Here is a 72,089-nt window from a genome sequence, read left to right as displayed (position 1 = left end):
GTTTTTGAGAACGATGATGTAGCCAGATAATTTTTTCGATATACCTTCTTTCCTAGCTAAATCCATCAAATTCCAACTACATAATTTTTCTGTCACTTCATTTTTAAGATATTACTCCATAATGTTTTATTTTTTCCTATATAACCATTTATATGAGTTTGAGTACTTAGGTCTCAGCCTCATGGATTCATACAAATAGCAAAAGCCTATTTTTGATTGCGATGTTGTTGTTAGGTATAATTGCAACAATGAGGGCTATTCTCAATTTATATCCACTTATATGGCTACTTCTTACAAACTCGTCCACAATTTCAACCCCCAAGGATTCTGCCTCAACAAAAAGAAATCCTCCAGCTTAGTAAGGACACCAGGGTGGGTGATTGGCACCTATTTGAGGAATACACAAAAATTCGGGTTTATGGATGTGAGCTTCGTCCCTACCGTTCACCTGTTTTTATGCCAATGAGAATATTTGACTTCGAATTTATTATATAGAGCCTACATGTGGATGAGATCCACTTGGTTCTACTAAGAAAGGCTATTTGTTTAAGTTGGGCAAGAAAATAGCTCGCTTTGATGTAAACACTAGGAAAGCTCTTCAACATGTTGAAAATATGTTGAAAGAACTTAAATTTGATAGGAAATATCTTCTATAAGTTAGCCACCAGAGCTGGATATTAAGTCTTCTATGTTTGTTTTTTATATCAAATGCATATACCCTCTTGATAGAGATCCTGAACCAATTCTGCTTTAAAAAATTGTTTAATGTTGAATGTAAGTGAAAATTTCCAGCAAATCTTACAAACACTTCTAATATGTCCTAGGCACTGCCTTCTGCTCAACCCGATGGTTGTCTCTAAGAGCTACAACATTCCATATGACCATAAGAGTAACTAGTCAGAGGAGTAGACATACTCATACATGTGGTATGGCTCCTAGGAAAGCTAAAATCCAATTGTGAGATAATGAAATAGATAGGTGTCATGTTCAAGGGTGATGCAAAGGATGATGTCATTTGATGACTTGTGGAAATAAATGTTTCTTCTCTTCTCTTTCTATAAGTTCCTTTTTCATAAAGTTGCCCCCAAGCCCAAAAATAAGATAAGAGTATATAAGGGAGAACCTCCTAGCGATAATAGACTAGGGCATTCCTTTTTTGTGACTAGTCTATCCCATCCTGGAAAAGGGTTAAATTTATACTGGGTAGACATCCCTTCGAGTACTTTTACAAGCATGAAGGAGACTAGTTTGTTCAATAATTCTAAATTAAGGAGTCTAAAAAGAGATTAAAGGAAACTCCTCCTGGAGGAAAAAGTGGTCTAGAAGATAGCAACTAGTTCTGGTGATGATGGAACTACTTTCAACATAATGAGGACAAGAGATTGGCTAATAGGACCACTCATCGTAGCAGTTCCTCTAAGAAAGGGTAAAACACCAAGTGAAAGTGAATGATAAGCCAAGTAGATGATGAAGATAGAATGAAGAAACCATAGGATCATCATGTAGAATTAGGTTGATAAAAGTGGAAATCGCAAGGGATAAAATGTGGAATTCTCCTAGGGTATGGCTAGAAATATGACAAAGAAGAGGACATGAGGCTCAAATTCTAGGTCATGGTGGGTTAGAAGGAGAGATTCCGAAAAAGAATAAAAGTAAATGCATGGAAACCAAGATGGAAAAGAGGTGATAGCTAGGGTATCCATGATTAGATAAGCTATACCACTAAGTGACAATGTGCATAAAAGGGAGTGGGTAAATTTTCAACTTGACGGGGTTAGAACTAAGTCATCAATATGGCATTGATGGTCAAAATGTAATGGAGATGGAAAAAATGACATACCCATATATGCCAGGTTCAGAGAAATGTACCTAAGGTCCATGGATGTCACAAAAAAATAGCACCCTATCCTATAAAAACCATCTAGAAAGACTATACCCATGGTTAAATCACATAATGGAAGAAATGAACATTGATGAGGTAAAAACAAGATCATATGTTTTTTATTTTTTGAATTGTATATTATTTTTTGGATTTTTTTCCATAACTAAGGCATGAAAAATACTCGCATCACATACCAAAGCAAAGAAAAAGGATAAATCATCACACTCCTAGGTAGGTTTGGAATCGTTAGGGTTTAGCCACAATAACTCAGGTCTTAAAGGATCAGTCAAAGGTGGAACAACAAGGGAAGTTGAGTCGTTTGACAAATGTTTCAATACAAATCAAATTGCTACCAGAAGGATCGGGTATAGACTCCACAACTATGGGTTGATGAGGGTCTTGAGAATAGATAGGCAATCTCCATGTAGGAGTAGAAATTCCACCTTGTGCAAGAGGAAAACTGTGAAGAGAACATGATTGACAATGACTATATTTAGCCAGGTTGAAAAATTATAAATTAACACAATGATTTTAGTGCAAACACCCTAAGGCCAAGACTACTGACTCATACCAAACAACACACACTAGAAAATTCCTAAAAGGTAGTTACATAAGCAAACCAAATATAAAGAAGCTTGTAGTGGGATAACTATGCTAGTGACCTACTTCCTAGCCCTTTTAGTTGCAAACTCATCCCAAGTGCCCTCTTGGGGTGGGGTCCTTAGGGTCAAATTTTGTCAGTTAAGTCAAATTTTGTAATAATTTTTGTGAAAGAATGTAAAGTCTCTGCGAAATGTGGAAGTGGAGCGCGAAGCTAAGTAAGATTCAAAGGGGCATTAGTCCCTTGTATGGGTAGGTGATAGGATAGGTTTGAGACTCACCCATGGTCCATGGGCCATGGTATTGTAATAAAAAGGCTATATATAGTTGAGTCTTAGCGAATCTTAGGAGATAACCTTTTGGGAAAGAATTATTGTAAGGGAAAGGTGCTAAGGTAGGAAAAGTCTATTTCATGTACTTAGGCGAAAGGGGAAGGCTCCTACAACTGAGTGCACAGAGACCTTGGTAAGTCTGCAACTAAGTGCGTGAGCCCCTATAGCTGGGTGCGTAGGCATAAGAAGTCTGTATCTGAATGTTACATCTTAATAAAGACTGTTTTGAGCTAAATCTATGCATCTATGCCTTGTTTATTTACTTTTTTTTTTAATTTAATATATCATTGCTCTGTGGTTTTTTTTATGTGAACTAATGCTTAATTTTTGCGTGAAATAGATAGATTTGTAATGTTTATGCATACTAAGTATAATTAACCACCTTCGCGGAGATCAGGAATTCATTAGATAGATCTTCTTTAGTTAATTGTTCAGAAAGGGTAGATCTACATGATGACAAATATAGGTCATAAGGGCTACAGTATATATAATTTATTGTGCAAAAGTAGTTAATTTGTATCTTTTATGCATGTTAAGTACCATCAGGTACCTCCGCGAAGATCTGAAAGTAATTTCGATAGAGTTGCAGTAGTTGACAGTTGGAAGGGATAGATCTGTGCGAAGGCCAATCTAAGCTATAAGAACCTTAGGAAGACCATCACATAGGCCTCTGGATGCAGAAACATGGTTCTAGCATCTCACAATAATGTTTCGGGAGAGACTGCAACCTGCACTACACAAGTTGTTTCCGAAAGGGCCAACAGTTAGGGTTTTTTTGGTTGAATAACTCTGAACCTAGGCCAGGGCCCCTTAAGCCAACAAATGGTTCCGTTTCCAGGACCAGGATCAATATGAGGAATGTGTGATGTCGAATAAATGGTTCACTAGCAAGAAAGAAATTGAGATGTGGCTTGATTGGAAGGAACACATGTTTTCAGCTCAGGAGAACAGAAATCTACGATTGTCCAAGGAACAATGGTTGAGTAGATACCTATACTCATATGAAACCGAAAACTTTTTCTGTTTCTTCCCTTGCAAATTGCATGAGTGGCAGTCTATATTGGTGGACAGCAAGGGTACTTGGAGATTCGACAACCCTATTGTGTGGACTCCAAAGCTGGTGAGACACTTAGAAGCTTTAGAAAACAACATCATGCGGGTCATTGATCACTGTATTTATCGAACACTAAGAGGATTTGAAATTCAGTTCGTGATTGATACAACTGTCAGTTACATTGAATTAGAGCGTAGGATCTTCAAAGGACCGCGAGGTAAGTATTTAAGTTCTCTGAAAACTTGGATTAAAATGTTTTTATGTGAGAAAAAGATTATTCCATTACCTTGATGTTTGGGACTATGTGAAGTAGAAAACCTTTCGAAAGGAACGAAGAATCAGGCTCTGAATATAGTCTAGTATTGAGATCCTCTTCAAGCGATGACAAAGGAACCATTATGAATACACCACAAAGTGTGATGCAGCTGGTAAGTTAGGCTATCCCGCGGATACCTCATCCATCCATTGCACCTCCACCTCCACCTCCACCACATAAACCTACACCTTCACCTCCACCTCTGCCTCCACCTCCACAATTCAACATGGTGAACGCAATGAAGATGCCAATCTTCAGACGGGTAGGAAGCGAAGACCCTGAACAATTCTAGTTCGTTGTGGATGTTGTGTCGACAATGTAGCAGATCACTGATGATAATATAAAGAAAGAACAACTGGTCACAACGCTGTAGGATAAAGCGCTGACCTAGTATATCAAGTCCTATCAAGATCACCTTGTTGCAATGTTGGCAGATACTCAGCAAGTGTTGAACCGCGAGTTTAAGAATTCTAAATCTGAGGTGTAGTATGTTACAAAGTTTAAGGGGATAAAAAAAGTGGTGAGTGAATCCTCGTGGGATTTAGATTAGAGGCTAAAATTCCTGATCCAGCAAGCTAATATGAGCATCACAGATGAACAACAAAAAGTTTGGTACATTGCTTCATTGTTGCCCCACTTAAGATTACCATTATCACAGTAGAAGATCACAATGCAAGCAGAAGTTGTGGAGACCATGATGAGGTTAGAAGCCTTGCTAATACAAGATACGAATATTGTGGTACAACAGATTCACTTGTAGCTAGAAAGTCTACACGTGGAGTTGTAGATCCTGAAGAAGGGAAAGGAAGCCAAGCCTAAGGTGTGTGTTGAAGTTTGGTGCTTAAAATGCAAGGGCCATGGGCACGATAAGGACCATTACCTGCTTTATCAGAATTATCTTATTGGGGGGGGGGGGGGGGTCCTGTCCCCATGAAGCCAAAAAATACTATTGGGCCGAGCACAGGAGTAGCACCATGGTGTGCTATTTGTCAGGTTATAGGACAACATGTGACAAATAATTGTCATCTACTATAGAAGTTTGTACATACCCCTCAACAATTGTTTTGCAATTTCTACAAATCTATAGGTGATGATGAACACCATTGTAAAAGTTATGAATTAATGATGGATAAAACCCCTACCAACAGAATGCAATAAGAAACTCAGCCTCAGGATCAGGGTGGAGGTGCATCATGCGGAGGATTCCAAGGTAATCGAAGAGGAAGAGGAAGAGGAGGAGGGGTTGGCAAAGGTCGTGACCAAGTTATCTGTTATAACTGTGGTGAAACTGGACATTTTGTGCATGACTTTCAAAACCAAATGCATCTTCTAGATGTATTTTATATCCCAACCCACAAATCTATAGTCAAGAGACAAAGGAAGAAAATAAAGCTAGATGTTGTATCTGTTACGACTCTAGAAAATGAACTGATGGACATCGTATGGAAGGACTTGCCCATGGACCCATATGAAAATCTCACAAAACTATCACAATTTGTAGGAGCCTATGCCATAGAAACTATTGACAAAGTAGCAAAGGTCCAAATGCTGCTCAGAGAAAAGGAATAGAGAATTCTACTGCTAGAACAACAATTAGCTCAAGAAAAGTCTAATCAGTAAGAAGAATTACAGGTAACCCAGCTCCAAAAGGAATTTGAATAGATGAGAATACAACATCAAGCCAGCTTAGTGGAAATATATGTGTGAATACAAGCTATGATATATATGTTTAAGGACAATCCACAAATTGACGAATTCATCAAGGTAGCTGTTACACAGTAATTTGTCACCATCCCTGTTACTCCTCTTGTCGTACCTTGGAGGACCCATCCCGGGAGTTATAAGAAGTGACAAAGTCTAAAAACACTTGCATTATGTTCCCCTGAGTATATACTCCATGTTCCCTGAAGACACCTTCTGCAGATTATCCCTGAAAAGTGCTCTTTTTCCATTGGCACAAGTCCACAGTATCTTACCCGCGCCAATCATGGAGATCCTCAAAAGAGGACGCGACCATTGGCACTCTGTCTTAGAGCAACAGTCGCGCCAACCAAGTTTAGTCATGCTTTTTGCCTTAACGCACGCCCGACTGTTGTTTCCTTCATTACATGGAGCTTTTTGAAGATAAAAAATCAGCCTTATGTCGAGCTCTATCCTATCTCCATCTTTAATGGCTTTTGGGGGATAATGTTAATCCACAAAAGGTGTCCCGGTTCATCGTATCCTCCTCCCTTCTTCATCTATATAAGCTTGTCATTATGCATTGGACAAGCTAGTGATAGTAGTGATAATCGTTAGTCATGGAGTGTTAGAGGTTGAGTTCTTGAGTTCTTGGAGGAATGCTAGTGAATGCTAGAGAGGTTATGCTACCGGAGAGGAGATGCATTGCAAGACACATATAGTTACTCACCCAGCCAGGAGAAGGGTCAACGTCAGAAAAATGGTTGTAACTTTTCCTGTTTATTATTAATTGATGAGCGACTGCTATTATAGTTCCAATCTCATTGTCTATTATGGTGATGTGTTGATTTATTTCCTTTCTGACTGAAATATAGTTGTGCATTGGTAGCCTTTATGTTGGTATCTGTCTCTTCCTTTGCATGTGCAGGTGTTCATGTTGGAGTGAGGGAGCGAGGATATCAACTCTGCTTCAATCATAGCGTTGGACTCCAGGTTGGTCTTCTTGATTCACCTTTGATGCATAACTAGTAACTTGCGTAGCAGCGTGGTTTGATTGTGGCTAGTTCTGTTATAGGCTAGTGGGATCGCCTCTGTCCGCAGAGGGGATTTACCTGACCAACAATTTGGCGACTCCATTGGGGATGCCAGCTAGTTGATTTTTGTCTTGCATGTTAATTTTCTTCTGCTTGCTTGAGTGAATGAGCTTCCTGAGTCAGTTTTGAGTTTATTCTTTACTGTTTGACCCATCTGAGCACTGTCAACCCGACCTGAGGTCGTATCATTTATTTTTCTAGCCGGCAAGCTTAATTGGCGCGGTTATTTCTCTGACAGTCGCGCCAGTTGGCGCATGTTGCTCAAAAGCAACTCGCGCCAATACTGTGGTAGCGCAAGTTGTAGGCTGACAGTCACGCCAGCTCTGTAAATTTTGCTTGTGTGTGGGTGGAAAGCTCTTTCAGTCTCTTTTTATATCTCTTACAGCCTCTGGAACTGTGTTGAACCTCTGCTTGACTGGTCTTAGCCTTTATCCTTCAGCTGTTTGCTTATTTCTATTGATTTTCGTCTCAGCCCTAGGATATCTAGTGACTTTGCATGTCTAGCCTTCTGTGGGAAGTTTCGGCCTCTTGATTATCCAGTCAGCTTGTTGGTTGTGTTCTGCACCGATCCAGTGATTTGTTAAAGCTTGATCTTCTATACTCTAAGTGATTCACTTATAGCCTCTTTGGATTTCACTCGATTTCATTCGAACTTAGATTACATGGTTCGGTGAAAGTCTTTTGTGTTTTTCCTTGCTTGCATGGTTCGTTTTGGTGTCTCAGAATTGGTTCTATTTCATTGAGTGAACTTGGATTGTGCATATCTCTTAAAATTTGTTTACATGCATCATGCCATCTTAAAGGAAAGAAAAACAAAAAAAATATTTTGCATCATATTAGTTAGCATTTATTGTTATTTGTTGCTATTAAAAAGAAAAAGAAAAAATTTCATTTCTTGTTATTAGCTGCATTAGGATCTTTGTTGTTTGTTGAGTGATCATTTCGTTTGTGAAAAAAAAACTCAACCCTCCTTTAGATAGAATTCATCGAATCAAATGATATAATTTTGGCATATAGTTTGCATTTAAGAAGTTTTTGAGATATCACATACGGTAGGACCAAAAACTGAAACATAATCGAAGATAAACTTTAAAATGAACTCAATGAACATAACAACGCATTGGAACATAACGCAAATACTCTAGAGGTCTAGGTTAGAGACGTGTTCCGGCGTCTTTAAACCTGGTAGTTTATCGTCGAGTGGTTGGGTGATTCCTCCACGGTGAAACGATAGGTGCCAATACGGACTGTGCTCCCACGTACCGTCGAGTATATATTGGGAGACCCCTATAGGAATAAAGCCTTTATCCATAGGAAGCCATGTCAGCCGCCCTACGATTCGCAATGCAGTGAACACAGCATTCACGAAGATTGACCACCCGTACCCTAAAAAGTATTCTGTGGTTTTGCGAAAAGTTTGGCACACCCTCTACCTAGAATTCCAGAGCAGTCACTTTTGATCCTTTTCGGACTCCCTAAACGAAAAGGTGCCTGTGAGCGTCTTGTCACTTCGTGCTCATTAAATATTCGAAGGAGACTAGAGTCATCTTTTATCCTTTTCTCGACTCTTAAAACATGAAAAGGTTAAGTTCAGTGTCTTAAAATTTATTGGCCACGATAACATCTACCCAATTAGATTTTGTTTGCGTTAGCTTGAGTAGGATTATTTCTCGTTCAATGGCAGCCTTTTCGGCGCCCACCGGCCAAGGTGTTCCTCCTGATGGGAACCCTCGTCCATTTCCTTCTGTTGGAAATGTCGGTGCTCCGTATATGGCAACTTTGTCTTTGCCTGGGTTAACCATCGGTTTGCCCGTATGGTTGTTTTCAACATCGGTGGTCTCGAGTGTGATAACTTCTACTCCGAATGAACCCACCTCCCAGGTAATACCCACTTCGAATGTTACTTCCGAGGTCAATGTCGTCCAATCCACCACGGCAGACAAAGCCTCGAAAGCAAAGAAGAAAGGGAAACCGAAGAATAAGCCAGATCAACCCAAGCAGGAAGCCCCTAACCGTCCGCCCGAGGAGGGAGCCAAACGCAAACCCAAGTATCCTTGTCTTATCTGTGATGAGGATCACTATACAAAGGACTGCCCCAGGCGGTCCGAAGTTAGTCGTTTGTTGAAAGGCACTCCCGGGACTCCTGCGGTGCTTAAAGAACCCTTTCCCTCGCAGCAAACTCAAAAAACTCAAATGGTGGCTGACCCATCTCAGCCTCCCTCTTCCTTTGGTTCTCAATTGTTTATGGCTGGAACGATACCCATCAATATCAGTACTCGAACAAAAGATTACCTGCCATCTACTGGGAAGGAGCCTGAGATACCCTCTAGTGCTCCTCCGTTCAGTTCGGGTCCACCACCACCTCCTCCACCCGAACAACGTCATGCTGATTCCAAGGTGGACTCTTCCCCTTCTTCGCCTACTGCTGCGTCCTCATCTTCTACTTCGCCTGGTGAACCTCTGGAGTCAAATAACCAGGTGGCTAAGAATAAAAAGACGAAGAAGACAAAGAAGAAGAAGACTCCTCAACCAGAGGTTAAAGGTATAACCCAAGTCGATCCACCTTGTGCTCCTCCGCGGAAGGTCAAATTTCCTTGTATGTTGTGCAAGGAAGACCACCTTCTCCGCGATTGTCTTGGCATTCCCAGCGTCTTAGAAGTATGGTCTCATGATCTGGACCGCCCTGCATCGTCCTCTGTCGATCATGGCGATGTTACCTTATCACCTGGAAACGGTAAGGGAAAAGAGAAGATTCGAATCCCTTGTAAACTTTGTGAAGGCAATCATCCCCTTCACCTTTGTCCATTCATGGATAGAGCCTCTATTGTATTGGAAAGTCTTACAGCTCCCTCAACCCAACTTCCTACTGGTTATCAACGTCTTTCTGCAATTGCAGAACGTTCCCCTGCTGACAAAGAAATCAACCAAGATTCCTCTCTTGTCCAGCCTCCTCTTCCTGAATCTGGCTCTGCCAAGCCTGTTCCAGACCAACCATTGGTCGGAAAGAGCGTCGACTCGAGTTCACCACCCGCCGACCACTCTATTTCGGAAGAGCATCAAACTCATGTTCTTCTCGTCTCCTCAGATTCTCCTACATCTGGAAATACCCCTACATCTGAGAGTCCTACTGCGCTCTCCCCCGAGCAGGGGGGCAATCATACGATTCCCCCACCAAGTAGTTCAGTCGCTTCCTTCGACTGGAGACGTTTGACTACCTTCCGCCTCCCGTCTCATGTGCCTTTTTGGGTCATGGTACATGCCTATGACAAGGCAATACCTGGCACTGTTTTGGATGAGGGTGCATCTGTTAGTCTTATGTCTGCTACTACTTGGCAAGCTTTGGGTTCCCCACAGCTTGTGCCCGTAGCATCGAATCTGACTGCTTTTGACAGAGGAACTAGCCAACCATTAGGGATCCTTCCAAAGTTCCCTATTACTTTGGGAGGCAAGACCGTCTATATAGACGTATCGGTTACCCAAGGTGCTTTAGATTTTAATCTTCTCCTTGGTCGTGACTATATTTATGCCATGGGGGCCCTTATTTCTTCACTTTTCCGTGTGGTTTGCTTTCCACACAATGGACGAATTGTGACTATCGATCAATTATCGTTCGTTAGTCCACGGGTCCCCCCTGCGCAGTCGTCATCCCCTCCTGGTGTTCATCCACCAGTTGCATCTGCCTCACCGCAGGTCAACTACGTGGCCACCTATCCCGTGCCTGTATCCAGCGATGCCACCGTCATGCATAGTGTCCTGGGGGCATTGGGTCTTGACTTCTGAGATGTTGTCCTTCCACCGGGAGTGGCACTCTTGGAAGCCCCGACTTCCTGTTCATTATGATGAAGTTCGGGCGGAGCACAGTTCGTTTTCCTGTGTCAAGCTCCTTAAAAAATGAAATTAGGTGGCGGAGCATAGTTCGTTTTCCTATGTCAAGCTCCTTAAAAAATGAAACTAGGTCTAGCCGAGCATAGTTCCTGATCTTGTGTCAAGCTCATTAAAAAATGAAATAAGGGTTATGAGGATAGTTCTTTTAATGTGTCAACCTCATTAAAAAATTAAACAACTCCCTTTCCAAATCGGGTCTTTTGATTAATATCTCGTAAAATACAATTCGAGTCTTTCACAGATCTCGAGAGTGAACCTTCATTCCATCCACCTCGTTGAATGCAATGAAGCTTGGGGGGCATGTACCTCGATTTGCGTTATTATGATGGAGGCATGCGAACTGATAACAAGCATAGTTTTTCGTTTCAAGCTTGTGTAAACATGAAACCGAATTCAAGCAAAGTTCTCCATGGTTCAAGCTTGTGTAAAAATGAACCCATACCTGATTTACATCTCATGATTGCCTTTTATCTACTAAATTCTGCTAGATGAGCCTTGGTTGTTTCATTCCATCGCCACCATCTCTTTGGCCGATCATATACTCTCACTTGATTGTTTATCCTTTCCTGAGGAACTACAACGATGAGTGGTTTTATTAGCCTTTACATGTTTCGAGCGAGTTCCACCATTACCGGAACCAGTTGCTACCCTTTATACCACTCGTTCCTTCAGGACGAGTCACCTTTACGCTCTTTTCTGACTCGTAAAATATGAAAAGATTGCCGAGTATTTTTCCTTTTTGACTCGTTAAAGAAAATAAAAATGGAGGTCCGCTTTCAGCTCTTTTCTGACCATTTAAAGAGGAAAAGATGGCCGAGTCACTCCTCTTGACTCGTTAAATGTTAATAAGGGGCGGTCGTTTTAAGTTCTTTTTGTCGACCGTTAAAACATAAAAAGATTACCGGGTTTTTGTCATTTCAAACTCGTTAATGGTTACGAAACGACGTGGTTTTGACCGCTTTTTTACTTTTTCAAGTCAAAATCACTAATTATGAAAAGTACTCCTCGATCATAATGATCGGGCGGTTCTTTCGGGTATTATTTTATACTTTTTCGGGCCCGAGAGACACAACTTTACGAAAAAGGACATCCCTAGAGTTTCCTTTTCTGTTGTCTTTTCAAACTCTCTAAACATGAAAAGATGCCGAGTTCTTCCTTTGTCAGACTCGTTAAAACTTAATGACATCGGATTTTGTCACAACACAAGCATATGCTATCCCCATCAAGCTTGTTAAAAATAACTGGGGTACTCGCCAGAAATGGCGGGGGGAAAAGAAAATTTTTGAACCATAATTATTACCGTGACGGCAGTATGTCGCTCTTGAACATGGCACTTTTCTGTTTTCGTGTCCAGGGTGGGGATATTTCATCTCATAGCTTTCACTTGCTTCCATGGACTTGGGTACTGTATTTGACCTCTCATCCACTCACTGCCTCGTCATCATGACCTTTGATACATTGATGTCAAATACTGCCAATTCCGTTAATGTGCCGCTGATATGTTCAAGAGAAGTTGACCTCTGCAAAGAAACAACCTCCCTCTGATAGTTCGCACAATCTCGATTCACAACATTATCTCTCTGTCTCGTGTTGATGATGTGGGAAACATTATGGCCCACCTTCGATCAAGGTCACTTCCTGTCGACTTCAACTCATTATCCAGGAAGTTGATCTAGAGACTCCTTTCCGGTGCCTTGGAGCCTGCATGCCTCAATGGCAGGTTCTTCGTGTTCGACGTGAGGTTTTCATCATTGGCCTCCGATCGAATGATTCTACGGGTGTTCGAATTCGGATCATTGATTGACACGCCGTAGATTGTACCTATAGTACCTTGAGGGCCATTGTCATTATTGGTGGTACCTCTCGCGTCTGTTACCAGTTTCCACTATTGACTGGTAATCAGACGATGTTCATGCATGTTCGACTTCAGCTCATATATTCACATGCTTGAACTTGTACTCTTATTCGGGTCGAGATGGAGCGCAAGACCCTTGATTGTGTCTGTTGTAATCCGGGCGTGATTCTTGATACTTGACTCATTCACTGGATGGCTGCGACCATTCCTGAGTCAATTCATTGATCCTAACCAGATGGCTGCGTCCATACTATGGATCTAGATTATTTATGTACTCTCTTATGGATGGCTGCGACCATACCACGTACATCATGTAATTGAACTATCAGTCATGTCTCTCAATACAGATCCTCGGCGGCAGTAACTATATGTGCTCTTATGTGTTCTTGTGTGTTCTTGTAAAGAATTTCACCCCTCTCCACCTCTCGGACTTCATGCTTTAGGGGGCATCTATTACACAGTAATTTGTCACCATCCCTGTTACTCCTCTTGTCGTACCTTGGAGGACCCATCCCGGGAGTTATAAGAAGTGACAAAGTCTAAAAACACTTGCATTATGTTCCCCTGAGTATATACTCCATGTTCCCTGAAGACACCTTCTGCAGATTATCCCTGAAAAGTGCTCTTTTTCCATTGGCGCAAGTCCACAGTATCTTACCCGCGCCAATCATGGAGATCCTCAAAAGAGGGTGCGACCATTGGCACTCTGTCTTAGAGCAACAGTCGCACCAACCAAGTTTAGTCATGCTTTTTGCCTTAACGCACGCCCGACTGTTGTTTCCTTCATTACATGGAGCTTTTTGAAGATAAAAAATCAGCCTTATGTCGAGCTCTATCCTATCTCCATATTTAATGGCTTTTGGGGGATAATGTTAATCCACAAAAGGTGTCCCGGTTCATCGTATCCTCCTCCCTTCTTCATCTATATAAGCTTGTCATTATGCATTGGACAAGCTAGTGATAGTAGTGATAATCGTTAGTCATGGAGTGTTAGAGGTTGAGTTCTTGAGTTCTTGGAGGAATGCTAGTGAATGCTAGAGAGGTTATGCTGCCGGAGAGGAGATCCATTGTAAGACACATATAGTTACTCGCCCAGCCAGGAGAAGGGTCAACGTCAGAACAATGGTTGTAACTTTTCCTGTTTATTATTAATTGATGAGCGACTGCTATTATAGTTCCAATCTCATTGTCTATTATGGTGATGTGTTGATTTATTTCCTTTCTGACTGAAATATAGTTGTGCATTGGTAGCCTTTATGTTGGTATCTGTCTCTTCCTTTGCATGTGCAGGTGTTCGTGTTGGAGCGAGGGAGCGAGGATATCAACTCTGCTTCAATCATAGCGTTGGACTCCAGGTTGGTCTTCTTGATTCACCTTTGATGAATAACTAGGAACTTGCGTAGCAGCGTGGTTTGATTGTGGCTAGTTCTGTTATAGGCTAGTGGGATCGCCTCTGTCCGCAGAGGGGATTTACCTGACCAATAGTAGCACTCAGCCTTAATTCCATATTATTGCAGTAGAAGGAAGTACTTTGCCAAAAAATATTGTAGATAAGTCCTAATTGCGAGACCAATGATAAGTTAACAAACCAAGTTATTAACATGAGGCTCGAGTACAATGAAATCCATAAGAGGATTTATGAGTTTATCACCTAAAAAGAATCAGAGGATGGGAGGAAGGGTGACTTACTGAAGCTGGAGGAATCTCATAGACATTCTGTTCATGGATTGGGATTCTCTGCTGAAACAAGTAGACAAGGGAAACAACGATATCAGTGACAACAACAAACAACATAATGGATCCATCAATGAAAATATTCATGGCACCAATCTTGTCAAGGAATGTATACCATGATTTCGTTTGAATGTCAAAAAGTTAGAGAAGTAGTGGAGATAGGAGGAGGTAATCAGACAGGTAAACAGGCTTAATTGGGAAGCATACTAGCAATTTTTAGTGAAACCACACAACCAGTGGATGACCTTGAGGTGTTTAACAACATCTACACAAAATATGGTGCAAGCACTAACAAATGCCATATTTGTTGGGCAGTTAAAATCTGCAATCGGCCAACCGCCTCAACTCAAGCCAATGACTAATATTTGCGATCTTAGAGATCAAGTTCAAAGGAGCTAGTCATTTATTTATTTTTCTTTTAGTTTTATTTTTGCATATTCTAAGGAAGGTCGTTTAAACCTCTTCAACTATTTTTTGTAATAATATATTTTAAGATATATAGTTTAGTATTTAAACCCCTCTCATGCATTTAGAGAGGGGTCCATAAATTTTATCAGAAACACTTTTCAAAACATTGCACTTTTGTATTTTTTAGGAGGTTTTGATGAAATGAATGGAACAAGATATATTTTCTTTAAATATCTAGCATGCTCTACTGAAATGCACTTTTGTACTCTTAGAATAGGTTGGATTGATTGAAATTCGGTCAATATTGCTAAAGCACATGAGCATGACTTATCATACATGGTACTTTTATCTTATGATCATGTTTTATTTATGTATCAAGAAATACATCTTCTTTCAATTGTTTTATGTATGAAAGTCTGAATTATAGTTTAGCATTATTGCACTTTTGTATGATGTTAGCTCTGATTCTATTCTGAATACATGAACGATTTTATATGCAATATATTTCTCTCAATCGTTTCACCTAACTATTTATCCAAAACGATTATTGTTAAACAATTTAACTTCTTATTGTAGTTGAATGATATTTATTACCAATGGCTGTAAGACATCATTGTAGATCACATATTGTATTTAATTCCCATGTATATTTATAGTTAAATAGTGTTAAATTAGGATATATGCATGTGTTTAGTAGTTAGATTAGATTACACTTAGCTCAATCACTTTCCCGTTACATCATATATCACCCCACCAACACTATCAAAATATTTTTCTGGGAAATTGGTCCCATTATCCACAGTCAGAGTCACTACACCAAACGGAAAAGGAGTTGCTAACCAAGTTCTGGACTGGGTGGTTTTCCCCATGTTGTCACAATGATTTTCGAGGCTTCAACATTTTGGCACTAGAAGAAGGGCCTAACTATGAATGGCAAGAAAATATAAATAAATAAGCCATTCCAAGAGTAAAACTCCCTCACCATCACCTCCAACTTGTTGATCACATTCTAAATCCCCAAATCCTAGGTGAGAAGTTGTAAAGAAATCCTTAGAATCCACTAATGAGAACCCAAATAAGTCAGATCAATCTTCTTCTATTGAAACTCTTGAAGTCCAATCTTTAATCCATAAACTGCAAGGGATTTCAATATCTCAAGAAGAATATGAGTTATCTCAAACTAGTGTTACTTCTCAGTTTCCTCCCTCTCAAATGTTAACTAGATCACATAGCGAAAAACTTGGTATCCCCCCATTTTAATTCCCTCTACCAAACCAAAGGAGAACTAAGAAAACATAGTATGAAGCTCATAGTGAAGTTCTCTCATCATCACCTGAAATACCTTCATTCATTCCATCCCCTTCATCACAAAATCAATCATCCACCTCACAACTCCAGATCGTGGTTTACACTGGTACTAGAACAGAAACCTCCTCTACCCAATCACCTTCAACTACTGGAACATCTTCCTCTACATAGATACCCATTATGGCTTGAAGACCATGCACAAATCTAGGATTTGTTCGAATGGCAGGACCATTACATCCATTACCTGCACATCCAATGAAATGGTTGCCAAATTTTGACCCTGATGATGGTCTACCTACTGCTATAGGGATTAATGCACGGATGTTTGGTGATGTAGAAAACCATCAAGGATATTCCCGGGATCCTTGGCAGATAGTCAGATTAGCTGCAACTGTCACAAAGATACATGCATATCTATTTTTAACAAACAAATATCAAAGTGAGAAGGAATTATTACCTCAAGTGTTAGTGTGGTGTTGTTGGAGAGTGCAATGCAACTAGGTGGAAGACCCCTGATCTAGCTCTAGATCAAAACCTGCACATATCAAATACAAGTGTAATATCACAACATAAAACCTTGTTAAACAAATGCATGAACATATAAAATATATCTAGTTGCATATAACTAAGCCACTCATGCTAAAAGACATTGAATAAACATATAAACAAGTTATACTACCAACATCACGAAATGGACAACACAACTTTAGTTCTATATTGATGTAGAAAGAGTGATTACAACCATCAGTTGCATCAGCCTTCCCTTACCCCTCTATCTCCTCTCTCTTCTTAACCTCTTCCGATGCCTTAGTCTGAGACTCTACTCGACAGCCAAATAGGCAATCCTTTCAAACGGTTTGACCCTTTTCACAATGTCCCAAGCCTTGCATATATAGCATGTAAGGTTAGGGTTTCCAAGTCTTTCATGAGTTCTATTAGGGAAAAGAATGCTTGTTCCCATGGCTTTGTGCTCTTTCCCATTTGCATACTCCATTGGGAATTAGTAATTCCCCCAAAAAGGTCGAGTTCTGATGTTTCCCTGCTTTTATGAGCTGAGATAGGAGAGAATATAGGGATATTTTCTTAGTCAATTCACTCCTTTGACCCATAGAAACTGATCTAGGGTCACTAACACTGTTCCTTAGGTAACAAGTAGAGTTACCCTAGGCACTAACGCATCCTTAGGCTTGCTGAGAAGATTTATAAAGCAGGTTGATAGTGTCTAGACAACGTTAGCTTGACAATTAGGCCTGTGCGCTTGGTCATTGCTTCAGTCATCATGTCTTTATCCTCTAAGCTGATGAGGAGGTCATTTTCCTATATAACAGATGCCCCCTAAAGTGTGATATTAGAGGCTGTGACAATGGCTGAAATACTTTATATTTAATTGTCCTTTTCTTTGGAAAAAAAAGAAAGAGGATAAGAGCTTCAGGCGGTATGAGAAACCCAATACAACACATATATATAAAACAAATAAAATCATGTCCTGAGTCGGGCATTCCCATGCTCAGTAGCTATGTCAAAGTGATTTTCTCAGAAAAGAGATATGACGATGCTGGCTTCTGATAAGCACAATGCAGAACCTGTGTCATAATAGGATCATTCTGATAAGCTCTCTCCAAACAACAATAACTGTAACTTAGGAGAGGAAACAAGGCTGAGTGATGCAAGCCTCTACCCAAGGTATTGATTTCATCTTCATCGAAAACATAGATCGATACATGTGAATATAGGCATTTGATGTCGAACATGAACAAAATCATTTGATTACCAGTCAATAATGGAGACCGTTAACAAACGCGAAGATGGCCACCGATAATGGTCATGGTCTCCAAGATGCACAATACAATCTAGCGAGTGCGAAAAATGTTTTTTTCATCGAACACTCGTAGAATCGTTTAACCAGGAGACAATAATGAAAACCCTTGATCAACCATAAGGTGACCTGCCACTGATGTCTGCAAGTACCAAGGTACTGAATTGTTTCTGGGTCTTCTTCCTAGATAGAGTGTTGAATTCGATAGGAAGAGACCTGTCGAAAGGTAGGCAATAAGGTGTCCTACATCAGTCGACACGAAACGGGACAAGAATGATTGTTTTTTGAGGAATCTTTTGAGCATTGGGTCAAAGCGACAGAGGGCATGATGGTAGGATATGCTTGATGGTATGAACAATAGAAGGCATGACAATGGTTTTAACCATGCAACACTAGACTCATGAACACTAAAGAGTGTTAGGATACAGAGATGCAAGAACATCAGGGTATATAGCCTAAAATCATAGGATGGTAAGATTCATATTGAGAGGCCATCACAAGGAAGGTTTATCTGAGGGAGTTCCATGTTCAGGGGAGTGACTACTGCCAAAAAACTCTTTCAAAATACGAAACATGACACAATTGTATTGTCAAATTTCCCCATTTGATTAGTTTAGTGAGTCCAGATGGGTAAACTCATAGATATTTTCATGTTTTAAGATTCTGAAAAGGATCATAAAAAGAGTGACTCTATGCCCTATCTAATTAGTTTAATGAGTCCAGATAGGAAAAATCGTCGATCTTTTCATGTTTTAAGAGTCTGAAAAGGATCGTAAAAAGAGCCACTCTATTCCTCATCTGTGTAATTTAATGAGACCAGACGAGACAACTCGGTGGTATTTTCATATTGTGAGAGTCGGAGAAGATCGTAAAGAATGACTCCAAGGTGGTCCCTTTGTCATAGTTCTTAACCGGGTGCGACAAAAGTTTAATAGTATACCTAGAACGGTTCCTTTTCTGTAAGTTAATCTACTGAGTCTGGATAAAGAGAAACCTATGCTCAATAGATGTTTGCCTCATTTTGTTACGAGTACAAGGAGACGAAGTAAACTTGACATTCATCGTGACTTTTAATGAGTCACGTGACGAAAAACTCAATATCTTCATCAAATTTTAACGAGTGTGTTAGTGTCGGTCTTGAGCCCTCCATCAGTGATCAATAGCTCTTTGCATATGCATAGTTAGGTGTCTCATCAATGTCAATTTTGCATCCCACTAGGCATGCCATAAAATTGAATGGAGGGCTAGTCTTTGTTCCCTTCTTGGCTTTGCTGGATCAGGTCATACCACAATGAAATTGAGTCATGTTTGTTTTTATTTTTGTCTTGAGGTCCCAGGTCTTAGGTCTAGGATTCTGAGTCAAAATCACTGTAAGGTCATGAGTTCAAGGTCAGTGAGTGTCCAGCAAGCCAGAAGGAGGTATGTACATATGTTTCATTATTATTTTTATCATCTACAGTTCATTTTATACCTTGGATTTAAAAATCCTGTTTTTAATTCCAAGGTCATGAGAAATTTGTGAAAATAAAGAAATTTTCAAAAGTTTGCAAAAGTGCCGGCAACAACCCTGGTTCCTTCGTCACAGTCCATCAGATGGTCAACCTACAAAAAGAATGAAGTCAAACGCCTCAAAGAGCTAATTTCAGGACAAAATGACTCCAAAACAGTGTTAAAAAAGAATGTCAAAGTGGAAACATTATAAAGTGGGTTTTTGAGTTAAATTTTTTCAAATGAAAGCATATAAAGGTAAATTCCCTCTTTGAAGACCCTCATTGTGCATTTGGGAGCAAGAAATTACAAGGAGAGAAGCAAGAGAGCGATTTGGGCAATTTGCAGCAAATTTCGAGCTTTTGGAGGGTGCGCGACCACTCCATCAGGGTGCGCGACCACCTGGGAGGTGCGCGACCACTCCAGCGCAAAAATCCTTTGTTATTTTGGTCAGGCGTGACCACTCGAAGGGTGCGTGACCACTCGAAGGAAGTGCGCGACCACTCGTCCAACAAGCCCAGAAATTCATCAAAACTTCAAATTTCTTCTAAATTGCTTGCGGTTTCTTCAAGGTAGGCCTCCCAAACAACTTTTATGATTGTGTCATGGATGAATAAGGAGGGTTATGGTCATAAATATCATGCAAGAAATTAATGAAAATAGGTTAAGTGATTGATGTTTTTGCAAGCTTATGCTTTGATGGTTTGTTTGTTTTTCAAGGTAATTTTTCCTTATTTCCCTCCATTTATTTTCCCAATATAAAATCACATGTGTTAGAGTGTCATTTTCATTAATCTCATTTGCAAGTAATGCTAAAACCCCAACCCAAATCCATAAAACCCTAACCCCTCCTAAACCCTATTCAAACCCTAAATGCTACCATGTTTCTTACCCAAACCCTACACTATGACACACAGCAAAATCATATGTAAAATACACAGCATAATGAAAAAGAAAACATAGTGAAAAGAAAGGAAAATGATGACAAAGGCATGCACATGAAATATCATAAAAAAAAAAAAAAGAATAAAAATATAACTTGCATAGCCTTATAAAAAACAAAAGAAAAATGTCATCTTGCTGTAAATATCAAAGGTTAGAAGCTGTGTGAAAATCATGACAAAGTTTATCAAATGTACCAGCTGCTAGCTATCAAAAAGGAGCAGTTTTGCTGTGCTGGGGTTTGTGCATTAATATGGTATCATCTCCCTTTCCCTAGACTCTGTTTTCCTACCTATTTCCCTCATGAAAAACCTAATTCAATTGCTCATTAATCCCTTCCTAAAAATCCCTATGCAATTGATATCCCTTCCCTTCTGTCAAAACATGTAAATGAAACCTTATTTCACCTATGACAAAAAGCATTCATGAAGCTGCCAGCATTGTTAAAAGAACTGCTGTTATGAAATTGGTTGGCAGACTTTGTTAATAGGTTTCATTACTCCCTAACCCTAATTCCCTATATCCCCTCATTCCCCTAATTCCCTTGATACAATCCCTCTCCCTTCCATTGCAAAATAATCACAGCAACCCTTCTCTTCCCCTTGTAATCAAATACCCAAAACCCCTGTTTTCCATTAGCATCAAATGGCCACTTTTACATGTGAAAAAACAGAGTATGCTCATGAATGACATCAAAAGCAAAATAAAAGGAGCAGCCTGTAAAATTGATTGTGGTTGATGCTACCCCATACCCTGATACTGATGCCCTCATTCCCTCCATCATGTAAATTTTTATTGTCCTTTCCCTTGGTGCTCAAAATACAAATTTTCCCTAATAAAGTATTAATTTGCAAATGATGAGAGATAGAATGACATGTTTAACATTGTGTGATTGTTTCCTTCGAAATTCCCTGTTGTTTATATATATATTTTCCCTTTCCTTATGTAATTTCCCTCCCCTAACATTTCCCTCATGATTTTTCCCCTTGAAAACAGCATACTTTACAGCATTTTGCATGCAGGGCAGCAGTCATCTTGACTTATTTATTTCATCTTGCTCAATCGCACCATGTCAACCACTGAGACTAATGAGAAAGGTGATGACCGATCTTCATCCACGGAGGTTGAGACACAGCGGAGGCCTCGTAAGGGTGGCAAGAGTGGTCATCACAAGAGGGAAGAGCCCACATCATTGGCAGAGTTGCAGGCTTGCTCATTGGCAGTGACTTGCTTTCAGTACATGTCATGCTATCAGTTTTGCGAGAGGCTTGCACAGATTCAGCATCATAGAAAGCTGTCCCGGCTATTTGTTTTACACCTTCATGACGGGCAGGTCACTCTTGCAGGAGTGAATTTTGTGTTTTCTCCAGAGGCCATCTCACAGGCTACCGGGATGCCCAATGTGGGTGAGGTGTGGCCAAAGCGCAAGTGGCTGGATTTGGTATACTTTGAGCCATATGTCAGGCCAGCATACATACACAACTTGTCAGGGAACTTTCCTATCAGGTTCCTCCGAGAGGAATATGCATCTATCATGAGGCTTATTATGCACTATTTCACATGCGAGGGGAGGTTCTCACGAGTATTTGCTTGTCACATCCGCATGCTGATGCACTTCACCAGGGTGAGAATGATGAACATCCCGGCTTATCTCTTTCATGACATTCAGAGGATGGTCTCTATCCTCCAGAAGCAGACCCCAGCTCAGCAGTTCAGGAGTTTGTGTCATCATGGTCTCATCCAGCTGGTTGTTTCCCATCAGCTGAGCCAGCAGGGTATTCCTTGGGCAGATTTTATCTCCCGTGAGTTCTTTACACAGCCACAGCCACAGCCAGAGGTAGTTCACGAGGAGGGAGGGCCATCACATCAGCCCGAGGCTAGTATTCCGAGACATATGGCTTCTTCTCCTCGGGTCACTTATCAGAAAGGTCATAGGACCTTATTTGCAGCAGCTCGACGAGTACTTTCTCCACAGCAGGTGGAAGGGGTCTCGTCATCTTCTTCAGATCAGCGAGTGTTATCTCCACACCAGGTGGAAGGGGCCTCGCATCCTTCAGTAGCAGAGGCAGTACGAGAGGGCAAGCAGCCCACGGTTGAGGATGAGGCAGTTGGCGAGGCACATCCTGATTTCACTGATCTTGATGCTCACTCTCCTTCCTCTTCAGATTTCTATGAGCTCATTAGGCAGAGAGAGGAGGAGAACCTTGTGTTGCAGCGAAAGCTTGAGATGGCTCAGTGGACTATCACTTATTTAGAGCAGCGGAACAAACAGTTAGGGACAGAGAAAGAGCTGGATGAATTATGGAGAATCCGCGGTAACAGAGGCTTGAACCGCAGGAGGCCCGGGGACCCATTGCCCACTAATAGGGAGTCATTGCTCATCCAAGCAAATTTTCGCTTGGAGAGATTGTTGGAGAAGGCAAATCATGACAAAGAGCTGCTACGCAACATGAAAACACATTATTGGGCCAGATTGCATGTTTGCAAGGCCAAAATGAAAATTCTCCAAAGGAAGCTGTCTGAGGCCCGGAAGAGGAAGAAAAGGACAAACCCACTCCGTATCTTGGCTGAGGCATCCCTCACTCACCATGGTACTCATCAGCCTTGATCCAGCATTAAAATCTAAAAATTTTGAGAATTTTGGAGCATTTTGGCAATTTTTTGTAAATTTACAGGTTTTTGCCTGTGGAGTGGTCGCGCACCCCGCGCGACCACTCGTGGGGACAGCTCAGAATGAGGAAAGGTTTACATTTTTGGAAAGGGCATGCAGAGACTAAAATTACCTATACTTGGGAGAAGCTTGATTTTGAGATTTGGGCCTCCAAAAGCTCAAAATACATCAAAAAAATGACTTTCTGCCCACTTTTTGAGTTGCAGAAAGTGACCTTGGGAGAATTGACTTTTGAGGGGTCATATCAACTCCAAATCCAGAAATTCCACTTGGGATGGAAAGTAGACAGACCAAGCTTTCCAATCAGCCATCTTGCACCTGATTTGGACCAGTGGAACCCACTCAAAAGTTGCTGCAAAGGGGCGCGACCACTCGAGCAGGGGGCGCGACCACTCGAGCTGATTTTGGCAGTTTTGACTTTTTAGGCCAGAAAACACTGTTTTCACCTTGGTTGATGATTTTTACTTGTAGATGATGGATGAATGTATAATTTTCATGGCACATTGATATATTTTATCTCTCTTTACCCTTCTAGAAGCTTCCTTGATGTAAAAAGTGAATAATTAATGCATGGATGAGTTAGCTAAGTAATAGAGGCAAGTTGTTGGACTGCCTATTATCTAGTGCTTAGTTTAGAATTAGTTCAAACTGCTCCTAGGAAGCTGAGCTCGACCCCTAGAGGTGGGGAAAGGAGTTAGATGGTCTATATTATGCTCTCTCTTTCTCATTTTCATGGTTGGACTCTTGTGGAAGAAAGCTTTCATTGTATATTGTACATCTATCTCTGCAATTTAAGGAAAAGGAAGGCCAGGGTTTTGCAGACATCATTGTGGATTCTTGTGGATTGTTGTGTTGATGGTGTGTTCTCTACATGTTCTTGTAAGTTTTGTTTATGTATTCCACATCTCTCTTTTGCTTCTAATTGGACAGATGAAGTGGTAAAGTTTGAATTCATGCTTTGACATGCTCAGCTTTTTAGTTTGTTCAATATTTATGTTTTCTACTGTCTAGAGAGGATTCAAATTGGTTGTTTTCCCTCTTTAGCTCCTCCTCTATCATTCCTGATCATCCACCTCAGATTAAGGCATCAGCACTCACTCCTACCTTGCCCCTAAGATCACCCTGCAAAAACTGTGCTCATTCCCCGCACCCTGAATTGCACTTCCACCAATTGCCACCAAAAACCCCAAAAATCATTAAATCAACCCCCCTTATCAATTTACTAGCCTAAAATCTTTATTATTAATTGGTCAGCTTAATCATATTGAAAGATCTATCGAATCTGACCCGAGAGAGCCTTCTCATACCTCGTAGGGCTAGCTACGAGGTGAAATGGTTTGATGTAGCCTTGAGAGTTTGTCTATCTCAGCCTAGGTGAATTCCAAGCGCTAACATAGTGGCGACCATACTGGGGAGAACAAACTTGTTTGTGTGTTGATGTGTGTGTTTCGCAAGTCTTAGACGGAGCCTGAAGTTACGCCAGGTAGCCTTTGAACACGCTCTTGTTTTACATCAGCGTTAGTAGATAAACGCTGCTTCAGTCAATCTCCGTGAGCTTCTGGAACACTCACTTCAGTGACATCTTTATCCCAGTATCATTATGGAATCTAAGCTTCGGATGATAGGCTAAGAGATTCCATACGGCTGAGCGGTTTTTCCTTTCCTAGTCTCTTCGCGAAAACAAGCTGGCTACTGATCCAAGACCAATTGCTAGATCTAATTCATGCCCAGCTATTTTTGAGTATCTTGAAGATCTTGATTTCGATGAAAGTTTTGAGTTGTCGTTGTTTAAAGCTAAATCTGAAAGTGCACTTGCTACTCTAGTTCCTAATCCTGATTTTGCGGCTGCTATTGAATTCGAGAGGCATAATAAATTAGTTGAAAATTTCATTTTGAGGAATCTCCAGACACGTGTACAAGCTACAACTCTTGCTGATTTCCTTGAAAATATCTCTGGTCATATTGGATCCTCTATCACGGTGCATGAACAGTCAAATCCCCCTTATATTGCCATCACTCCCATAGTTACTCATCCCCCATCTACAGTTGTTTCGCCTTCGGTTTCACATACTACTTCTCCTCCTCTTACTCCTCATACTGCCACACCTACTCCGCCTGCTACTCCAAGACCCACATTACCTAGAAAAATGGCAGCCCGTTTTGCCCCACTTGTATTGCCTGCTAATCTTCATGATATGCCTGCTGATTACCAAAGCAAAATTCCCATGTTCGATGGCGCTCCACAAAGTGTTACAGCACAGCAACATGTCGATAAAATGTCCACTTTCTTTGATCTATATGAGTTAGATGAAGAAGATGTTACCATGCGGTTGTTCATGCAGACATTTGCCGGAGAAGTAAGAAAATGGTTCAGAGGGTTGGCAGCTAACAACATCACCACCTTGCAAGCACTTGAAGATCAATTCTTGGACCGATGGGAAATCAAAAAAGACCCGCTGCAAATCAATGCCGAGTACAACAACCTCAAGCGAAATCCGGGTGAGTCGGTTCAAGATTATATCATCAGATTTAATTCAGTGTATAACGCTATACCCGATGATTTGAAACCATCAAGAAAGTCCGCATTGCTTAAGTTCCCAGATGGTTTCGATCCGAAGATGGCCTACTCACTGCGGGACCGAGATCCTCCTACCTTGGAGGAAATGCAGAAAATTGCAGTCAGTGTGGAGGCTAATTTGAATGACAAAAGGGCAAGAATGAAGGCGGAAAAGAAGGTCACAATCAAAGAGGAGGTAGCATCCACTTCTCAAGTTATTCGGAAAATGGAAGAGGTGTCAAAGGCACTCCAAAATCTCAGTCTTGGCAAACCGGAACCACAAGTTCGAAATCCAAACTTCAGAGGCCAACAACAGCAGCCCCAATATAGAATCAAACAGCGGGAAGCACGAGCACAAGAGGCGGCCGTGCAGCAGCCAATCCAACCTCCATTTCAGCAAAATTATGTCACTCAAGAATCAGAAGATGAAGGTGAAGGTGTGGGTGAAGAAAATCACTTTTTCACTCCCGATGATCTGCCCACATACATCACGGAAGAAGAAGAGCTGGTAAGTAATGCTTATACACCTCAAGATGAGCATTACATTCTATCTAATGATGTTGTACTTCAAGATGAGTCTGAGGAGTACCAAAGAGGTTACTTACACGCTTTATCAGCTCAACAAGGCCAGCAGAGACAGCTGAGAAACCAGACAGTTCCCATACATCCAATTCAAAAGAGGGCAGAAAATTTGGCAAAGAATGGTGCTGCTGTTCCACAGAGAAAAGGTAAAGAAATCATGGATCCTTCATCAAATCCAACAGTTCCAGCAAACATGATGGATCAGCCATCAAATGTACCAAAAGATAGAGTGGAAAAGCGAGACAATCCGGCAAAAGAAGGTGAGAAGAATCAAACTTTCAGCATTGAGAATGAAGTCTCAAAATTGAAGTTGTCCATTCCATTGACGGAGGTCATGAAGAACAACACATACAGAGAACAAATTTCCAAGATGTTCAACATTGATCCAATGCTAGATGCGGTGAACGTAGAGGATGATCAGCCGGAGTTGATTTTTGGGCCAGCGCTAAATGGTGAGTCTCCCGAAAGTGATGTTCCTCCATTCTATATCAGTTTGAGAATTCATGATTTTATTCTTCACAACGCCATGTTTGATTCGGGAGCATCACACCATTTAATGCCCAAGGCAATAATGGAGAAGTTGGGACTTGATATAACTCGTAAGTACCATGATCTATATTCATTTGATTCCAGCCGGGTTAGATGCATCGGTTTGATTAAAGATTTGGTTGTTAGCTTGGATCAAATTCCTGCAAAAAATCTCTTGATGGATGTGGTAGTGGCGGACATTCCTCCAAGGTTTGGTATGCTCCTTTCAAGGTCATGGGGATCAAAACTTAAAGGTACTTTACAGCTGGACTTTTCATATGCCACTATTTTGGTGTTTGGCCAAATGAGAAAGGTGTACCGAGAGCAAAAGATGAAGTATATGATTACTAGCAAGGAAAAGCCAGTAAATCATCCTGTAAATTATGTACAAACAGATTTAGAATCCTTTGTTTTATTTGCTGATAATTTTAATGAGGTAGATAGTCAATTAGTTCAGATAGAAGACATCCCAGGCATGGCAGAAAATTTTAGGGAAGTATTGAGAACGGACAGTGAAGAAAGGACTGTTGTCATAAAGTCAATTGCCGAAACAAATGAGCAGCAAGTCATGACTGCAACAACATCACAAGTGCAGCCCTTGGATGATGATGAAGATGGTCTTTGGACCATGGATTTTGATGGTGCAGTGGGCAGCGATGGAGCTAGCATAGGTGTATGGATTCGTAGCCCATTTTCAGTCCCTAACCAAGTCCCAAGCAAGGTACAAGTGTGCTCTTATAAATTGGCTTTTGATTGTTCGAATAATGAAGCAGAATATGAGGCCCTTATAGCTGGTTTGAAAATCCTCCGGAAATTAAAAGCAAAGAAGATAGCAGTTTATGGCGACTCCGAGTTAGTGATCAAACAAGTAAAGGGGGAATTTCAAGCTAAACATCCTCGTATGCGGGCTTATCGCAATGCTGTTCTAGACATTTTGAAGCGGTTTTCAGAGCATACTTTAACATGCATACCCCGGATACAAAATGGAGTTGCGGATGCATTGGCCAGGGCAGCAAGCAATTTGAAAATACCAATGAATTCGAGCAACAAGTTTGAAATCTATGTAAAGCACCGTCCTACAGTCCCGGATAATCAAAGATGTTGGCAAGTGTTTCAAGATGACGAGGAGATCAAAGATTTCTTGCATGGAGAAGGTAAATTTGAAGAAATTTCAATAGACATGGAGCCTGAAGGAGTTAATCAAATGGATGTTTTGCAGCTGAAAGATAATCATATTCCTAAAGGGCTGATTCCTTTAGAAGAACTTTTTGATCAAGATGATGTGGCTCGCAAGCCAAATTTGATGCCAACAGAAGAAGGTGTGGAAGATGTGAACCTTGGGACAACGGAACATCCAAAGATGGTGAAATTATCAAAGGCTCTGCCACTCAAGGTAAAGAATCAATACATTAAATTATTGTCATCATTTTCTGATGTTTTTGCTTGGGATTATTCAGATTTAAAGACATATGATACAAGCATTATTCAACATACTATTCCCATAAAGCCAAATCAAAAGCCTTTTCGACAAAAGTTGCGGAGGATCAATCCCAAGTTGCTGCCTTTGATTGAGAAAGAGGTCAATAGGCTCTACAAGTCCGGAATTATAGTCCCTATTCGCTTTTCTGATTGGATCTCTAATCTAGTGCCTGTGAGAAAGAAGACCGGTGAAATACGCTTATGCATAGATTTCAGAAATTTAAACAAAGTGTCGCTAAAGGACAACTATCCGTTGCCTAAAATGGACCACATATTGCAGCGGCTAGTGGGCGCTTCAAGAATGTCATTGCTTGATGGATACTCAGGCTACAATCAGATTTTAGTGCACGAGGATGACCGTGATAAGACAGCCTTCACCACACCATGGGGAACATTTCACTACGCCAAAATGCCATTTGGGTTGAAAAATGTGGGTGCCACATTTCAGCGAGCTATGGATATGGCTTTCGCTAATGAAAAGGATGTATTTTTAGTTGTGTATCTTGACGATCTAACCGTGTTTTCCAAATCAGATGAAGAGCATCTATTTCACTTAACTAAAGTGTTCCAAAAGTGCAGAAAATATGGCATTTCCTTGAACCCGAAAAAGAGTCTTTTTGCCATGAGTGAAGGCAAATTGCTGGGACATATTATTTCCAAAGATGGCATCCGAATCGATCCCGCACGGGTGGAAGCAATTCAGCAGCTAGAGCAGCCCCGAAACAAGAAGGAAATACAGTCTTTTAATGGCAAATTGAATTTTCTGCGCCGCTTCATTCCTAATCTTGCAGAGCACCTTAGAGAAATAACCAATATGCTCCGGAAGGACAGCGAGATTAAGTGGACCGAGGAGGCAGTCAAATCTTTCAATCTAATCAAGGTAATCTTGTCTTCAGCCCCTACCTTGATTAGTCCCGATTATACTCAAGATTTCATCTTGTTCTCTTTCGCTTCCGAGCATACATTGGCAGCAGTATTGATGCAAAAAAGAGAAGGAGTTGAGAGGCCAATAGCTTTTTTCAGCCGGATTATTAGAGATGGAGCACTAAACTATAACATCATTGACAAGCAAGCTTTGGCGCTGATCAAAGCCTTGAAAGATTTCCGGGTATATATTCTCAACTCTCATGTGTTGGCATATGTTCCTAATGTGGCCGTAAAGGATGTCTTGGTACAAACGGAGCCGGAGGGTAGGAGAGGTAAATGGATTGCTGCTCTCTTAGAGTATGATGTTGAAATCAAGCCTACCAAACTGATTAAAGGTCAAGGTCTCGCGAAATTAATGGTTGAAACAAACCTTCATGCTCTTGACATCAACTTGATCGCTGCCTTATCCGATGGTGACGAAGAAAATTCAGCAGTTCAGGTATCAGACATCTTTGTTTCTTCACCTTGGTATGCTGATATAGTTTATGTACTTCAAAACTTATTTGCACCTCCCGAAATGTCAAGAAATAAGGCAAGAACATTAAAGCTAAAGGCTGCTAAATTTTGCATTTTGAAATCTGCACTTTATTGGAAAGATCTCGGACGCATCTTGCTGAATTGTTTGGTCGAAGAGGAAGCGAAGGCAACCGTGGAAGACTTCCATAAAGGTGATTGTGGAGGTCATTTGTTTTGGAAGACAACGGCCAACAAGATCTTGCGAGCTGGTTTTTATTGGCCTTCCCTATTTTCTGATGTGTACAAAGCGGTGAAGAGCTGTCATGAATGCCAAATATTTCAAGGAAAGCAAAAGTTGCAGCCATTGCCTCTCAAACCGGTGGAGATTAGTGCGCCATTTCAGCAGTGGGGCTTAGACTTTATTGGCGAAATCCACCCAGCATCATCCGGGCAGCACCGCTGGATCTTAACCGCTACCGATTACTTCACAAAGTGGATAGAGGCAATTCCTACTCGGCAGGCCATAGATTCGGTAATTATCTCTTTTCTTGAAACTAATATCTTGTCACGTTTCGGCTGTCCATTCAAAATAATCACAGATAATGCAGCTGCCTTTAAGTCCAATAAGATGGTGGATTTTTGTTATAAGTACAACATCAGCTTGGGTCACTCCACCGCTTATCATCCACAAGGTAATGGGCTGGCCGAATCGTCAAATAAGTCATTAGTGAACATTATCAAGAAGATGCTGGAAATTAACAAGAAAAGTTGGCACAAGAAATTGGTAAATGCATTATGGGCTGATCGGGTGAGCCAAAAGAAGTCCATTGGAATGTCGCCATTTGAGATTGTTTACGGAGTTGATGCAGTCTTTCCAACATCACTTAGTATACCGGTCGCGAAATTACTTCAAGAAACGGGAGAAGATATGGATCCAATGCAACGGAGAATCAATCAAATGGTCCACTTACAGCAAACAAGGGAAGAAGTTCTCCAAAACTCTTTAAGGCTGCAAGAACGTATCAAGAAAATCTATGACAAGAAGGCAAAGTCAGAAAACTTTCAGCTGGAGGATGTTGTTTTGAGGTGGGATGCCCGAAATGAGGACAAAGGTAAGCACGGTAAATTTGATAATTTGTGGAAAGGTCCTTATAAGATTGCTGCATTTCGTGGTCCCAATGCTTTCATTCTCAAAGAGTTGAATGGGGATGAATGTCCCGATGGGTCGGTGAATGGCCGGCTTCTGAAAAGATATCATGCTTGAGCAATGCTGCTCTAATCATCTTCATTGTAATTACCGTTTTCCTTCATTACAGCAAGTGTGATCTGATCTCTCATCCTTAGTTTGGGGCCCGCAGTGAAGGCTATAATTCCGAGGATGAAGATTGGTTGGTGTGAAGTTTTCAGTTTGTTTATTTTCTGCAAAATTCAGTTTGTTTGAGTCATAGTCTTTTGACAGTTTTCAGTTTATAATCCAAGTCAAATAAATTCTGTTCGAGTATGGTTATATTTGTACTAGTTGACTCCATTGCCCAATGAATACGACACTGGTCTGATCTCGCAAGAGGTCTGAGGTTCTTGGCACCTCCAAGGAGTTGTCATCCCCATTGGAGCCAATGTTAGTGTCGGTCTTGAGCCCTCCATCAGTGATCAATAGCTCTTTGCATATGCATAGTTAGGTGTCTCATCAATGTCAATTTTGCATCCCACTAGGCATGCCATAAAATTGAATGGAGGGCTAGTCTTTGTTCCCTTCTTGGCTTTGCTGGATCAGGTCATACCACAATGAAATTGAGTCATGTTTGTTTTTATTTTTGTCTTGAGGTCCCAGGTCTTAGGTCTAGGATTCTGAGTCAAAATCACTGTAAGGTGATGAGTTCAAGGTTAGTGAGTGTCCAGCAAGCCAGAAGGAGGTATGTACATATGTTTCATTATTATTTTTATCATCTACAGTTCATTTTATGCCTTGGATTTAAAAATCTTGTTTTTAAGTCCAAGGTCATGAGAAATTTGTGAAAATAAAGAAATTTTCAAAAGTTTGCAAAAGTGCCAGCAACAACCCTGGTTCCTTCGTCACAGTCCATCAGATGGTCAACCTGCAAAAAGAATGAAGTCAAACGCCTCAAAGAGCTAATTTCAAGACAAAATGACTCCAAAACAGTGTTAAAAAAGAATGTCAAAGTGGAAACATTATAAAGTGGGTTTTTGAGTTAAATTTTTTCAAATGAAAGCATATAAAGGTAAATTCCCTCTTTGAAGACCCTCATTGTGCATTTGGGAGCAAGAAATTACAAGGAGAGAAGCAAGAGAGCGATTTGGGCAATTTGCAGCAAATTTCGAGCTTTTGGAGGGTGCGCGACCACTCCATCAGGGTGCGCGACCACCTGGGAGGTGCGCGACCACTCCAGCGCAAAAATCCTTTGTTATTTTGGTCAGGTGCGACCACTCGAAGGGTGCACGACCACTCGAAGGAAGTGCGCGACCACTCGTCCAGCAAGCCCAGAAATTCATCAAAACTTCAAATTTCTTCTAAATTGCTTGCGGTTTCTTCAAGGTAGGCCTCCCAAACAACTTTTATGATTGTGTCATGGATGAATAAGGAGGGTTATGGTCATAAATATCATGCAAGAAATTAATGAAAATAGTTTAAGTGATTGATGTTTTTGCAAGCTTATGCTTTGATGGTTTGTTTGTTTTTCAAGGTAATTTTTCCTTATTTCCCTCCATTTATTTTCCCAATATAAAATCACATGTGTTAGAGTGTCATTTTCATTAATCTCATTTGCAAGTAATGCTAAAACCCCAGCCCAAATCCATAAAACCCTAACCCCTCCTAAACCCTATTCAAACCCTAAATGCTACCATGTTTCTTACCCAAACCCTACACTATGACACACAGCAAAATCATATGTAAAATACACAGCATAATGAAAAAGAAAACATAGTGAAAAGAAAGGAAAATGATGACAAAGGCATGCACATGAAATATCATAAAAAAAAAAAAAAAGAATAAAAATATAACTTGCATAGCCTTATAAAAAACAAAAGAAAAATGTCATCTTGCTGTAAATATCAAAGGTTAGAAGCTGTGTGAAAATCATGACAAAGTTTATCAAATGTACCAGCTGCTAGCTATCAAAAAGGAGCAGTTTTGCTGTGTTGGGGTTTGTGCATTAATATGGTATCATCTCCCTTTCCCTAGACTCTGTTTTCCTACCTATTCCCCTCATGAAAAACCTAATTCAATTGCTCATTAATCCCTTCCTAAAAATCCCTATGCAATTGATATCCCTTCCCTTCTGTCAAAACATGTAAATGAAAGCTTATTTCACCTACGACAAAAAGCATTCATGAAGCTGCCAGCATTGTTAAAAGAACTGCTGTTATGAAATTGGTTGGCAGACTTTGTTAATAGGTTTCATTACTCCCTAACCCTAATTCCCTATATCCCCTCATTCCCCTAATTCCCTTGATACAATCCCTCTCCCTTCCATTGCAAAATAATCACAGCAACCCTTCTCTTCCCCTTGTAATCAAATACCCAAAACCCCTGTTTTCCATTAGCATCAAATGGCCACTTTTACATGTGAAAAAACAGAGTATGCTCATGAATGACATTAAAAGCAAAATAAAAGGAGCAGCCTGTAAAATTGATTGTGGTTGATGCTACCCCATACCCTGATACTGATGCCCTCATTCCCTCCATCATGTAAATTTTTATTGTCCTTTCCCTTGGTGCTCAAAATACAAATTTTCCCTAATAAAGTATTAATTTGCAAATGATGAGAGATAGAATGACATGTTTAACATTGTGTGATTGTTTCCTTCGAAATTCCCTGTTGTTTATATATATATTTTCCCTTTCCTTATGTAATTTCCCTCCCCTAACATTTCCCTCATGATTTTTCCCCTTGAAAACAACATACTTTACAACATTTTTCAGGCAGGGCAGCAGTCATCTTGACTTATTTATTTCATCTTGCTCAATCACACCATGTCAACCACTGAGACTAATGAGCAAGGTGATGACCGATCTTCATCCACGGAGGTTGAGACACAGCGGAGGCCTCGTAAGGGTGGCAAGAGTGGTCATCACAAGAGGGAAGAGCCCACATCATTGGCAGAGTTGCAGGCTTGCTCATTGGCAGTGACTTGCTTTCAGTACATGTCATGCTATCAGTTTTGCGAGAGGCTTGCACAAATTCAGCATCATAGAGAGCTGGCCCGGCTATTTGTTTTACACCTTCATGACGGGCAGGTCACTCTTGCAGGAGTGAATTTTGTGTTTTCTCCAGAGGCCATCTCACAGGCTATCGGGATGCCCAATGTGGGTGAGGTGTGGCCAAAGCGCAAGTGGCTGGATTTGGTATACTTTGAGCCATATGTCAGGCCAGCATACATACACAACTTATCAGGGAACTTTCCTATCAGGTTCCTCCGAGAAGAATATGCATCTATCATGAGGCTTATTATGCACTATTTCACATGCGAGGGGAGGTTCTCACGAGTATTTGCTTGTCACATCCGCATGCTGATGCACTTCACCAGGGTGAGAATGATGAACATCCCGGCTTATCTCTTTCATGACATTCAGAAGATGGTCTCTATCTTCCAGAAGCAGACCCCAGCTCAGCAGTTCAGGAGTTTGTGTCATCATGGTCTCATCCAGCTGGTTGTTTCCCATCAGCTGAGCCAGCAGGGTATTCCTTGGGCAGATTTTATCTCCCGTGAGTTCTTTACACAGCCACAGCCACAGCCAGAGGCAGTTCATGAGGAGGGAGGGCCATCACATCAGCCCGAGGCTAGTATTCCGAGACATATGGCTTCTTCTCCTCGGGTCACTTATCAAAAAGGTCATAGGACCTTATTTGCAGCAGCTCGACGAGTACTTTCTCCACAGCAGGTGGAAGGGGTCTCGTCATCTTCTTCAGATCAGCGAGTGTTATCTCCACACCAGGTGGAAGGGGCCTCACATCCTTCAGTAGCAGAGGCAGTACGAGAGGGCAAGCAGCCCATGGTTGAGGATGAGGCAGTTGGCGAGGCACATCCTGATTTCACTGATCTTGATGCTCACTCTCCTTCCTCTTCAGATTTCTATGAGCTCATTAGGCAGAGAGAGGAGGAGAACCTTGTGTTGCAGCGGAAGCTTGAGATGGCTCAGTGGACTATCACTTATTTAGAGCAGCGGAACAAACAGTTAGAGACGGAGAAAGAGCTGGATGAATTATGGAGAATCCGCGGTAACAGAGGCTTGAACCGCAGGAGGCCCGGGGACCCATTGCCTGCTGATAGGGAGTCATTGCTCATCCAAGCAAATTTTCACTTGGAGAGATTGTTGGAGAAGGCAAATCATGACAAAGAGCTGCTACGTAACATGAAAACACATTATTGGGCCAGATTGCATGTTTGCAAGGCCAAAATGAAAATTCTCCAAAGGAAGCTGTCTGAGGCCCGGAAGAGGAAGAAAAGGACAAACCCACTCCGTATCTTGGCTGAGGCATCCCTCACTCACCATGGTACTCATCAGCCTTGATCCAGCATTAAAATCTAAAAATTTTGAGAATTTTGGAGCATTTGGCAATTTTTTGTAAATTTACAGGTTTTTGCCTGTGGAGTGGTCGCGCACCCCGCGCGACCACTCGTGGGGACAGCTCAGAATGAGGAAAGGTTTACATTTTTGGAAAGGGCATGCAGAGACTAAAATTACCTATACTTGGGAGAAGCTTGATTTTGAGATTTGGGCCTCAAAAAGCTCAAAATACATCAAAAAAATGACTTTCTGCCCACTTTTTGAGTTGCAGAAAGTGACCTTGGGAGAATTGACTTTTGAGGGGTCAAATCAACTCCAAATCTAGAAATTCCACTTGGGATGGAAAGTAGACAGACCAAGCTTTCCAATGAGCCATCTTTCATCTGATTTGGACCAGTGGAACCCACTCAAAAGTTGCTGCAAAGGGGCGCGACCACTCGAGCAGGGGGCGCGACCACTCGAGCTGAATTTCGCAGTTTTGACTTTTTAGGCCAGAAAACACTGTTTTCACCTTGGTTGATGATTTTTACTTGTAGATGATGGATGAATGTATAATTTTCATGTCACATTGATAGATTTTATCTCTCTTTACCCTTCTAGAAGCTTCCTTGATGTAAAAAGTGAATAATTAATGCATGGATGAGTTAGCTAAGTAATAGAGGCAAGTTGTTGGACTGCCTATTATCTAGTGCTTAGTTTAGAATTAGTTCAAACTGCTCCTAGGAAGATGAGCTCGACCCCTAGAGGTGGGGAAAGGAGTTAGATGGTCTATATTATGCTCTCTCTTTCTCATTTTCATGGTTGGACTCTTGTGGAAGAAAGCTTTCATTGTATATTGTACATCTATCTCTGCAATTTAAGGAAAAGGAAGGCCAGGGTTTTGCAGACATCATTGTGGATTCTTGTGGATTGTTGTGTTGATGGTGTGTTCTCTACATGTTCTTGTAAGTTTTGTTTATGTATTCCACATCTCTCTTTTGCTTCTAATTGGACAGATGAAGTGGTAAAGTTTGAATTCATGCTTTGACATGCTCAGCTTTTTAGTTTGTTCAATATTTATGTTTTCTACTGTCTAGAGAGGATTCAAATTGGTTGTTTGCCCTCTTTAGCTCCTCCTCTATCATTCCTGATCATCCACCTTAGATTAAGGCATCAGCACTCACTCCTACCTTGCCCCTAAGATCACCCTGCAAAAACTGTGCTCATTCCCCGCACCCTGAATTGCACTTCCACCAATTGCCACCAAAAACCCCAAAAATCATTAAATCAACCCCCCTTATCAATTTACTAGCCTAAAATCTTTATTATTAATTGGTCAGCTTAATCATATTGAAAGATCTATCGAATCTGACCCGAGAGAGCCTTCTCATACCTCGTAGGGCTAGCTACGAGGTGAAATGGTTTGATGTAGCCTTGAGAGTTTGTCTATCTCAGCCTAGGTGAATTCCAAGCGCTAACAGAGTGAAATGAAGAAAATTCAAGGTATCTTTTTCATTTTAGTGAGCGAGGAAAAATAGGTAAAATAACTGCTCATTCCTTCTTTGTAGATTTAACGAGCCCGAAGAGGGGAAAAATTCAGGGATTTTTGATTTAAGAGCAAGAAATAGTCCCAAAAAAGAAAGCGCTCATATCGTCGTTGTAAATGTTTAACGAGCCCAATGATGAAAAATCGGGGTTTTTTTGATTTAATGAGCGAGAAAAGTTCCTAAAAAGAATGCTCAAATCTTCTTCATAAGTTTTTAACGAGCTTGAAGAAAGAACTTAGGGTTTTTTTAATTTTATGAGTGGGAAAAAAGTCCCAAAAAAGAATGCTCAATCGATATTTTTTAGTTTAGTGAGCTAGAAAAAGAGGGAAAAAGAGTTGCCCGGATCATCGTCGCAAGCGTTTAATGAGCTCGACGATGAAAAACTCGAGGATTTTTTAGTTCATGAGTGAGAAAAGATCCCATAAAAGATCATGCTCATATCTTCTTTGTAGTAGTTTAACAAGCCCAAAGAAGGAGACTCGAGGTTTTTCGGATTAACGAACCAGAAAGATACCATAAAAAGAATGCTCGATCTTCTTCGTGGTAGTTTAATGAGCCCAAAGAAGGAGACTCAAGTTTTTTTCGGATGAACGGGCAAGAAAAATACTATAAAAAGAATGCTCGATGCTTCCTGATCTCATGCTTGACAATAGAAGGCTATATGCCATGCATTTCCTTATAAGACCGAGGGAAAACATCACGAAAATCCATAAAAGGGTAGGTGAAGCTCACAATTTCCTCAGGATTACAATCGGCTTCAATCTAGATGTTTTCTATGATGATTGTTGTGATAGAAATATCGATGAGAAAAGTCTTTAAAATATTGCCCATGTTTCCCTCCAAGTCCAAAGTTTGGATAGTCATATAAGGTGAGGAAACAATTTCAGGTGCGTCAAATGATAGGATTTGAAGAGGCATCATGTCTGAATTAGATATTAGAACACGATGGTGCGATTCCTCCCAAGGTCGCTCTTCTAAACTAATGATCTCTCTAATAGCTTCATCCATAGGTAGGACTTGATTGAGGAGATCAAAAGAAGGAGCAGTTATGGGAGGGGAGGTGGCACCATTGGCCGTGGTCAATGTGACCAGAGGTTCAGATGCAGATTGAATGGCTAGTAGGATCCAAGGATTGGTCGGTTCACGAGGAATGGATGAAACCATATTGACCGTCTGTGGAACTGCTGGTGGAAGAAGAGGGAAACAACCCATTAGGGAAGAGCCCTTCAATAGACCGGTAAGGATACTGACGGAAGAGTTAGGGACACCACCCACTAAGGGTACAAAGCCGCTCGGTAATGGGGAATAATTAGGGGTGCAAAAGGACAACTGGTCCACTGTGACTATCTTTCCATCCAATGGAAATAGGATGATGCAAAAGACAATAGACACAATGGCAGTCATGGCGTAAGTCCAACTATGACCCAACAAGAGATTATAGTCGAGATTTATATCTACAACATCGATGTCCACCATTACCGTTTTTCCATTCAAGCTGATGGGGTAGCTTGCTAGGTAACCTTTTGGGATGAAAGTGTGGCCGTCGAAATTTTTAAGGGAATTTGATGGCGGGGATAGGATTGGAGAACCCAAAGCAAACCAACATGAATCTGACATTATGCTGGTTGAAGCACCTTCGTCAATGATAGTTCTATGTATTCCTTTCCCTTTCAAAAATATTTGCACGTGAAATGCAAGCTGGTGTTAAAGGGGAGGTTTACATTTTTCCATGTCGAAAATTGCAAGCATGGAATCCTGAGAGTTGATACCAACAATAGCCAAAAGAAGAGCTTTCCTTTGTGCTGGACAGGATTGTAATACTTTGAGCACTGACATAGCCGACGACACTTTGGGCCAAATATTCTACAATACTGTAGTTTTTGGTGGCACGTGCAAATGTATTATGCATTGTGCGATGAAGTGCGCCTTTTTGGGGGAAAACCACAAGATCAGCAACCAACCTTTCTATATGAAGATTGTTAGGCGGTGGTGGGTTTTGACTCGAGGAGGGTTCCTCTACATGAGCGACTAGAGCTCCATAAGATTTTGCTCTAGTTTGTAGATCTACCATTTCAAAGGTGTAAATGGTAGATGGTCCTTCACCAACTGAAGGATGTTGCGAACCACCATTGCCCATTGTGGGCTTTGGGGTTGGTTTGCAATAAGGTGGTAATGTTACTGAGCAGGGAAAGGATTATTCAGGACAGCAAGGGTCCTACTAGTGTCCTTTTTAGCAATGAAATATGTATATTCCTGAATACGCGAACAACGATTGGTCATGTGGTCTTCAACACAGATTTTACAAGGGAATCTAGAAGGTTTATCCTTTCCATCGTCAGAGGGAACAGTAGCCTTCTGCTTCAAGTTGTACTGCTTTGTTGATTGCTCTTCAAAAGGAGTGATCTTTTTCTTATTCTTCTTGTTCTTACCACCAGGTTTTTGTGTAAATTGCATAGAGTTTATCACAGTGGTAGGAAGAGCAGTCGATTTGGCAGAGGGGTCAACTAACATCTGGGTAATGTGACCATTGAGTTGTTTTACAGTAGCCTAAGAAGTTGCGTTGATAATCCCATCGGCATGCGCTCCGGGTAGCTGAGAAGTGGGAGCATTGGAGTTGCAAGGGGCATTGGGAATGATGTCGTATAAAGTGCCAAACTGCGAATATATCAAATCTAAGTGTTGGGCACGATGAATGGATTGGTATTCTGTGACCACACCACCTAAGGCGACATATTTAGCGATTTGGGGGAGTAGAGACTTGCATAACCAATCCGCTAATAGATAGTCTGGGAGGGGATCTTTGAATAACCTCCGCCTACGTCGCCATTCATGTGTATGATCAGAGATGTAGGTGGCGGTGTCCTGACATAATGAAGTGAGGAATTCCATCTGAGTTTCATAGCGGATGGGTAGCTGGTAGTGCTTTAAGAATTCCATCACTAAAGTTCCAAAGTTATTGACTGACGCACATGGTAACTTGATGTACCACTTGGATGCATTGCTACTAAGGGTGCAGGGAAAGAGATGTAGCCAAATACTATCATCCACCATGGAGTTCGAAATACACCATAGATGATAGGTGGTGATGTGTGTACCTGGATCCTCCCTTTGTTTCCCTTCGAACTTCGGATGTCTGTCAGTATTTTATGTGAGATTTGTGGCTGAAGTATGTTGTGATAGATGGAGTCATTTGTAAGTTTGTACAAGTTGGGGACATCAAGCATTGCCAAGAAAGGCAAGGTGTTTGATGCCCCTGAATCAGGCCAAGGTGATGACATATGACTTGAGGATCCTTGTGGTCCTCCAATCATGTTGTTTCCAATATTATACATAGGTTGCATGGTATAGTAAGTGCCTTAGGGTATGGTATTGTTTGTGGGTTTCCATAGGGGTTGTTAGGCTGGAGGATGTCAGTGCCCCCAGGATAAGGAGTGCCACCTTCACTCATTTGAGGTTGTGAGTAGGGTGACCCTATGGATTGATTGGGATGTTGTTGAGGGTTCCTGCTCGCCACATAACTAACCATAGGTCCTTGACTGACATGAGGATGGTTCATGTCAATCAATGACTGACAATGCATACCTGAAAAATGAAGGGGGAACTGTTACGCTCTTTTCCGGTATATGAATATTGGGAACTATGCTCCCAGATAATTGAATCTAGGGATTAGAACTATATAATGGATGCCAACCATATTGTTCGTTGAAGGGACCCATGCTAACCTTACTATATTGAGCATTATAAGGAGTGTTATATGTAGCACTTGTCGAAGGTCCAGGGGCTAACACAAAAGGGGCGGAACCCAGAATGTACTGGGTTCCACTCGTGGTGGGTGTAATGATAGGGTTTAAACCTGGGACATATGGGATAGTGGGGTTCGCCATTAGAGGTGTAGTATTGACTATTGACTGGGGAGGTGGTGGTGGAACAAAAGTTTCCACAAAATCCCATGACCCATTAGTCGTCAATGGGATGGGTGGAAATGTTCCAACGGAAGAAAAAGGAGGTACAAATGTAATGGGAACCAAGAGTGTTCCGAACAGATTCGTGATCGGAGGATTGTATGGAGGAAGAAATCCTTCTGTAAAGAAATCCTTTGGTAAGCTTGAATCTGTTGGGTGTGGAGCCTGATTATCTTCTGTATTCAAAGGTATCGCCAGATTGGACCCTAGTTCGAAATGGGGCGGCAACGCTGCCCGTAAAATATTCGCTACAGGGGGGGTCCAAGGGGGGCGGTTGCGACCCTTTGCGAGCCCCCCGCAGGGGGGGGATTGGGGACAGCGCCCCCGAAGCTAAGAATAGATGTAAAATTTCCTTGTAAAATGTTGTAATTTCGTAGTCAATCTGGGTCGTTCATTAAGCAGAGATCTGACTGTAGAAGTTATATTTAATTTAGGGTTTTCTTCCCTGTAAGGCAACCCCTCGCTATATATGAGGGAATTGTATTGTGTCTATGTAGATCGGTATTCTGAGTGAGGAAGAGAGAGGAGATTGAGAGTGAAGAGGGAGTTACAACAGATCTGCTGTAGGTTGTATCTCTTCAGTTTGATGGATAATATAAAAAGAAGGACTGGATGTTTCTCCGTGGACATAGCCCAAACTGGGTGAACCACGTATATCTGTGTCTCTCTTGTTTTATGCGTTTTTGTGTTTATATTTCTACAATATTTTATGTGTTCCATTGCTCTATAATATATAATTTTCTAACAACTAGTATCAGAGCCGAAGGTCTATTTGGCTGATAAATTCGTAGGAGAGAAGGGTTCCTAGTTCGAGTGGGAGCAATGGTGAAAGATAGTAGGTTTAGGGTCGAAAAATTCAACGGCCAAAACTACCAGCTGTGGAAGATGCAGATGGAAGACTATCTATATCAGAGAGATCTGTACCAACCATTGAGCGGAAAGACAAAGAAGCCGATGAGTATGAAAGACACAGAATGGGATATTCTCGACATAAAAGCACTTGGAACAATACAGTTGTGCCTAGCGGCGTCGGTGGCATTTAATATTTAAAAGGAAACGACAACAAAGGGCTTAATGTCGAGATTGGAAAAACTATATGAAAAACCCTCAGCCTCAAATAAGGTATTTCTGATGAAGCATTTATTTAATATGAAGATGTCAGAAGGTGGATCTCTTGCTAATCATTTGAATGAATTTAATACAGTTACCAGTCAGTTAAGTTCTGTAGGGGTAACTTTTGATGATGAAGTTAGGGCTCTTTTATTTTTGTGCTCATTGCCAGAAAGCTGGAATGGCTTAGTTATGGCCATTAGTAACTCCATCTCTAGATCTAGTACTTTAAAGTTTGATGATGTTGTTGGTGCAATACTTAGCGAGGAAATGCGATGGAAAAGCTCCAGTGAGACATCAGGTAATGTTTTGACTGTAGAGACTAGGGGAAGAAAAATGGAAAGAGGAAAGAACCCTGGATATCGAATTAAGTCAAGAAGGGGCAGATCCAAGTCCAGATCGGGGATAGTATGTTGGAAATGTGGGAAGAAAGGACACCTGAAGAAAGACCACAAGTCTTGAAAGGGAAAAGAAGGAGATGCACAACAAGAAACTAATCATGAAGCGAATGTAACAGGTGATGTGTTGCAAGATCCTTTGATTCATTCATTAGAAAATATTATTGATGCCTAGGTGGTAGATTTAGGGGCCTCATTCCATGCCACAGCTGATAGGAAACATTTTTATGATTATGTTCAAGGAGATTTTGGACACGTTCGATTGGGTGATGATAAACCCTGCAAAATCATTGGAATGGGTACAATTTTCATAAAACAACAAAATGGAAATCAGTGGCTATTGAAGGAGGTAAGTCATGTTCCAGATCTGAAGAAAAATCTGATTTCAATAGGGCAGTTGGGAGGTGAAGGTTGCGTAACTACTTTCATAGATAAAACCTGGAAGGTCACTAAAGGATCCTTGGTAATAGTGAAAGGAGGAAAGGTTGGTACATTATATTTATGCAATGGTATTTCTACTGTTAATGCTTTAACCTCTACAGGAGAAGATATGACATTGTGGCATCATAGGATCGGGCACATGAGTGAGAAGGGGATGCAGATTCTTCACTCAAGAAATTTTTTGCCAGGTTTGAAGCATGTTGATTTAAAATTCTGTGAGAATTGTGTTTCTGGAAAATAGAAGAGAGTAAGATTCCTTAGAGTTGGGAAAGAAAAGAAGAGCGAAAAATTAGAGCTTGTGCATACAGATATATGGGAACCTGCTCAGGTATCATCTCTTGGCGGCTCTCACTATTATGTTACTTTTATTGATGATACAAATAGAAAAACCTGGATTTATTGTATTCGAAATAAATCTGATGTATTTGATACTTTCAAGAAATGGAAAGCTTTGGTTGAAAATGAGAAAGGAAAAAGGTTGAAGTGTCTCAGATCAGAAAATGGAGGTGAATATTGCAGAAAATAGTTTGATAGGTACTGTTCAGAGAATGGAATTCGTAGAGAGAAGACAGTTCCAGGAACAGCACAAGAAAATGGTGTGTCAGAAAGGATGAATAGGACAATCATGGAGTGCGCAAGGTGCATGAGATTGCATGCAGGATTGCCTTTAAAATTTTGGGCAGATGTTGTAGATACTGTTGTTTATCTAATAAACAGAGGGCCTTCAATTTCCTTAGATGGTGGTATTCCAGAGGAGGCATGGACATGTAAAAAGGTAAACTACTCTTTTTTAAAGACTTTTGGTTGTGAAGCCTTTGTCCACATTAATAAAAAAAATAGAACAAAGCTTGAGGAAAAATCAAAGAAATGTACCTTTATTGGATATGGTGTTAATGATTTTGGTTATCACTTTTACGATTATGAAAAACATAAAATCATTAGGAGCATAGATGCCATATTCAATCAAAAGGTTTTGTATAAGGATCAGTTACAGGAAAAGAAGCAAGAAAAAGAAAACAGAGAATACACAGTACTTGACGAGATCACAGAAAAAGTGATGGTGCCTGAAAATCATAATGATCAATAGCTAGAACAACAACCACAACAGCAACAAGCACCTCAAACACCTGAAAGTGGTGTTAGAAGATCTACCAGGATAAGTAGACCCCCAGAACGATCCTATCCTTAATTATATTATGTATTATTGATTGATTCTGGTGAACTAGAATGTTATGAAGAAGTAGTGTAGGTAGAAACCAGGAAGAAGTGGGAGAAAGCCATGAAAGAAGAGATGGACTCCTTAGCACATAACCAGACTTGGGACATAGTCTGGTTGCTTGTAGGTAAAATAGCATTGCAGAATAAATGGGTTTACAAGTTGAAGGAAGAAGATGGAGGTAGAAAAAGGTATAAAGCTAGACTTGTGGTGAAAGGGTTTGCACAGAAAAAGGGCATAGACTTTGATGAAATATTTTCTCATGTTGTTAAAATGACTTCAATTAGAACTATTTTAAGTCTAGTAGCAACTAAAGATTTGCATCTTGAGTAGTTATATGTAAATACAACCTTTCTCCATGGGGATTTGGAGGAAGAGATATATATACAACAACCACAAGGATATGAGGTAAAAGGGAAGGAGAAACTAGTGTGTAGGTTGAATAAGAGCTTGTATGGCTTAAAATAGGCTCCAAGGCAGTGGTATCTAAAATTTGACAGGTTTATGTCTGAACAAGGTTATACTAGATGTCACGCTGATCATTGTGTTTATCTCAAAAGGCAAAATGATGGCAGCTATATTATATTGTTATTGTATGTAGATGACATGCTTGTTGCAGGTTCTAACATGTAGGACATAAATGTGCTCAAAAGAAAATTGGAAAACTCATTTGCAATGAAGGATTTGGGTGTTGCAAAACAAATCCTTGGTATGAGAATAACTAGAGACAGGAATAATCACAAATTAACATTGTCTCAAAGTGAGTACATAGGAAAGGTGTTGAAAAGGTTTAATATGAAGAATGCAAAACCAGTTATTATACCTTTGGCTAGCCATTTCAAATTAAGTAAGGAGGAGTGTCCCAAGACTTAGGAAGAAATGGCTCATATGTCTAAAGTTGCATATGCATCAGCGGTTGGAAGCTTAATGTATACAATGGTCTGCACAAGGCCTGATATTGCACATGCAGTGGGAGTTGTAAGCAGGTACATGAACAATCCAGGAAAAGAACATTGGATGGCGGTCAAGTGGATTCTCAGGTATTTGAGAGGTACCACAAATCAAGCATTATTATTTGGTGGTTCAAACATTGCTCTATAGGGATATGTTGATGCAGATATGGTGGGTGATAGAGATAATAGGAGGAGCACAACAGGGTATGTGTTTACTATAGGTAGAACAACTGTCAGTTGGGTCTCAAAACTGCAAAGTGTTGTTGCACTCTCAACAATAGAAGAAGAGTATGTTGCTGCTACAGAGGCTAGTAAAGAAATGATTTGGTTACAAAGGTTTCTGGATGAATTGGGTAAGAAGCAGGAGTTGGGAAGGTTATACAGTGACAGCCAAAGTGCCATACATCTTGCAAAGAACTCTGCATTTCATTCCAAGACTAAGCATATGTTGGAAATAATACTGAGAGGGGGGGTGAATCAGTATTATTAAGCAATTTACCAAATCTTCCTTATTTGATCTTTTGAATTATTCTTGCATATCAGTACCATAAAATAATGAGCTTGAATAAAGAAAATAGACAGTCACACCAATGAACACAAGATGTAAGGTGGAAACCCAATGCGGGAGAAAACCACCTGCTGCAATATGTCTCTATCTTCTTTCAAGAAAATCTTTTACAATGATTTTGTACTGGTGCAGTCCTTTACCAGCACGCAGGCTGCAACCTGCAGAGAGCTACAACTCTCTCTCGTTTTCCAGTTTCTCCTGGAAGGGAGCTACAACCCCCTACTTCTTTTCATGAAGAAACAAATGATCAACAAGTATATAACAGATACAGTCCACTACAGATATCAGATCAGTAATTACAGAAATAACCCAGAACACCTTATGAACAGAAATATACAGTCAACAGATCATCTTAAGACAGGGACGCATATTTTCTTTCTGTGGCCTGCGACTGGACGCAGTCTACCCTCCGTTGTTCTGCGTGCAGACGCACTGTTCCTCTATGCTTTGCTGCGACCGGCGCACTTCGAAACACTATCGCGCCGCGTCTTTTGCTTCAGAGACGCACCCAATAACACAGTCGCGCCGCGTCCTTTGCCTCAGAGACGCACCTGAGCCTTTACTGTACTGCGTCCCGGCGCACTTGCCCTTCACTGAACCTGCGTCCCTTCAGATATAAAAGATATGAGGACTTCAGAACCAACCCAAACACTCAGATCCACAGATCTGATCATGCGCCATAGAGATCACAGTCCATTAGAAGATTCGCCCTCATAGATCTGGACTAGATCTCACCAAAAGATATTCAACCAAGATGATGCTTAATCCAAATGAACTCCTTTGCTTTATATAGGCAAGCTTCTCCCCAAAACATGGAACAATACCACGAGCCGACACCATAGAAACACAAAACCGTCGGCTAGATACCACGCAAGAAACCCCCACGTGCTTTTCTCTGCCTTGAAATGTGTGCACTGGGCGGACGCACCTCCTGAACGGTTGGCCGGCGTCCCTGGACGCGGGTTCTGTATGGTAAACCTGCGGGGACGCACTTGCTGAACATATTTCCTGCGTCCTTCTTGATTTATCACCTGAATGGGTTTGCCATCAAGGACAACACCTGAATCATAATGCCAACAATCTCCCCCTTTGGACTTGATGGCAACCACATAATCTTCAGCTTCATTCTCCCCCTTTGACATCAAGAGCAAAGGGTATGCTCCCCCTATGCTCATGCATCTCCAGATCTGTAACCAGAAATCCATCATGAAGGAGATAGAGACATATTGCAGCTATTTCCAAGATCTCCTTCTCCATAATGCCAACAATGCATTATGTGCTCCCCCTGAGCCTATACCACCAATAGGAAGATGATCAACAGTAAGATGATGCATCAACAACCCCCAGCTTTTGCCTGAGGTATTCAAAAGTGTCCCTGGGCAATGGTTTGGTGAAAATATCAGCAACTTGTTCCTTAGAAGGAACATACTCCAACTTGACCTTCTGTTCAAGTACTTGTTCCCGGAGAAAATGGTACTTGATTGGTATGTGCTTGGTTTTTGAATGCATAACCGGATTCTTTGAGATGCTGATTGCACTTGTGTTGTCACATAAGATAGAGATTGGAGGTGTACAAGTGATTTGATAATCCTGCAAAGTCTGCATCATCCAAAGGAGTTGGGTGCAACAAGATGCAGCAACAACATATTCTGCTTCAGCTGTAGACAAGGCAATTGAACTCTGTTTCTTGCTGAACCAAGAGACCAGTCTGGGACCCATAAAGAACGCACCACCACTTGTGCTTTTCCTGTCATCCACGCTTCCGGCCCAATCTGCATCTGTATAGGCATGAAGAGTAAGATCTGTATCTCTAGGATACCATAAGCCATAATTTTGAGTCCCTTGAAGATATTTGAAAATTCTCTTCACTGCTTGAAGATGAGTCTCCTTCGGATTTGCCTGAAATCTTCCAACTATTCCAACTGCATGCATGATGTCTGGTCGGGTACCTGTTAAATATAGTAAACTTCCAATCATAGATCTGTAGGTTGGTTGATGTACTGCTGCAGATTCATCATTTGCACTGAGACTGCATCCTGTGACCATGGGTGTACATACTGGTTTTGCATCTTCCATGCCATATTTCTTCAAAATCTGCTTGAGATACTTGGTTTGAGATAAAAGGATTCCTCCTTCCTTTTGTTGGATTTGCAAACCAAGAAAGTATGTCAGTTCTCCTAGCAAGGACATTTCAAATTCTTTCTGCATGACTGAGGCAAAGCTTTGACTCATAGCTTCTTCATTGCTGCCAAAAATAATGTCATCTACATACACAACAAGTATTAGCAATTTGTCATTTTCAATTTTTATATATAGATTGCTATCTGCTGAACCTTTTGAAAAACCTTGTTGATGAAGATATTTGTCCAACCGGTAGTACCAAGCCCTTGGGGCTTGTTTGAGACCATAGAGAGCCTTTTTCAATCGGCATACAAGATTTGGATCATTTCCAAGAATGAAACCATCTGGCTGTTCAATGTACACTTCTTCTTCCAAGTCTCCATTCAGAAAGGCTGATTTTACGTCCATTTGAAATACTTTGAAATTCTGAGAACTTGAGAGAGCAAGGAACATTCGGATGGCCTCAAGTCTTGCAACAGGAGCAAAAGTTTCTTCAAAGTCTATTCCTTCTTGCTGTGCATATCCTTTACAAACAAGTCTGGCTTTGTTTCTAATTACTTCTCCATTTTCATTCAATTTATTTTTGAAGACCCATTTTGTTCCGATAACATTCTTATCCTTTGGTCTAGGAACCAGCTCCCAAGTGTTGTTCTTTTCGATTTGCTCAAGTTCTTCATCCATTGCTTTCACCCAACATTCATCTTTGCATGCCTCTTTCACATTTTGTGGTTCAGTAGAGGAGAGTAATGCCAAATAACTTGAAGCTTCTGCAACTGTTCTTCTAGTTTGTATACCTGCTTCTTTCTGTCCCATGATCTGAGATTCTGGATGGTTCTTTTGAACATATCTGGATGGAGTCTTTTCTTCTATTCTTGTTCGTTCTTCTGCTTCTTCGTGAGGTTCTTCTTGAGATTCTTCTTGCGGTTCTTCTTCTTCATCATTCTGTCTTTGAGGGTGCTTTCATCTTCTTCGATGTCTTCACGATGTATTTGCCTAGGAATGTATCCCTTCTCATCAACCACTACATCAATGCTGTCAACAATTTTGCCAAGTCTTTTATTGTAGCATTTGTATGCTTTGCTATGTGGAGAGTAGCCAAGAAGAATACCTTCATCTGCTCTAGGATCAAGTTTACCAAGCTGCTCCTCAGTATTCTTGATATAGCATTTGCTCCCAAAGATTTTGAAGTGCTTTACCGAAGGAGTTTTACCACTCCAGAGCTCATGAGGAGTTTGAGTGCTGTTCACTCGGACATTTGTCTTGTTGAGAATAATAACCGCCGCATGTGCAGCTTCACCCCAGAAGGTTGCAGGGGTTCCTGATTCATCAAGCATAGCACGAGCCATTTGCTGGATTGTTCTGTTCATTCTTTCAACTACTCCATTTTGCTGAGGAGTTCTAGCTGTAGAAAATTCTCTCCTTATCCCATGTTCATCACAGAAATCGAAAAATTCATTTGAAGTAAATTCCCCACCTCTGTCAGATCTGAGGCACTTAATTTTGTGACCTGATTCATTTTCAACCAAGGCTTTGAAGGATTTGAATTTTTCGAATGCTTCATCTTTGTGCTTCATAAGTCCTAACCAAACAAACCTGGAGAAATCGTCAATAAATAATATCAAGTATTCCTCTCCTCTAGGTGTTCTTTTTCTGAATGGTCCACATACATCTGTATGTACTAGCTCAAGAGGCATGCTGGCTGATCCTTCTTTCTCTGGAAAGTTAGTTCTGGTTTGTTTTCCAAACTGACATGATCTGCATATGGTGTTGTCAGGAATTTTGATATCTGGAAGATCGCGAACTGCCTGATATTTGCAAGCTTTCCTTATTTGTGAGAAGCTTAGATGTCCCAACCTTCGATGCCATAGCCAGTGCTCTTCATCCTTTCTTAGATAGCATTGTTGTTGTCCTTCATCAAATATGTATAGATTATTTGGAGTTCTTTTTCCTTTGAGAACTGTTTTACCTGTATCAAGATCACGAACAAGGCATCCATTTGATCTGAATATAACCTCGGTTCTTTGATCACACATCTGGCTGACACTTAGTAGATTATGCTTCAATCCATCAACAAACAAAACATTTCCAGCCTTAACATCTTCTTTTAAAGGAGCAATACCTTTTCCTTTTATAGTTGCAGGAGTATCATTTCCAAAAGAGACTTTCTTTCCCTTTTCTAAATTAGAATAAGACTCAAGTTTTTCTTTATCACCTGTCATATGCTTCGAACATCCACTGTCAATGTACCATAGATTTTCTTGTCCTTCTGCATAAAATGCTATCCCACATCTTTCTGTTTGAGGTTCCTTTATTCTCCATGTTTTGGTGCCTGAGGCTTGTTCCTTTTTCTGCTCTTGTACCTTTCTTTCCGGAAACCTGCTTCTGCATTCAAAGTCTTTATGTCCAAAATTATTGCAAATAGAACATTCAACTTCATTTTCAAGAGCTGAAAAGTTGTTATAGGTCCTTTTTGTAATCCCTGTCATACTTCTTTGTTTTTGAGCTTCCCTAGTCATGATTGTTTTATACGCAACACATTGAGCTGCTTTGTGACCAAAGTTATGGCAAGAAAAGCATTGTCCATTGAAGAAGCTTCTGCGATTATTGGATCTACCAGCCAACTGATTGTAATTTCTATTTTCATCTATTCTTGAACCAAATTGAGAAGATTTTACCTGTGGCTGGTTGTGGCTTTTGTTCACCCTTAAGCTGGATTGCCCCTGATAGTTTCTGTTTGACATTTGTCCCTGCTTTACCTGATGATCTTCCTTGTGCTCTTGCTCATTTCTTCTTGCTGCATCAAGATAACTTTTTGAAGTGGATGCTTGAGAAGTTTCTCCATTATAGCCCAAACCTGTCTTATTTAGTGGAGACCGCTGCACACTGATAATCTCATCCAAAGTTTCAGATCCTTTGGCAAACTTGACATTAATAGTTTTTGTTTTCTCAATTTCTTTTCTAAGACCAACAATTTCACCTTCTAATTTTTCAAGATGTTTTTCCTTTTCATCAATTTGGAATTGTAGAGTATCAATAATCATGTTCTTTTCTTCTATGCATCTCTTGAGTCTAGTAATTTCATCATAAAGGTTATCCACATCTACAGCATCCTCATAATCATCATCTTCAAATGCCATTAACAACCTATATTTATTACCTTGTTCATCTTCATCACTGTTTGATAAGCCATCACTATCTTCATGGGTGTAGTAGCTTTTCTTATTTGCGCTTTGTTTCTTGTTCCATCTAACTGGTTCCTTTCCTTTATCATAATAAGAGCATTTTGCAGTATAATGACCTACTCTTCCACAAGCAAAGCATTTGAAGGGTAGCTTACCTCTGAACCTTCCAGAACCTCTTTGAAGATTTCTGACAAAATTTGATTCTTCTTCCTCTTCTTCTGGATCATGGCTTGCTTCATAGTAATCTTCTTTGCCTGATGCTTTAAAAGCAGCCTCCCTTCTGTCTGATGGTCCTCCCTTTCTCATTTCATAAGCAGTTAGAATTCCATGTAGCTGAGACATAGTAAGAACACGGAGATTTTCTTTTTCTTCTATTGCAGATACTTTGGATTCAAACTTGGGGGATAATGATCTTAGAATCTTTTGAACTACTATGGACTCCTTTACTTCTTCACCCAAATTTTTCATACAATTAACAATCTCATCTACCCGAAGAAAATAATTAGCCACACTTTCATCATTATACATCTTGAGAGTCTCATATTGAATCCTGAGAGTTTGAAGTTTAGCTTGTTTTACCTGTTCATCTCCTTCATAGCTTGTGATCATTTTGTCCCATATTTCTTTTGCTGATTTGAAGTGCATTACCTTCATGAATTCTGTTTGGGATATACTTCCTAATAGAGTACTGACTGCTTTTGCATTTGTTTCATACTTCTTTTTCTCAGCTGGATCTGTAGGAGTAGCTGAAGGAAAAGCATAGCCTGTTTCTACAATGTCCCAAACTTCAGTACCAAGAGATTGAAGATATGCAGTAACTCTTACCTTCCAATAATTGAAGTTTGTCCCATCAAAAACTGGTGGCCTGATTGATGCTTCTCTCTCGTAGTTGCTCATGATGAACGATCTACCTTCAAGCGATCAAGCTTTTCTGAAGGACCTGCTCTGATACCAATTGTTGGAAATAATACTGAGAGGGGGGGTGAATCAGTATTATTAAGCAATTTACCAAATCTTCCTTATTTGATCTTTTGAATTATTCTTGCATATCAGTACCATAAAATAATGAGCTTGAATAAAGAAAATAGACAGTCACACCAATGAACACAAGATGTAAGGTGGAAACCCAATGCGGGAGAAAACCACCTGCTGCAATATGTCTCTATCTTCTTTCAAGAAAATCTTTTACAATGATTTTGTACTGGTGCAGTCCTTTACCAGCACGCAGGCTACAACCTGCAGAGAGCTACAACTCTCTCTCGTTTTCCAGTTTCTCCTGGAAGGGAGCTACAACCCCCTACTTCTTTTCATGAAGAAACAAATGATCAACAAGTATATAACAGATACAGTCCACTACAGATATCAGATCAGTAATTACAGAAATAACCCAGAACACCTTATGAACAGAAATATACAGTCAACAGATCATCTTAAGACAGGGACGCATATTTTCTTTCTGTGGCCTGCGACTGGACGCAGTCTACCCTCCGTTGTTCTGCGTGCAGACGCACTGTTCCTCTATGCTTTGCTGCGACCGGCGCACTCCGAAACACTATCGCGCCGCGTCTTTTGCTTCAGAGACGCACCCAATAACACAGTCGCGCCGCGTCCTTTGCCTCAGAGACGCACCTGAGCCTTTACTGTACTGCGTCCCGGCGCACTTGCCCTTCACTGAACCTGCGTCCCTTCAGATATAAAAGATATGAGGACTTCAGAACCAACCCAAACACTCAGATCCACAGATCTGATCATGCGCCATAGAGATCACAGTCCATTAGAAGATTCGCCCTCATAGATCTGGACTAGATCTCACCAAAAGATATTCAACCAAGCTGATGCTTAATCCAAATGAACTCCTTTGCTTTATATAGGCAAGCTTCTCCCCAAAACATGGAACAATACCATGAGCCGACACCATAGAAACACAAAATCGTCGGCTAGATACCACGCAAGAAACCCCCACGTGCTTTTCTCTGCCTTGAAATGTGTGCACTGGGCGGACGCACCTCCTGAACGGCTGGCCGGCGTCCCTGGACGCGGGTTCTGTATGGTAAACCTGCGGGGACGCACTTGCTGAACATATTTCCTGCGTCCTTCTTGATTTATCACCTGAATGGGTTTGCCATCAAGGACAACACCTGAATCATAATGCCAACAGCATATACAGCTCAAGTACCATTTCATATGGTCAGCGTTGGAAGATGGATAGTTGAAGCTGGCAAAGATACACACTAGCTAGAATCCTGCAGATATGTTAACAAAAGTTCTAACCAGGGAGAAAGTGAGAATCTGCTCAGTTTCAATTGGTCTTCAAGTATGATGAAGAAGATGAGAAACAAAAGGGTCCAAAGTGTAGTCATTTTCCAGCAAATGAAGCAGCGGTGGAGTTTCTATAATCAGTCTCCAAGTGGGAGATTGTTGGGTGTGGAGCCTGATTATCTTCTGTATTCAAAGGTATTGCCGCTTTGGACCCCAATTCGAAATGGGGTGGCAATTCCGCCCATAAAATATTCACTGCAGGGGGGATCCAGGGGGGGCTGGCTGCCACCTTTTGGAACCCCCCCTAGCAAGGGTATTAGGGGTAGCGCCACTGAATCTAATAATAGATGTAAAATTGCCTTGTAAAATGTTGTAATTTCGTATTCAATCTGGGCCATTCATTAGGCAGAGATCTGGTGGCAGAAGTTATGTTTAATTTATGGTTTTTTGCCCTAGAAGGCAACCCCTTGCTATATATGAGGGAATTGTATTGCGTCTATGTAGATTGGTATTCTGAGTGAGGAAGAGAGAGGAGATTGAGAGCGAAGAGGGAGTTACAGTGAATTTGCTGTAGGTTGTATCTCTTCAGTTTGCTAGATAATATAAATAGAAAGATTGGCTATTTCTCGTGGACGTAGCCCAAACTGGGTGAACCACGTATATCTGTGTCTCTCTTGTTTTATACGTTTTATGTGTTTATATTTCTACAATATTTTATTTGTTCCATTACTTTGTAATATATAATTTTCTAACAAAATCGTGCAATGTCCAAACTGATTCTGTGTTAGATCTCGGAGACTAATTTCCCGAAGATGGAGAATCTGGTTCACTGGAGCTTGGCATATCCTCCATAGTGAGTGGAGGAAGTCTTAACAATCGTATAGATTGACGACGAGGGCCAGATGTAGCCACGGTGGCTGATAATTTTTATCAGTAAATTTTATAGTGATGTTTATTAAAGTGTAAGTGATAACACTCTGGCACTTAAAAAATACACTAAGGAAATCAATCAACAAGTAGAGGGAAATGACCTTGTCTGATAAGCACCAATCATTGGAGATGAAACCTAGTATCACAATGAAGAATAGAGAGAGCTGGCCAAATGTATAGTTACGATTACTCTTGAGCTTCACCTAAACCTTATATTAAGGGGCCAAGTACTCTCGTGAAGATGAGTACCCTCCCAAAAACTGAAGACAAAGTAGGTTTTTCTGTGTTAGGTACCAGGGCAGCCCACCCTAATCACCTTGTGTTTGTCCCTAAAAGTATGGCCACTAAGGATACCTCAAATCACAGACACTACCTGGCGAGCCATAGTCGCAGACAGTATACTATGTGGGTAGGATACCTGAGTCCTCGACTCAGATCCGATATCCCCGAAGGGATCCCTGATAAACAAAATACCCAAAAGAGATGTAAGAAAAGGTAGGCTACCTTCACTTACAGTCTGATGTTCTCTCATATTTAGCTCTGATTTTACTGGAGTGGTCTTGATAGTATGAGTGCAGAAGGATTTCTCTTTTTAATGACACTAGTTTTGGTGTATGATCTTGGGCAGTTAACTCACACTGCCTATCCCAAGATCCTAGCCTAAACCAAAGTGTGTTTACTCCAAAAAGAGTTTCTAATTGATTTTATTAGGTAGATTTTAAATGTACTTTGTTAAAGTCTTCGGTAGGGGTGTTGATGTATGAAATCATATGGGACTCTAACTCAAATCATGCAAAAACAATGCTTGTAAATTTTCACTTTTGATGAATAAGCTGCTTCTACAAAGGGAGAGTCATTCATACATCAATATATATACCATGCATCTTATTCAGTAAAACACTAGCATAATTGACAAAACTTCAATGCTCACTAAGAACTATTGAAACCAAATAATGCAGATCTAACCAGCTAAGCATAAAAAAGTAAAAAAATTCGTATTTTTTCTTTAATGAATACAAAAACTTTAAGAGGTAAAGCTATTTTCTTACAATTTTTTTTTTACGACACAGATCAGTCAAGCAAGTGTAGCTACAGATCCATGATTAGTCTACAAGCAAATTTCCCAACCCATGAGGTCAGAGGGTAAGTCGTTTATCAAGAAATGGCTTACTAACGCTCTGTACTAGAGGCTACAGAGAGTTAGTTTCAACACTAATGCTCTATTTCTGAGGGCACAGTGCTTTATAAAGCACTGTTTTCACTAGTAACCTGCGTTAGTGAGGAAAAATACTCAAAAAATGGGCTGTGGGGATTAGATCTAGGGCTAAGCACTAAGAGAAGGGTGTTGCATGGTCTTGAGTGGTCGGAAAGGGAATGAAGAAGTACAGGAAGGCCTGGAAGAAAGAGAGATCTAGGAACTTTCTGGAAAAAATTGGGAACTAAGTGTAGTCCCCAATGGAGTCACCAATTTTTCTTTAGGGATTAATTCATGGGTGTTTGGTGATGTAGAAAACCCTCAGGGATCTTCCCGGGATCCTCGGTAGATAGTCATATTAGCTGCCACAGTCACAAAGATACATGCATAACTATGTTTAACATACGAATACCAAAGAGAGAAGGAATTATTACTTCAAGTCTTAGTGTGGTGGTGCTGTAGAGCGCAATGCAGCTAGGCGGAAGACCCTCGAGCTAGCTCCAGATCAAAACCTACACATAGCAAAGATAAGGATAATATCATAGCATAAAACCTTGATAAACAAATGCATGAACATATAAAAGATATCTAGTTGCATATAACTAAGCCACTCATGCTAAAATATATTGAATAAACGTATAAACAAGTTATACTACCAACATCACGAAGTGACAACACAAATGAAGTTCTATATTGATGTAGAAAGAGTGATTACAACCATTAGTTGCATCAGCCTTCCCTTACCCCTCCATCTCCTCTATCTCTCTCCCTTATTAACCTCTTCCGATGCCTTAGTCTGAGACTCTGCTCGACAGCCAAATAGACAATCCTTTCAAATGGTTCGACCCCTTTCACAATGGCCCAAGCCTTGCATATATAGCATGTAAGGTTAGGGTAGCCATGTCCTTCATGAGTTTTATTAAGCAAAAGCAGTGATGTTTCCATGCCTTTGTGCTCTTTCCCGTTTGCATACTCCATTAGGAATTAGTAATTCCCCCAAACAGGTCGAGTTTTGATATTTCCCTACTTTTATGAGCTGACATAGGAGAGAATCTAAGGATATTTTCACAGTCAATTCGCTCCTTTGACCCATAGAAACTGATGTAGCGTCGCAAACATTGTTCCCAATGTAACAAGTAGAGTTACCCTAGGCACTAACGCACCCGTAGGCTTGATGAGAAGCTTTATAAAGCAGGTTGATAGTGTCTAGACAATGTTAGCTTGAAAACTGGGCTTGCGAACTTGGTCAGTCCTTTAGTCATCATGTCTTTATCCTCTAAGCTGATGAGGAGGTCATTTTCCTATATAACACCTGTTGAGGAACACAAACAATTTTATGTTTTCCATAAATATGAATGTAGTGGTAGAAGAAGATGCAGTTGTAAGATTATTCCCTTTTACTTTACAAGGATCAGCAGGATCGTGGTTTTCTTCATTACCATGGGGTTCTATTAATAGTTCAGATGCATTTCAAGAGCAATTCTTAACCAAGTTTGGAGATGACCCATCAACATCTACTCTTATCAATGATCTCTCCAACTTGAAAGCTAAACATAGAGAACTGATTAAAGACTTCAATTCAAGATTTAAGAAGTTATTGAATAAAATCCCAACAACATTCAAGCCTAGTGATGAAGTCCAAAATGAATGGTACATATCTTCTCTTCCTTCAAACACAACTATTTTGTCGATGAGGCTTCCAAACCAACCTTGGTAGAAAATATGAAAGAAACCATAGCTCTAGAAAAATGAATTTTATCTTTAGAAAAAAGAATGCATTAGAAGAATGAAAATCCAAGAAGGTAACTTTGAGGGATGAATCCAAGAAAAAAGCACCTAAAGATCCTTTTGATCTTGAATGTCTACAAAAGTTCCTTAAAACCATGTCCAATGAAATGGTTGACATCAAGAAATAGGTAGCAGAGACTGCCTCAAGGAAAGCTTACAGACCTTACAAAAGAAACCCTTCCTCTGATCCTAAGCCTCCAAGTACCATATCAAATGTTGAATCAGATGTGGAGGAAGAAGAAGTCTCAACGGCTGAAGAACAAACTGATGATGAAGAAGTAGTTGAATTACAAGGAATGTGGGATTTTATCCTTCCTAATGAAGAAGCACAAGAAGCATTACCTGTCGCAACCAAGAGTAAAAGAACTATTGATTTACCACAAGCAAATCCAAAACAGAAAGCATCAACTCCAGCTCCCAAAGATAAAGCAATAGGTAAGAAATCGTCCGCCAAAGCCACTCATTCCACTCCTCCTCAATCAAATTCTTCACCTTCAGCTAAAACCCTGCTATTCTTTGATGAAATGGAATACAACATCATAGAAGATATGAAAAATACCAGGGAAAATATTACATTCAATGATCTTAGAAAGTTAAAACATCAATAGAAGCTATTTCTCAAAGAACTAAAAGCAGTTCCTTCTCTAGTTCTCGATGTTGTGATCTTACAAGCTACTCAAGAAATCAGAAGGCCTCCTAATACCTCATTAGATAAAATCAGCTCAACTGATATTGCTCTAATAGGAGGAAGATCCAAATCCCATACACCTCCATTTCTTTTGAATTTTGAGGCTTTCAATAAAAATCTACACAATTGTTTAGTTGATTCTGGAGCTTCATCCAACATTCTACCAAGAACAGTGTGTGCGAAATTGAATGTGGAGACCCAGAAATTTGTTGTTCGCATTGTGCAGTTAGATCGATCTCAAGTCGAAGTTATAGGGGAACTCAATCAAGTCACTATTTGAATCTCATCAAATCAGAAAGTGTGTCAAGTTATTGACATCCCTGTGGCTGACATCCCAAAATTATAGGGTTTAATCCTTAGTAGAGACTGGTAAAAAAAAACTTCATGGCTATTTCACAACTGACTGGTCCCACATGTGCTGATCAGGTGCTCATGTCCTAAGTGTCATAAAATGCTCAAAATTTAAAATGCTCAGAACTGGTTCAAAGTTGAACAACTAGAAAGTGCTCGTCCTCCTGATTCCGGCGCCGAAAAACGGTCGCCGTATGAGGAAGTTATGGCAAAAAGAAGAATTTATCAATAACATTGAAAATTTTAATTTTTCAAAAAAAAAATTAAAAAAGGAATATTTCGTAGAATATTCCTCAGAATATTCCAGGGAATATTCTCTTCACACAACTAATAGAAATCTGCCACGTGGCAGGCCCGGAGGCCACCACGTGGCCCCCAGATGATGTCAGCAAGCATTGGGCACATATTCAAAATTTTTGGGAGTTCAAAGTTTTGAACCCACGACCTATAGAACAATACTCCAACGACTTATCGTTAGGCCACGGTATCATTGCTTGTTAAAAGGGTGAAAAAAATGTTATTTAACGTTTAACTTTCTGTTAGGCAGGGCCCGAAGGGGGCTAGCCCCTAAGGGCTAGCCCCCCAGGGGCTAGCCCCCCATTTCATATGACCGCGGGCCCAGAACCAAGGGCTTAAGCCCCAACCGCCAGCACTAACCACCAGCGCGCAATCCGAGGAAATGGTCACATGCGCTGTTAATGCAACTGCAGTCAAACTGGCGGCGGAATTGGCGGACCGCCAAAATTGGCAGGCCTGCCATATTTGGCGGGCCTAACTGGACTCCAACTAAATTTAGCTGGAGTGTTTCTAGGCATAACTGGAGGAAAACTTTAATTGGCCATAACTTTGGCTAGGAAAGGCGGTTTTGGACGAACTTTTTTTTTGATTTTGGGTATTTTTCGACCTTCTGAAGCCATTGGTGCAGGTCTTACAGCCATCTAAGGTCATTTTCAAAGGTTTCGGAGCCGTGAAATTTCTAGGAGCCAGTAGGGCCCAGGATTGTGAAGACTGTATAGCGTTGCAGGTATCCATTGGAGGTGATCCAATAGTCAATCCTGAAGGATTCAAGTGTTCTGAATCTGATTTTTGCATCTATTCCACCTGTAGATGCTTCTGTTCAGCTGTATATTCAATTTGAGCATTTAATTAAAACAAGGACAGGCCCATTTGGGGGCTTTGGACCCAGCAGATGTAGCCCATGAGGGGTGAACTACTTTATCAACTTCTTTTGCATCTATGGTTGATTTATTTTGCAGAACAAATTCGTTTTAGTGTGTTAAACAGTAAAAGGAATAAATCTTCTATGCTTAAATGGGTCATGAACAGCGGAAAATTTCATTTGTTTTCTTTCTGCAAGACATGGAAATCTTTTAAACATGTATATTTCTAAATTGAATACCTTGCAAACAATTTACAAGTAGTTTCAAATTCAGATCAAGTTGGTATCAGAGCAGGGTTTTGTGCAAAGATCTTCTAACTGTCTTGCAAGTATTGATGCTTACCAGGTTGAAACTTAAAAGAGGGGAAGGACAGTTGACTAGAGAACAAGAGAATCCTTAGTCAAGGAAGGCCAGAGAGTCATCACCTCCACCTTCAATTTCACCCTCAAGAGTCTCAGCAGAAGCTTCAAGAATGACTGCACATGAAGGAGAAATTCCTGCAGACATGGATCCAAAAGAAGAAGAAAGAGTCTTCAGAAAGGATTTCTTGGACCTCACTGAAATGGTGAGGATATTGTACCAAGAAAGAAATGAGAAATTGACTGGAGAAGGGTCCAAACATCCACATGAAGGAGAGGGCTCTTTAGGAGGTAAGAAGGATGATGATCATTCCAAGAAAGGACATGGAGGAAATGGTGATCCACCACCCCCATCGTCACCTTCTTCCTCTTCATCCTCGTCTTCTTCTTCTGTGCATAAGCATATATCCTCTGGAAAAAGTCCTTTTTTGAAGCTTGATGTAAAATTCGAATTACCTATGTTTAATGGTGAAGTGAATGTAGAAAAGATTGACAACTGGATTAGGTAGTTGGAAGTTTACTTGAGGATCCAGAATATGCATGATGATGCCACAAAGATTCAGTTGGCTTCCTTGAGAATGGATGGAGCAACATTGGTCTGGTGGGAGGCCAAGACTAAAGAGGAGATCAAGAAATTTGGTAAGGTTACCTTAACATGGCCTGAATTTCTGTTAGCCATTAAAAAACAGTTTTATCCTCTTGCTCACATGCAGAAAGCCATTATGAATTGGCAAAATTTCAGACAACTTAAGGGTCAGAGTGTCCAAGACTACACCCAAGAATTCAGGAGAAGAGCTCTCTTTTTAGGGGTAGATTTACAAACCCAGGAAACCTTGCTGAAATACATTGGTGGCTTGCATAGCTACCTTAGACACACCATCTTGATGTTTAACCCTACTAGCCTGGACGAGGTTAATGTCCAAGCTACCAATTTAGAGGCAAGGGGAAAAAACACATTTGAAGAGCATAGAAACAAGCCCCCCAAGGGGAAAAACAAAGAGAAAACCTCCAAGGGAAAGGGCAAAAAGAATGCATCTGTCAAACAGGAGAGTGAGAAAGTGATATGTAAACACTGTTCTAAACCAGGCCATGAGGAGAAAAAATGTTGGAAATTACATCCTAAAAAGAGACCTCAATCTAACAAATCCAAAGGGAAACAGAAAACTGCTACTACTACATCTACACCACAGGATTTAGGGGATGATTCAGGTGATGAAACCAAAATTGCAGCCATGGGTTTGAAAAACTTGAAGGGAAAAGAAATTGAAACTCAAGCCAGCACTAGTACCTCAAACTGCCATGTACAAGCTCCTAATGAGGAAGAAAGAATTGAACTGTTTCATGTGAGAGTGATTTCAAAACATACTAAAATTGACACACTTTTTGATAGTGGGTCACAAGCAAACCTTATATCAGAGGACTTGGTCAAGCAGCAAAAAGCTTTCGAATCTTTGAAAGAGAAGATTAGTTCAGCTCCGGTCCTTGCATTACCGGATTTGAGACAGCCATTTGAGATACAAACTGATGCTAATGATTATGCCATGGGTGCAGTTCTTCTACAACATGGTAAGCCTATTGATTTTCATTCTGAAACTTTTAATGGTGTTGTTGTAAATTATCCTACATATGATAAGGAGTTGTATGCATTGGTACAAAGCGTCAAAAAGTGGAAACACTATTTGATGGGCAAAGAAACTGTTATACATACCGATCATCAGCCCTTACAGTACTTGCAATCACAAAGCAAGTTACAACAGTCATGACACTTCAGATGGATGGGCTTCTTGCAACAGTTCCATTTGGTAATAAGGTATAGGAAAGGTACTTTGAATAAGGTTGTTGATATGCTTTCAAGGCCTATTATTGGTGCTGTTACTTTACTTAAGAATGATTCCATTGTACATGATAGTTACATAGAAAAATATGCATCTGATGATGACTTTAAAGATGTGTATGCTAACTTGAGTAAAGGGAATCATGTAGAGGAAAATGACTATCACATGCATAACAATTTGTTGTTTCATTTGGGCAAGTTGTGTATACCACAGGGGGAGAGAATAAATGTCATAAGAGAAGCTCATTCTTCTCTTATTGCTAGTCATTTTGGTGTAAGCAAAATAGTTGCACATCTACAGAGGTATTGCTATTGGCCTCGCATGGTAGATTCTGTTTCAAGGTTCATAAGAGGATGTTCATTATGTGCTATAAGCAAGCCTAGTAATAGGAAGCTTGGTTTGTATACTCCTTTGCCGGTACCTTCTAGACCATGGGAGAGCATCTCTATGGATTTTGTAGGAGGTTTGCCAAAATTTAGAAAGCAGCATGATTATTTATATGTAGTAGTTGATCGTTTTAGCAAAATGTGTATACTTATGCCTTGTAAGAAAACTATAACTGCTGAACAAACTGCTGAATTATTTTTTCATCATGTATGGATTCACTTTGGTTTGCCTACTTCCATTATTAGTGACAGGGATTCCAGATTTGTGGGGAATTTTTGGTCCAACCTATGGGAGATGATGGACACAAAGTAGAAGAAAAGTACTGCTTTCCATCCGCAAATAGATGGACAAACAGAAGTTGTGAACAGAACCATTGTGCACCTCTTGAGAGGATATTGCAGCAAGCATCCCAAGCCATGGGATGAACATTTGCACTACATACAGCATGCTTACAATCGTGCCAAGCACTCTTCCACAAACACCTCACAGTTTGAAGCTTGTTTTGGTTACCTGTCAAAATCACCTCTTGATTTCATTCTTGAGAAAGATGTTGCCATTGAGGGACATAGTGATATTGACAAAGCTCGTTCATTCATTGAAAGAATTTAGCAAATACATCAGCAAATTCAAGAACAGCTTGAGAAGAGTCAAGGCAAGTACAAGGAAAGACACGACAAGCATAGAGTCAATCACAAGTTTCAAGAAGGGGATGAGGTATGGCTGTATATTAGTAAGGAAAGGATGCAAGGAGAAGGTAAAAAGCTGAAGCCTATTCGTTATGGTCCATTCAAAATCCTCAAGAAGGTTGGAAATAATGCTTTTCAATTAGATTTTCCTTCCTACATGCAAATGTATTCTGTTGTCAATGTGGAGATCTTACGTTTGTATGAACCTCCTTTGATTGCTGATCATGAAAGCGTTATTCAGCTGCCATCTATAGAAGATTTCTCACCAAAATTCTTAGATGAGATGAAAGAAGATACAATCCTTGATAGAAGGACACGCACTTCAAGAAGGGGCAGTGTAGATTATGTTCGGGTTGGTTTCAAAGGTAGCAAATCGAACAAGGCAAAGTAAATGGAGGTGGATTGAGTGAGGGAGTTGTACCCTCACCTATTTAACAGGTAGTTGAACGCTTTTGGGGTCCAAAAGCTTCCCAATGGGGAGGCGTGATCAGGTGCTCATGTCCTAAGTGTCGTAAAATGCTCAAAATTTAAAATACTCAGAACTGGTTCAAAGTTGAACGACTGGAAAGTGCTTGTCCTCTTGATTCTTGCACGGCAAATGGTTCGAAAAACGGTCGCCGTATGAGGAAGTTATGGCAAAAAGAAGAATTTGTCAATAACATTGAAAATTTTAATTTTTCAAAAAAAAATTTAAAAAGGAATATTCTGCAGAATATTCCTCTGAATATTCTAGGGAATATTCCCTTCACACAGCCAATAGAAATCTGCCACGTGGCAGGCCCGGAGGCTGCCATGTGGCCCCCAGATGACGTCAGCAAGCATTGGGCACATATTCAAAACTTTTGGGAGTTCAAAGTTTTGAACCCACGACCTATGGAACAATACTCCAACGACTTACCGTTAGGCCACGGTATCATTGCTTGTTAAAAGGGCGAAAAAAATGTTATTTAACGTTTAACTTTTTTTTGGGCGGGGCCCGAAGGGGGCCAGCCCCCCATTTCATATGACCTCGGGCCCAAAACCAAGGGCTTAAGCCCCAACCGCTAGCACTAACCACCAGCGCGCAATTCGAGGAAACGGTCACATGCGTTGTTAATGCAACTGCAGTTAGACTGGCGGCGGAATTGGCGGAGCGCCAAAATTGGTGGGTCCGCCATATTTGGCGGGCCTAACTGGACTCCAACTAAAGTTAGCTGGAGTGTTTCTAGGCATAACTGAAGGAAACCTTTAATTGGCCATAACTTTGGCTAGGAAAGGCAGTTTTGGACGATTTTTTTTTTGATTTTGGGTATCTTCGACCTTCTGAAGCCATTGGTGCAGGTCTTATAGCCATCTTAGGTCATTTGCAGAGGTTTTGGAGCCGTGAAAGTTCTAGGATCCACTAGGGCCCAGGATTGTGAAGACTGTATAGGGTTGTAGGTATCCATTGGAGGTGATCCAATAGTCAATCCTGAAGGATTCAAGTGTTCTGAATCTGACTTTTCCATCTATTCCACCTGTAGATGCTTCTATTCAGCTGTATATTCAATTTGGGAATTTAGTTAAAACAAGGACAGGCCCATTTGGGGGCTTTGGACCCAGTAGACGTAGCCCAGGAGGGGTGAACTGCTTTATCAACTTCTTTTGCATCTGTGGTTGATTTATTTTGCAGAACAAATTCGTTTTAGTGTGTTAAATAGTAAAAGGAAATAAATCTGCTATGCTTAAATGGGTCATGAACAGCTGAAAATTTCATTTGTTTTCTTTCTGCAAGACATGGAAATCTTTTAAACATGTATATTTCTAAATTGAATACCTTGCAAACAATTTACAAGTAGTTTCAAATTCAGATCATGTGCCTTCACTATAACGGTAAGCTGAATCAAATAAGGGTTGACTGAGAGAAACATCAAAAATATATCGTCACAGAAATGGAGGGAGAAAATGAACCAGTCACATACAATAACAATATCATTGGAAATTACTCAGTTGAATCATTTCAAGGAAATTTTAATGCAAATAATTCACCCTCCTTGGAAAATTATCTTCTATCACAAGTTGAAAATTACTCTCAAACAGATGCTTCTAAATGTATAAATTTTGTAGATAAACCTGTAGTTAAGTATTTATTTTGGAAACTATATTTTAATGGATCTAGATCTAACGATGGAGCTGGAACAGGATGCATATTAGCTAGCCCAGAAGGGGAAAAAGCTATGATAGCATGTAGACTTGAATTTGAATGCAAAAATAACACTGTCGAATATGAAGCATTAGTTCAAGGGGTGTCTAAATCTATCGACCTTAATATCAAATATCCTCAAGTGTTTGGAGATTCAGAAATTGTAATTAAGTAGGTAAGGAATACCATACACTGCCTCTCTAGACACTTGAAACATTATCAATCATTAATACAGGACCTCACCTCTCATTTTACAACATTTAACATTTCACCTATCCCAAGACTCCAAAATTCAAGTGTCGATCTTTTGGGTAATGTTGCATCCAATCTCATTCCACCGGGATACTATAGCCTCGATCGCTTTTCTATTGAATTAATTTTTAGGCCTTTTATTCCCGACAATATCACCAATTGGAGAGTATTTAATAATGATCCAGATATCATAAGTTTTCTAGCATCCGAAGGCTCTTACGACGACCAGGTAATTGATGAAGATCAACATGACAACCAGCTTAAGCAAGAAATGGCTGCAAATTCCATGCCTAAATTTGTGGTTAAGATTGAAGACTCATATGATCTTAAGGATAGGTCAAGAAACCCACTAACTCAAAGCTTCAAAGTTCAAATTTGAAATTTGAATTAGTTAATCTTGGAACTGACCTTAAACCTCAAAATATCAATCTAGGACTCACTCTTACAGTAGATGAAAGGTCAGTGTTTGTTCAGTTGTTAAAGACATGCAATTTTTTTTTTGCATGGAATTATGAAGATCTCAAGACATATCATACTTCCATCATTCAACATACCATTCCCATGTTATCTGACGAAAATCTCGTGCAACAGAAGTTGAGAAAGATTCATATGAATTTAGAAAACCATATCCAATCTAAATTGAATAAGCTTCTAAAAGCCAAAATAATTTTTCACGTAAGACATTCAAGGTGGGTTTATAACCTTGTCTTATTCAGGAAAAAGAATGGTGATATTCGAATATGTATAGACTTTTGCAATATAAACAAAGCTTGTCAGAAGGACAACTTTCCATTACCCCCTATGGAACAGATATTGCAATCAGTGGCAAGCTCAGAATCAATGTCTTTTCTAGATGGATTTTCAGGTTGTAATCATATTTTAGGACATCTAGATGACCAGCTAAAGACGACATTTCGAACCAAATGGGGCACCTATGCCTATCAAAAGATTCCATTTGGATTAATAAATGTTGGTGCAACATTTCAGAGATCCATGGACATAACTTTCAAAGGTTTTCTGAACAAATTAGTGGTAATTCATTTAGATGACATAACTATGTATTCCAAAAAGTGCAATAATCATTTAAAGGATTTAAAACAAATCTTTGAGCATTGTCAGAGGTATGGAATTTCTCTCAATCCTAAGAAATCTTTCTTTGGTTTAAGTGAAGGAAATCTCCTTGGATTTATCGTATCCAAAGAAGGAATTCTTGTCAATCTTGGTAGGATAAGAGAAATTTCTGAGATCCCTTTACCTCATAAAAAAAATCCATGCAATATTCCCTAGGTCAGATAAATTTTGTCAAAATATTTGTCCTTGACTTTTCACGAATTGTTTTACCTCTCCAATCTATGATTAAGAAAAAAATTGTTTTTAAATGGGGACATACCAAGCATCAAGCTTTTAATCTGATTAAACAAGCAATCATAAACGCTCCCTCTTTAGCAACCCCGAATTTTTCTAATCATTTCATTTTATATACTTTTGCTTCTAAGACCTCATATGTAGCTATACTAACACAGGTCAATGATGACAAAGCCGAAGCACCAATTTATTTCTTTAGATCCAATTTGCACGGGGCTGAATTAAATTATTCAGATGTTGAAAAACAAGCTTTCACTGTTTTCAAATCAGTAAAGCATTTCAAACCCTTTCTCCTCAAAACTCACACCAAGATAGTAGTCCCATTCTCAGCAGTGAGAAATCTATTAGTGCAAAGAGATGTAGGTGAGAAAAGAGAAAATTGGGTAACATCACTGCAAGAATATGACATTGAGGTCAGACTAGCTAAAATTGTTAAAGGTCAAGGTTTTTGTAGAATGTTAGTAGGAGCGTCCAACTTACCATCACTACAAGAATTAGGTGATGATATACATGATGTAAGTCTCAATGAAATCAAATCCAAATATGTTGATATTATCATTTATTTGAAAAATGGATATGCCCTTACGCAACTAAGTTACAAAAGAAAAAGGGCTTTGAGGATAAAAGCTAAGCAATATGAAATCATCAATGATGTGTTGTTTAGGAAGAATTATGATTCTGTTTTTCTTAGATGCCTTGGAAAATCTAAGGCAGAAAAGGTTTTGGAGGAACTCCATGATGGACCAGTTGGTAGGCATTTTGGAGGAGACACAACATCACATAAAATCCTACATGTTGGCTATTATTGGCCAACCTTATTCAAATATGCACACGAATATGTAAGGAAATGTAAAATTTGTCAGACAGCTGCTGGAAGACAGAGGAAACCCACATTACTTGCGGCCAATCAACATTTAACAGCCATTTGAATGATGAGGACTGGGCATAATAGGTGAGATCATTCCTCACTCTTCAAAGCAACTTAAATATATCCTTACAAAAACTAATTACTTGTCAAAATGGGTGGAAGAAATTCCACTTAAGTTAGCCAATTTTGAAAACATCATTGAATTTATTGACCATTTTATTATTACCAGATTTGGTCTACCATCTGCCCTCATGTTTGACAATGCATCTTAATTTACAGGTAATTCTATCACAGAATTTGCTCTTAAAAGAGGTTTTAAACTTAAATATTCTGCTAACTATTATCCTCAGGGAAATGTCTTAACTGAATCAACAAACAAAAAGATCATAAGAATAATCAAACGAACCATTGATCAAAGTCAGAAAAACTAGCACAAATATTTAACATTTTCTCTATGGGTAGATCAAATAACACAAAAGGCCTCAATAGGCACTTCTCCATTTAATTTGGTCTATGGGAAAGAGGTTGTCCTACCTACAAATGTGGCTATTCCCTCTCTGGCCCTAGTTTAATTTATTGAAGAAACTCCTTCCTCTTCTATGCAATTAAGACAATAACAAATTCTCAAGCTCGAAGAAGAAAGGGAAAATGTGAAAATCGTGCATGCACATCATCAACAATTAGTTAAATCTTCATTTGATGCAAATTCTGTAAGTTCAAAATCCTTTCAGCTCGGAGACCTAGTATTATAGTGGGATAAAGAACACGAAGAAAAAGGTAAGCATACCAAATTCCAAATAATGTGGCTTGGCCCATTTCAGATTGTGGAACAAATAGGCCCATCAACCTTTTTATTGCAAAATTCATCAGGAAAGAGAGATTCTCTGTGTGTCAATGGGCAGATTATGAAAAAATATTTTTCATAGAAGATAACCTTTTCTATCCTTTGTACACTATTTCCTTTACTTTTTAGAAAAATAAAAGTTAAAAAGCATTTACTTTTGGCCTTTACAATAATAGCCTCTTTTATGTTTTGACTTTTCGCTTGTATAAGTAGAGACTGTTGAGAAGATAATTTTAACATTTGAAACATAAGCTAAGTTCTATTGCTCTGAAATCTGCTTGTTTTCCACCAAAGTTATTTGTACTTTGTAAAACTTCAACTTTATAAAGAAACCTTTGTTCTACCATTAGTGAAGAAAAGTATCTATAACAAAGAAAAGACTCTATGCAAAAAAGAATCCTTAGCTCTATAATTGTCATCCAGAAAATCTTGAATCAATGATTCTACCCATCTGGTAAATTTTCTCTTTCTAGAGTGTACTTCTAAAATATACTTAAACTTAAAGGATAAGAGGTCTCCTCAAGAGCCAACTTTCCATGATCATAGGGAAGTAATAAACTGACATTACCAATACTGCATATCAAAACAGGGTAATGGCTTGAGATTATTTTAATCAAAAGACAAGGGGTCTCATCACGAGCCAACTTGTTCAGTTGAATTACAACCAGTGAATGGCATTGTCAATTTTTGCCACCAAACCAAGACACTGACCTTTAAGTAGATAAAAAAAATGAAGTTTTTAACAAAAAATAAATTGTTTAGAAAAGAAAGAAAAAGAAGTAAGTATATCAATCTGAATTTATCTCTAAAAATTGCACTCTTATCTGAATGTGATACTGAATCATTGCTGGTTAAAGGGTAACCCTGTTGAGGATATGGATGCTTGTTGGTAGTAGAGGCTCTACCTATGACAAATGAGTACATCTAAAAGCTAATCTGCGAGAGCCCCACTGCTTTATCTTTAAAACCAATTAAAGACTGGTGTAGATAAGATAATGGAATTTTCATTTTGAAAAGGATAATCAAATGGATGATAATTAGGTGGATTTTGTTTTCTTATTCAGAGAAATGTTTCTTATCTCATATTTCATGTGTTTCCTATTTTTTCAACTATCTTTATTTTGGAAGTTTTAGAAATTTCAAAACACTATTAGAGATAATTGGTCTTCTGACAAATCGCCAATTGTTGTACTACTCAACAACCCCCCATTTATTAGTCTAATGGTTAATTTATTAGTTAATAAATGGGGACCCTTTATAAAAAATATCCAAGAAATATTTAGCACTTAAACGCTTTCCTTTGAACTTTTAGGAATAAAACAGGATATCCAGTCAAAACCCTCTAAAACTAGCAATTCCCGCCTTTTTGCATACCGCTGGACCAGCTGTGTTAAAAGCCTTATTAACAAAAAAAACCCGTGAATTGTGAATCATCAAAAGGATCACTGCACTTAACGTAGATATCATTGGAATTTTATTCAAAAGATAAGACCTAAGGCATTTCACATAAAATAAAGCTCTTATCGCAATCACATATTGGCATACGCAAATGATGCATTTCACAAAGCATGTTGTAACAAGAGAGATGCGATATTGCGATAAAATGACTCAACCTCATTGCATCATGATAATTTATTTAAAAGTCCAATATTACGAAATGCGTAAGCATCTGAAATGCGATAAAGCCCTGACCCGATAGAAGCCAATGTCATAAATTGTAAATAAGTCCACCATGTAGTGAAAAGCGCTTTATAAGGTAATTACTTCATCAGAAAAAGTACGCTCTAAATTACAAAGGATGTACCACTTATCTCCAATCCTACAGAATCCTAATGAACTTCAAGAAAGCACACAATCAAATGTGCGATAATGATATTTGCGATATTGCATCGCAATCGCAAAATTGGCATTCTTGCATCTTAAGCCCGCCACCTTAAAAGTTTTCCTTCTCATTTTTTCGATGCAGTACATTAATGACTAATAAAAGAAGCGATAAGGAACCATTAGTGGTTGTTTAATATAGGTTAATGGAATTTATGTTTAAAGGAAGCTCGACATGATTAGATATATTTTCATCTATGGTTGATTAAAACTCCTTTCTTGTCACCTTTTCAGGTTATCTGTATCATTCATTCTCATTGTCATTCTTACTTGTGTTCATCCGATAGCTTTTGCTTTGCTCCATTTTAGGAAATATCCATAGGGAGCATCATTAGAAATAATGGGAAAGAAGGGAAAGACAGCTGCATCCGAGAAATCAGAAAGGATCCCTCTTTTCTATGATACTACGTGCAACAGAGATGGAGGAACTACGACATGGGAGGCCATCTACAACTTGTTAGAAGAGGAACAACCTAGGCCACTGGTAACAAAGGCCATGATAGATGCTCAGGAGTCATCTGATGCCTCCTATTTTGAAACGACATGTTATTTCTTGCACCACATAGCTGCACGACCAAAACTAATCCCATACACGGACATGGTAAAATGGGTAATTGACAAGGTAGACATCACATAATGAACATTCAAGAATCACAGACAAGAGGTCATGTTGTCCTTCTCAGCAAATAGCCTACGACTAATGTACGAGTTACACGAGCCGCAAATTTTTTACAACAAACAGTTCCTTAAGTAATTTTCTAAAGAAAATTAGGGCCCGTCAGATGTCACGTAGACCTGGAAATCAAGCGAGGGCAAGCTCAAATGGGATAAAACTGGTATGTACTCTACGACATCCATCCCCCCCCCCCATAGTTTTGTAGCAGCAATGATATGTAGGTTATTCGGTAGACCTGATAGCACCAAGTTTTCCATGGATTGGCTCCCATTGATAGATGCAGCAGCGAATGCGATGATAATGAACTGGGCTCAAATTTTATCAAATAATTTGGCAAAGGCCATTATAGAATATAGAAGAAAAAGAAGTTACTTTTTAAGGTTTTATCCCCCATTTTTCATGAGTGCTTTTGTAATGGATGCAATCTGTTTTAGTTCTACATTTACCAATATGGCATGGAAGTGGACTGTACAGGACCCACTTCCCATCCATATGTACCATAAGATTTTCTGGGAATCTCAATTTTACCCCCACTTTTATAAAATTTTGTTGGCTTGTTGGGGCCCGACCTAGGTTTGGAGTTAGCTAGCCAAGAAAATCCCTGTACTATTGGCCCTTTTGGCAATAGTCCACAGAGCGCGGATTGAGGTCTCACTCGAAGTAGTATGGGGGGGGGGGGGGGGGTGTTGGAACTAGGTTTCCACACCATTGAGATGTCTGAGGGGTTGATTTGGTCCAACTGCTAGTCCCTACGTGTAGGTTGCTTCGCGCACTTCCCTGGCCTTGCGCCCTAATAGGGTTGCCTTGGCGTAGCCCTAACCAGGGGCTGTGGGGCTTCTGCGCTACTGGAGCAACATTCTGCACTATTCCCCTAATTCACAACTGATATCTTACTTACATTCTTACACCAGTTAGTTATCTCTACATAAATAGAAGCCTTGTGTTATATTTATTTATACAACACATTCATATAAGTTCACGCAGAAAATAAACAGTAAACTTACAAATTATACCCAATAATACATAAATCAGAAAAAGATACACAGAAATATGGTAAAACTTCTCTTTATTAATTCTTCCCATGGTTACAGACTCGACCTACCTTGTGCACTCAGCTGCATGGGTCTGCGCACTCAGCTGTGGACTACTAGGCCCTGTGCACACAACTGCGAAGCCTTCTCCTACTCTCCAACCCAAAGACACAAATTTACACTTCGACTTCTATTCCTTTTCTTGATTGATTATTTCTACACTTAGAGCCTTGATCTATTTATACAATCCCATGGTCTGCGAACCATGGGTAGGTTTATCAAGCCAACATTACATTACAAAACATGGGCGGACAACCCTGTGACTGTATTATGACTTTGCACTCCACGCACACACATCGCAAAGCCTTTACAATGGACTTGGTCAAAACTTGGGCTTTAAGCCCCAAAACATGCCTTGGGGGGATTCCATGCCCAACAGGCCCCACACACAAACATCGTGACTCAACCTCGAGTCACTCTGTCGGTAAGAATATCTTCGTGTGGAGTCCCTCTAACTCTGTTCGAACCGCTGCAAGGTCAACAACACACTGAGTGGCTACCTGATGAATCTCATGTACCCATGTTTCTGAGACCTCGGTGTCGAAACTACTTCCCTGCATCCGTTACTATGTCCCTTTCATTTGTGTGAGCTTCCCTTCAATTGTTGCGATAATATTGAAGGCCTCTTCAATCCAAGGTTGAACGCGTGCCTTCAGAACTGCTTCTCGGTGTCGTGCGACATCCACTTGCTCTTTCAGCACTTTGGCCTGCT

The sequence above is a fragment of the Pinus tabuliformis genome, chromosome 2_1 (genome assembly GCF_031772625.1).
Source record: "Pinus tabuliformis cultivar Carrire ecotype Pingquan chromosome 2_1, CPIR1, whole genome shotgun sequence".
NCBI lineage: Eukaryota > Viridiplantae > Streptophyta > Pinopsida > Pinales > Pinaceae > Pinus > Pinus tabuliformis.
Note: the sequence above shows the minus strand (reverse complement) of the source record.